The 72,089-nt window shown below is 40.9% G+C and overlaps 2 protein-coding genes across 4 annotated transcripts in view; one reads left to right on the top strand and one right to left on the bottom strand.

The window, feature by feature from the left end:
- Positions 1–38,980: 38,980 nt before the first annotated feature.
- Positions 38,981–45,186, bottom strand: LOC137082478 (uncharacterized). The gene is made up of 2 exons (XM_067447719.1): positions 43,971–45,186; positions 38,981–39,033 (listed from the first exon to the last, which is right to left on the bottom strand). The coding sequence occupies exons 1-2, from the start codon at positions 45,157–45,159 to the stop codon at positions 38,981–38,983; spliced, it is 1,242 nt and encodes a 413-aa protein (XP_067303820.1). The 5' UTR covers positions 45,160–45,186.
- Positions 45,187–67,122: 21,936 nt separating this feature from the next.
- cbfa2t3 (CBFA2/RUNX1 partner transcriptional co-repressor 3) overlaps positions 67,123–72,089 on the top strand; it is a 79,375-nt gene continuing 74,408 nt past the window's right edge. For all 3 annotated transcript variants that reach the window (XM_067452073.1, XM_067452066.1, XM_067452059.1), the window contains exon 1: positions 67,123–68,022. The gene's annotated coding sequence lies outside the window, so the exon portion shown is untranslated. The remainder of the gene's footprint in view (positions 68,023–72,089) is intronic.

Below are 72,089 nucleotides of genomic sequence, written 5' to 3'. Positions count from 1 at the left end.
ACCAGGAGTCAGGATGTTCAATCATCGGAGAGAATTTTACTGAAGAATAGTTTGCAGTTTCATCAGTAGAGTCAGCTTCAGAGTCTCTCAGGGCGGTGTCAGGCCAGACTCTACTCTACACAAAATTACCACACCAGTTATACCAATTTCAAGGGCATGATTTACATCATTACAAACACGTGGAATATTACTGATTGGCATAAAGTCTAAACAATGTGTCACGCGAGAATAGATAGGAGATGTTGTTGTTGTTAATCAGGATGTATACATCAGACAATCCCAAGATTGGGGTAGTGTTGACTTCAGGGGAATCCTAGAAAGACGCCAAGAGGTCTAGGGTGTGAGAAAAGCGGTCCAATCCTTTCCATAGACCTGCACAGAACATGTAACACACACACACACAAGACTCTAGGGCACATCTCTCCTCCAAGGTTAGCGCAGCAGTGAGCTTATCAACAGGACAAGATATCAACACCACATGACAAACACATCTCCAGAAAGAAAAGTATGACTAATATCATCTACCTCATTCTATAAAGAAATATAAAGAAATATAAAGACAAAAATGTACTTCTATCAATGGGAAAAATCACACTATATAAATGGGAAGAAAATCACAATTGGGAGACTCAAATCCTCCCACCCCATCCTGTCCTGGGGTTACTAACAACAGGCAGGATTCACCTCTTGGAAGTTCTAACTTTCTCTCCAAGGCCCTGTTGGTCAGGACCCAGAGATAGAGGTCAGGCTATCTATGTCAGGGCACATAGATAGGGGTCAGACTGTCTTTGTCAGACCGTCTCTGGAAAGCAAATTAGACACCATACAGCAGACATAGAGTCAAAATCATATTAAATAATAGTTAAATGTATTAATGATCAAATAAAATTGATTTTCAAAAATTCATTATTTTGAAAGGATAATAACTGATTATTTAATTCATGAGGTTATTAAAAATCATTCAAAAGGATAAGATGCAGATGATGAAGATGCATATGATGAAGAGGCAAGGGTGTCGGCCCACTCCCCCCTTCAGTACCGAATACAGGTGGATGCCAACAGTTTAAACGTTCAGTTTATTGAGTGGATTTAATTTAAATTTGGTTTAAATTAAACTGTAGAATATAATGAAAATCAAGTTCTCCTTTAATAATAATCACCTTTATTGATAAATAAAATCCGTGAAAATATTAAATGAGTGATTAGTGTCCTATGCCGTCAGGATGGATGCAGGAATAGGAGAGTCAATAGAATCTAAAGGCTGGATTGTGTGATGTTTTCGGGGAACCGTGACTGTCTGAGGTGCTTTTTTCATGTGTGTATCTGGGCTCTCTGGAGACTGAATAGGACACACACCGCCCCAGGACCAGCAACACAAACCCCACTTTTATAGTCTCTCTGTGGCCGTGGATCACATATTTCTGCAGGCCTTTGTACAAACAGAGAGAAGGAGAGAGAGAGAGAGAGAGAGAGAGAGAGAGAGAGAGAGAGAGAGAGAGAGAGAGAGAGAGAGAGAGAGAGAGAGAGAGAGAGAGAGAGAGAGAGAGAGAGAGAGAGAGAGAGAGAGAGAGAGAGAGAGAGAGAGAGAGCCATGCAGAGGTTATAGGGGTAGAGAGCTCATGTTGCAAGGAACAGAAAAATAGTTAATTGGCAATTCTAGATAAAGACCGTTATGCATCACTCTTTATAAAACACATATCAGAAGCACACACTATGACTGCACATCAATTGCATGTAAGTCTGCAGTTTATATCAGTAAAAGGGATTGTCCACCCAAAAATAAACATTCTGTCATTAACTCACGCTCATGTTGTTCCAAATCTGTATGACAATCTTACTTCTATGAAATGCAAAATAAGAGCTTTTGAAGAATGTTGGTATCTTAACAGTTTTAGTTCCTATTGACTTTCATTGAATTGTGTAAATATAAGTCAATAGGAATCGAAACTCCCAACAAACTTCTTTTGTGTTCAGCAGAAGAAAGAAATCCACAGAGATCTGTAATGACATGAAGTAATAAAACTGAAATAAAACTAGGTGGCGCAGATTGATAAGTTTTTAACTCAACCTGCTTGCAATCCCATTATTCTCTATAGGGCACACCTGATTGGTTCCTGCTGTATCAATAGCCAATCAGCTTGAATGCTCAACCTTCAAATGCTTGGTCAGCCTTTGCTGTAGTAGTTACAGGGCTTTCTGAAACTCCCCACCTTCCCCAGCTTCACCTGGGCGGCAGTGGCTCAGTGGTTCATGTAGATTGTCTACAAACCAGAAGGTTGGTGGTTCGATCCCCGGTTCCATCTGACCAAGTGTCGAGGTGTCCATGAGCAAGACACCTAACCCCAGCTGCTCCCGACGAGCTGGATGGTGCCTTACATGGCTGACATCGCCGTCGGTGTATGAATGGGTGAATGTGAGGCGATATGTAAAGCGCTTTGGATGGCCATAGGGTCTGTTGAAAGCGCTATATAAATGCAGTCCATTTACCATTTACCATTCACCTGAATAGATCTGCTACGGGTAATTCATGTATGCCATATTATACAGTACAGCAGGTCTTACTCACAGCAACGTGTTGTATATTTATTGGCAGCAACAAGTCCCATACTTGCTCTGCAACAGCAATAACAGCACAAGAAGCAACAACCAACAATGACAGCAGCCTTAGCAAAAAGAACAGCAGCAATAACAGCAGCAGCAATAACAGAAGCAGCAATAACAGCAGCAGCAATAACAGAAGCAGCAATAACAGAAGCAGCAATAACAGCAGCAGCAATAACAGAAGCAATGACAGCAGTATCAGCAATAACAGCAGCAGCAGCAATAACAATAGAAGCAATGACAGCAGTAGCAGCAATAGCAGCAGCAGCAATAACAACAGCAGCGGCAATAACAGCAGCAGTGGCAATAACCACAGCAGCTGTAAAAACAGCAGCAGCAGCAATAACAGCAACAGCAGCAATAGCAGCAGCAGCAGCAACAGCAATAACCACAGCAGCTGTAAAAACAGCAGCAGCAGCAATAACAGCAACAGCAGCAATAGCAGCAGCAGCAGCAACAGCAATAACAGCAGCAGCAGCAATAACAGCAACAGCAGTAATAACAGCAGTAGCAGCAATAACAGCAGCAGCAGCAATAACAGCAACAGCAACAACAACAGCATAAGCAATAACAGCAACAGCAATAACAGCAGCAGCAGCAATAACAGCAGAAGCAATAACAGCAGCATCAATAACAGCAGCAATAACAGCAGCAGCAGCAATAGCAGCAGTAATAACAGCAGTAGCAATAACAGCAGCCGCAGCAATAACAGCAGCAGTAGCAAAGCAATAACAGCAGCAACAGTAATAACAGCAGCACCAGCAATAACAGCAGCAGTAGCAATAACAGCAGAAGCAATAACAGCAGAAGCAATAACAGCAGCAGCAGTAATAACAGCAGCAGCAATTACAGCAGCAGCAGCAGCAGCAATAACAGCAGAAGCAATAACAGCAGCAGCAGTAATAACAGCAGCAGCAATTACAGCAGCAGCAGCAGCAATAACAGCAGAAGCAATAACAGCAGCAGCAGTAATAACAGCAGCAGCAATTACAGCAGCAGCAGCAATAACAGCAGCAGCAGCAGTAATAACAGCAGCAGCAGCAATGACAGCAGCAGCAGCAGTAATAACAGCAGCAATAACAGCAGCAGCAGCAGCAGCATTAATAACAGCAGCAGCAGCAATAACAGCAGCAGCAGCAGTAATAACAGCAGCAATAACAGCAGCAGCAGCAGCAATGACAGCAGCAGCAGCAGCAATAACAGCAGCAATAACAGCAGCAGCAGCATTAATAACAGCAGCAGCAGCAATAACAGCAGCAGCAGCAGTAATAACAGCAGCAATAACAGCAGCAGCAGCAGTAATAACAGCAGCAGCAGCAATAACAGCAGCAATAACAGCAGCAGCAGAAGTAATAGCTGCAGCAATAACGGCAGCAGCAGCAGCAACAGCAGCAATAACAGCATATATAAGATGTTTTGACAGAACTCTATTAAACAGAACATTGTTTGTTATTAACTTAGATTAAGTATATAAAACACCCATTATTAGCATTAAACGTCTTGGTCTGTCATTTACTACTGATATATATCACTTAAAAGCTTATATTTTCATGTATAATTAATAATGCAATTTAAAACACTTAGAATCTGTATTTTTAAGCAAACAAATATTGATCCTGTTGATACAACATCAATATTGAGGGTGTTGATACTTCAAGATTGATCAGCCCAGGATTGATGAGGCTGTGCATTAAAGTGATTTCAGCAAGTTGATAAGTTCTTTCTTTCTAAACTGACCTCCGGTCGAAGCAATCGTTAAGGGATTTGTGCAGTGCTCGTGCTGTAAGAGTATTCAGACAGTGATGGCATGTGTGTGAGAGCGCTGTGCCCTATCTGTTAGTGTGAAGGGTACTCAGATTCCTCTGGCACTGGGCCTGGTTGGCTGCAGTCTGACTGGCTGTTGTTTTTATCAAGCTTCTTCACACCAGGCTTGACTCGGGGCACACAGCCCATGGATAAGTGAAACAAACACAGCCTGTGCTTAGCAACACTGCGCAGCATGGCTGGAAGGAGCCTGATAACCAAACAGCCAGAAGAGGGACGGTCGTGAATCCCACAAGCCAAGCGCTCGTCTTGCCTCACAGACAGGGCCACTGGGCAGGAGGTGGTAAGCTCTTAACATGGACACATAAGAGGTGGTGTCTATATAATAACAGCAGCAGTAATAACCATCAGCAGCAGCAGAAATAATCAGCAGCAGCAATAATAGCAGCATCAGAAATATTCATCATCAGCTATAATCACCACCACCACCAACAATAATCATCATGATCAGCAGCAGCAATAATCATCATCAGCTATAATCACCACCAGCAACAATAATCATCATGATCAGCAGCAGCAATAATCATGATCAGCAGCAGCAATAATCATCATCAGCTATAATCACCAGCAGCAGTAGCAGCAGCAATAATCATCACTAGCAGCAATTGCAGCAGCAGCACCAATAATCAGCAGCAGCAGCAATAACAGCATGAGCAGCAATGACAGCAGCAGCAATAACAGCAGCAGTAGCAATAACAGCAGCAGTAGCAATAACAGCAGAAGCAGCAGCAATAACAGCAGCAACAGAAATAACAGCAGCAGCGACAATAACAGAAGCAGCAGCAATAACAGCAGCAGCGGCTATAACAGTAGCAGCAGCAATAACAGCAGCAGCAGCAATAGCAGCAGCAATAACAGCAGCAGCAGCAATAACAGCAGCAATAACAGCAGCAGCAGCAATAACAGCAGCAATTACAGCAGCAGCAGCAATAACAGCAGCAATAACGGCAGCAGCAGCAATAACAGCAGCAGTGGCTATAACAGTAGCAGCAGCAATAACAGCAGCAGCAGCAATAACAGCAGCAGCAGCAGCAATAACAGCAGCAGCAGCAATAACAGCAGAAGCAATAACAGAAGCAGCAATAACAGCAGCAGCAGCAATAACAACAGCAGCAGCAATAACAACAGCAGCAGCAATAACAGCAGCAGCAGCAGCAATAACAGCAGCAGTAGCAATAACAGCAGCAGCAATAACAGCAGAAGCAATAACAGCAGCAATAACAACAGCAGCAGCAATAACAACAGCACATTAATAGCAGCAGCAGCAATAACAGCAGCACATTAATAGCAGCAGCAGCAATAACAGCAGCACATTAATAGCAGCAGCAGCAATAACAGCAGCACATTAATAGCAGCAGCAGCAATAACAGCAGCAGCAATAACAGCAGCACATTATTAGCAGCAGCAGCAATAACAGCAGCACATTAATAGCAGCAGCAGCAATAACAGCAGCACATTAATAGCAGCAGCAGCAATAACAGCAGCAGCAGCAATAACAGCAGAAGCAATAACAGCAGCAGCAGCAATAACAGCAGCACATTAATAGCAGCAGCAGCAATAACAATAACTGCTGCTGCTGTTATGACTTTCTGTTTAAGAGGGCAGGCGTTTTTTGTAGAGAAGTCTAAATCACATAATAGTATTTTAAAAGTTTATTATTTAGGGTTTTTTTTGGTGGGGTATAATCGCATAGTTTGACAGTTTTAGTGTTAAAAAATATACTGCGAATTGCAGCACCTCTATTCCCAGTCTGTCTGAAACGCACTGATTGAGTTTGGTTTTCTATGAAGCCCCACCCCCAAAAGCACTGAGTGCTCTGATTGGCCGAGCACCTTAAGCAGGTGTTGGAAAGGTAACACCCCTTACTATAATCACAAGGTTCAGCTTCCAAGGCTTCTAAAGCAATTAAAAACACAGAGAGTTAATAATGTAGGCAGTTTTACTGCATCAGTTTGAGCCGAGTCACATTGTGAAAATGCAACACACACTAAAGGAAAAGGAAAACATTAAAAAAGCATCATATGACCCTTTTAAATATCTGGATAAGAAAATATTTGACAGTACAAAAATTAAACAAAACTAATATACCAATAATACACTGTAAAAAAATATTTAGAAAAAAAGTTACCTGGTTGCCTAAAATGTTGAGTTCATTGAAATTAAAATGTTGAGTTAATACAATGAATATTTTTTTGAGATTCGACAACCTTTAGTTCAAATATTATTAAAAGATTTTATAAGCATATTGGGTTAGTGTGTGTGTTTTATTTGTGATGACGCAGCCAAATTGTGCTATTTTCATGATTTATCACATTTTTTATGTGGTTCAGATACAATAATATTTTGAGTTTCTATTTATTAAACCAATTTCCTTCATTGTATCAACTCAAATTTTTAATTTCAATAAACTCAAAATTTTAAGGCAACCAGGTTACTTACTTTTTAAAGTTAAACCAACAAAAAACAACCACATTTTTACAGTGTACTAAATGATCATATTTTCCATCATTTTGGCTTCTCAGGTAACTTTGTCTGGTTTTAAGGATGTTGAAGTATTTTCGGTATAATTTAAAACATTTACATGCCTTTTAAAGCCGGGCATGTGCTTTATCTGTTCCTATTCATTTAGAGAACCCTTGCAGAAATGATTGCCACCAGCAGGCAGCATGACAAGAATAATTCATTAATTCAGTCATAAATTAATTTTTGTAATGACATAAAGGTTAGTTTCTGCTCCTGTACTCGTTCCTCTCAGGGCTTTGTCAGAAGACGGCCTCATTTAATCTGTGCTGAGCATATCTATTTTATTCTATGCAAACATCTACTCACGTTTCTGCAGTGTAATATTGAAAGCCCACTCACAAATCAATTTTCATAAAATGCCTTCATTTTCTATTTCAGTATTGATTGTAGTTATGAGACTGGATGCAAAGTCAAGCTAATTGAGGAGTGTAATTGATTTTATTTCACCATGGGCCGGAAGGAACCGGTTTAGGCAAAGGAGATCGAACCAGAAGAGACTCCCTGACCTGAAAACCTTTTAATGAGGCAAATAAAAAAATAAAGACGCACCCACTCCATGCACATGCTCAAAAAAACAAAACAAAAACGACAATGTGCATATGAGCATATTCAAACATCTAGCAATTATTGTTTTAAAATGCAACTTGTTGAAGAAAACTTTGTGCATAAATATACAATATTGTACATTTCAGTACAGTTACAGTGACAGCTATTTTCTAATTTGCCCTTAAATGTTTCATCTATACAAAGTATTCAACTGTATGTATAGTTTAATTGAATATTAAGAAATGTTCTCTTTTTGTGAACTCAAACCATTTAAGTGTGAGCACTGTGAACTTATTCCAATTAATGATCAAACATTTTGAGTTTCCTTAACCTGTTGGGTTTTGTCCCCATACTTACCATTAACCATTAACATGTGTTGATAAAACTGTTGTACGTATAGAAATAACACAAATGGTATCTGAATCGTGTAGTTGCCTAACATATTAAACAAATCAAATGTTATATGACCTTTTTAAAATACAATTGTCGCTGCTTACACTGCAAAAAGTTTCTTATTTAGTATTTTTGTCTTGTTTCAAGTCCAAATATCTAAAAATTCTTACATTAAGAAACATTTACTAGACACGTAAAAAAATATTGTCTTGTTTTGAGGAAAAAATAACTCAAAGTGAAGAGTTTTTACCCAATGGGGTGAGCAAAATAATCTTGTTTTCTGTTTGAATTAAGATTATTGATCTTATTTTAAGCAAAAACTCTCTTCATTTTGAGTCATTTTCCCCAAAACAAGACAATTACTTTTGCTTGTCTAGTAAATACTTCTTGTTTTAAGAATGTTTAGATGTTTGGACTAGAAATGAGACAAAAATACTGAGTAAGAAAAGCATTTTTTGCAGTGTATTGAGTTTAAACAGTCAAATACGCTCAAAATAATGTTAAAATGCCAGTCTTGGTGAGTGTAAGGTAGGCTTATAAACCTGCTGACAAATTACTAGATAATATTAAAAATATATCTATATGGCATTTTTCCCCCAAGGTATCAATGTCAAAATTGTAGCCAGTGTAAAAGGTGAGTGGCAATGCGAGCAAAAGAGGTTAATGTCACGCCCTGAATGTATTATGCTTTTGCTTTTGCAGCCCGAAAAAACCTGTCAAAGTCTCTTTCAATTAGATTTAGCTTCAGGATCTACTATAAAGCGTTGTTCCAGTATGTTCATATTTTTACTCGCGTCTGACTTCGACAGACTGGACAGAATACATTATTTACATCTAAAAGAAGGCGGAGCCTCAGAGCCACACCAAGCTATTACATCATCAAAATGGACCAATGAGAGTTCAGAGCTGTTAACCAGCCAGAGCAAACTTTTACAGAAAGTGAAGAATGTAATTTATGCAAGACAAAGATTAAAATGCTGTCTGCATCGAAGACTTCAAGCACAAACAGGTGAATAAGAGCCTATGAAGAAAATAAGAGCATAGATGCAAATGAATTAATAGAGATCTGTTTGCTCAAAATGTGGCTTTCGTTAGGGTAGTCATCATGACCTAATGTCAGAGAAACCACAACAACAAATGGGCTGATGGCACGATTTGGCTGTGTGCATTGTCCTATTTGCCAGGTTCAAGGGTCTATTAAAAAATACTGGTACTGGTACAGGAATACTGTCCACAGAGGATTCATTCAATTGGGCATTAGTCCTTGATATAAGAGGGACTACCCTAACGAAAGCCAAATATTGAAGTACCAGTACCAGTATTAAATATTGCAGCTAAATATTGAAGTACCAGTACCAGTATTAAATACTGGTACTGGTACTTCAATATTTGGCTTTCGTTAGGGTAGTCCCTCTTATATCAAGGACTAATGCCCAATTTAACGAATCCTCTGTGGCGACAGATAAACCATGGCACAACATGGGCTGATGGCACAATACGGCTGTGTGCATTGTCCTATTTGCCAAGTTTAAGGGTCTGTAAAAAATTCTGGTACTGTGAAAAAGAGTTCAAAATTTGGCTTTCGTTAGGGTAGTACTTCTAAAATCAAGGCCTTATGTCTAATTTAATGCATCTTATGAGGTGGTAGTTAAACCATGGCACAAAAAGGGCTGATTGAGCAATACGGCTGTGTGCAGTGTCCTATTTCAAGTCCAAGTAAAAGTGTTAAAAATGTGGATTTCGTTAGGACAGTACGTCATAGGTTTGCTTTAACGCATTTCTCTTTGACAGCCATGAGACCATACTGCAAAAATGGGATGGCAAATGGTTTAATGGTGTTATGCTGGTTAATGGTTTCTCGTGCGTACACGAAAGTCTGCATATTTCTTATTTCTTATCAAAGGTCCCTTTAGAGGCTCGTGAGACTATCCTGAGAAGAAATCCATTATAACATGCATTTTTGCCTAATGAAAAACTGCACCTTGAATTCATTCAGTCGTGCTTGACGAACATTAAAGAGTCATTAACCTCTTAAGATCTGCGATCATTTTTTGGGATTTCCGACTGGATTTGGCCGACCCAGATTGAAAAGCCTCCCATACACACATACAGTGGTCTAGGTTCAAAATGTTGGTGTCATTTGACAGGAAACCCTTTAAAGTTACATAAAACACTGCTAAAAGTAAAAACATGTAAGTATATGTTGTCTAAGCTGTAATAACCCCCCAAAAACATAGGCGCTTTTTGATTATTATTATTTTTTGGTTATAAATTCATTTTTGAAAGTGTGTAACTCAGGCCCTGTGTGCTCTAGGACCCTGCAGACAGATCTGGCTGCTTCCACTAAATTACAAAAAATAGTGGATAAAAGAAGTTTGTCTGCGTCATGTTGAATGCCAGATTTACTCAAATGGGTCTGAAGGGTTGACCCCACACCCCCTCCCACCACCATATACAGTGATATAAATGTAATATCCCAGTGCCGTTAAATTAATGTAATATGCTGGAAGCAGCCCAAAGTGTCTGCAGGGTCCTAGAGCACACAGGGCCTGAGTTACACACTTTCAAAAATGAATTTATAACAAAAAATCAAAAAGCTTTGACGGGGGTTGGGGGGTGGGTGTACAGCAGACAACACATGTTTATCACTTTTAGCAGTGTTTTATGTAACTTTAAAGGGTTTCCTGTAAAATGACACCAACATTTTGAACCTAGACCACTGTATGTGTGTATGGGAGGCTTTTCAATTTGGGTCGGCCAAATCCTGGCGGAAATGGCACCAGAGTAATTTAGTGTAAATACATTACTTTGTGTAAAACAAATGTCAAAGTGATGCATATCTCCAGAAAGAAGAGACTCTAAGCTTTCAAATGGTGCCACATATGAGGTCAGAGCTCCTCCACAGACATTTAAAATGGAAAGTATATACATGACGATATGTACCTGTATGGGGTCCGCAGAGTGGTTAAACATCTGCCAATAAAACACAGTTTTATTTTCATTCAATTTTTAATTTTCTATTATAGAACACTAAATAGGGGCAAAAATGCACATATATTTTTATACTCTGCTTTCTTTTTTCCATACATTTTCCAGACCTGGAAATTACTCAAATCAAATCTATGTTGATAAAAAATTAATAACACTTTAGTATGGGGAACACATATCCACTATTAACTCCGACTTTTGCCTCAATAAACTCCTAATTTACTGCTTATTAATAGTTAGTAAGGTAGTTTTTGTAGCATTTAAGTTTAGGTATTGGGTCGGATTAAGGGATGTAGAATAAGGCATTAATATGAGCTTTATAAGTGTGTGTGTGTGTGTGTGTGTGTGTGTGTGTGTGTGTGTGTGTGTGTGTGTGTGTGTGTGTGTGTGTGTGTGTGTGTGTGTGTGTGTGTGTGTGTGTGTGTGTGTGTGTGTGTGTGTGTGTGTGTGTGTGTGTGTATGTTTAAAAGCAGAGGGTCTGGTCTTTCTTCTGATATATTGCATGTTCGGATATTCAACGTATTGTGGGCGCCATGAAAAAAAAAAAGCTAGTAGGGAAAGAATTAAGATGATCAAGAAAAAAACAAATACAGTCAAGTGTGTCCAAACTTTGAGCTCATACGAAGACAACATTATAAAGGTTAATTTGTTAGTAAAAGTGCCGCCTACTAAAGTAAGTCCCTTTTTCTCTCTTGGTGGGCTGTCATCCTTTCTATGGCACTATAGATGGCACACAGCTGCAAAAAACCTCTCAGCGGGGACACATCACTTCCATCTGTCCTCTACCCAGGGTGGCGTCTATCTAGAGCAGCGGCTGTGCGCGCTCCCAGAAACTAGGGGCTGAAAGTAGGGAAGAACAGAAAGCAACCACATTATGCACCTGTTCCAAATTTTGCAACTCTCACAATTTGTCATGGTCATTTTGTTCCCCTAAAGGAGTTTTCTCACCTGCACCTGGTGTAAATGGAGCGGCTCTTAGGAGGAGACACCAGCAGAATTTGTAATGAAAAACTATCAACATGTCCTCCAACTAATATGCCTATATAGCGTTTACTAAAGTTGTGCTCCTATCGACAATATTTTAACTCATGAAATACGACCCATAGGAGCGTTTACTAAAGTTGTGCTCCTATCGACAATATTTTAACTCATGAAATACGACCCATAGGAGCGTTTACTAAAGTTGTGCTCCTATCGACAATATTTTAACTCATGAAATACGACCCATAGGAGCGTTTACTAAAGTTGTGCTCCTATCGACAATATTTTAACTCATGAAATGCGACCCATAGGAGCGTTTACTAAAGTTGTGCTCCTATCGACAATATTTTAACTCATAAAACACGACCCATAGGAGCGTTTACTAAAGTTGTGCTCCTATCGACAATATTTTAACTCATGAAATACGACCCATAGGAGCGTTTACTAAAGTTGTGCCCCTATCGACAATATTTTAACTCATGAAATACGACCCATAGGAGCGTTTACTAAAGTTGTGCTCCTATCGACAATATTTTAACTCATGAAATGCGACCCATAAGAGCGTTTACTAAAGTTGTGCTCCTATCGACAATATTTTAACTCATGAAATACGACCCATAGGAGCGTTTACTAAAGTTGTGCTCCTATCGACAATATTTTAACTCATGAAACACGACCCATAGGAGCATTTACTAAAGTTGTGCTCCTATCGACAATATTTTAACTCATGAAATACGACCCATAGGAGCGTTTACTAGAGTTGTGCTCCTATCGACAATATTTTAACTCATGAAACACGACCCATAGGAGCGTTTACTAAAGTTGTGCTGCTATCGACAATATTTTAACTCATGAAATGCGACCCATAAGAGCGTTTACTAAAGTTGTGCTCCTATCGACAATATTTTAACTCATGAAATACGACCCATAGGAGCGTTTACTAAAGTTGTGCTCCTATCGACAATATTTTAACTCATGAAACACGACCCATAGGAGCGTTTACTAAAGTTGTGCCCCTATCGACAATATTTTAACTCATGAAATGCGACCCATAGGAGCGTTTACTAAAGTTGTGCTCCTATCGACAATATTTTAACTCATAAAACACGACCCATAGGAGCGTTTACTAAAGTTGTGCTCCTATCGACAATATTTTAACTCATGAAATACGACCCATAGGAGCATTTACTAAAGTTGTGCCCCTATCGACAATATTTTAACTCATGAAATACGACCCATAGGAGCGTTTACTAAAGTTGTGCTCCTATCGACAATATTTTAACTCATGAAACACGACCCATAGGAGCGTTTACTAAAGTTGTGCTCCTATCGACAATATTTTAACTCATGAAATACGACCCATAGGAGCGTTTACTAAAGTTGTGCCCCTATCGACAATATTTTAACTCATGAAATACGACCCATAGGAGCGTTTACTAAAGTTGTGCTCCTATCGACAATATTTTAACTCATGAAATACGACCCATAGGAGCGTTTACTAAAGTTGCGCTCCTATCGACAATATTTTAACTCATGAAACACGACCCATAGGAGCGTTTACTAAAGTTGTGCTCCTATCGACAATATTTTAACTCATGAAATACGACCCATAGGAGCGTTTACTAAAGTTGCGCTCCTATCGACAATATTTTAACTCATGAAACACGACCCATAGGAGCGTTTACTAAAGTTTTGCTCATATCGACAATATTTTAACTCATGAAACACGACCCATAGGAGCGTTTACTAAAGTTTTGCTCATATCGACAATATTTTAACTCATGAAACACGACCCATAGGAGCGTTTACTAAAGTTTTGCTCATATCGACAATATTTTAACTCATGAAATACGACCCATAGGAACGTTTACTAAAGTTGTGCTCCTATCGACGATATTTTAACTCATGAAACACGACCCATAGGAGCGTTTACTAAAGTTGCGCTCCTATCGACAATATTTTAACTCTTGAAACACGACCCATAGGAGCGTTTACTAAAGTTGCGCTCCTATCGACAATAGTTTAACTCATGAAATACGACCCATAGGAGCGTTTACTAAAGTTTTGCTCATATCGACAATATTTTAACTCATGAAATACGACCCATAGGAGCGTTTACTAAAGTTTTGCTCATATCGACAATATTTTAACTCATGAAACACGACCCATAGGAGCGTTAACTTAAGTTGCGCTCCTATCGACAACATTTTAACTCATGAAATACGACCCATAGGAGCGTTTACTAAAGTTTTGCTCATATCGACAATATTTTAACTCATGAAACACGACCCATAGGAGCGTTTACTAAAGTTTTGCTCATATCGACGATATTTTAACTCATGAAACACGACCCATAGGAGCGTTTACTAAAGTTGCGCTCCTATCGACAATATTTTAACTCATGAAATACGACCCATAGGAGCGTTTACTAAAGTTGCGCTCCTATCGACAATATTTTAACTCATGAAATACGACCCATAGGAGCGTTTACTAAAGTTGTGCTCCTATCGACGATATTTTAACTCATGAAACACGACCCATAGGAGCGTTTACTAAAGTTGCGCTCCTATCGACAATATTTTAACTCATGAAACACGACCCATAGGAGCGTTTACTAAAGTTGCGCTCCTATCGACAATAGTTTAACTCATGAAATACGACCCATAGGAGCGTTTACTAAAGTTGCGCTCCTATCGACAATAGTTTAACTCATGAAATACGACCCATAGGAGCGTTTACTAAAGTTGCGCTCCTATCGACAATATTTTAACTCATGAAATGCGACCCATAGGAGCGTTTACTAAAGTTGTGCCCCAATCGACAATATTTTAACTCATGAAACACGACCCATAGGAGCGTTTACTAAAGTTGTGCTCCTATCGACAATATTTTAACTCATGAAATACGACCCATAGGAGCGTTTACTAAAGTTGTGCTCCGATCGACAATATTTTAACTCATGAAACACGACCCATAGGAGCGTTTACTAAAGTTGCGCTCCTATCGACAATAGTTTAACTCATGAAATACGACCCATAGGAGCGTTTACTAAAGTTGCGCTCCTATCGACAATATTTTAACTCATGAAATACGACCCATAGGAGCGTTTACTAAAGTTGCGCTCCTATCGACAATACTTTAACTCATGAAACACGACCCATAGGAGCGTTTACTAAAGTTGTGCTCCTATTGACAATATTTTAACTCATGAAATACGACCCATAGGAGCGTTTACTAAAGTTTTGCTCATATCGACGATATTTTAACTCATGAAATACGACCCAGAAGAGCGTTTACTGAAGTTGTGCTCCTATCGACGATATTTTAACTCATGAAATACGACCCATAGGAGCGTTTACTAAAGTTGTGCCCCTATCGACAATATTTTAACTCATGAAACACGACCCATAGGAGCGTTTACTAAAGTTTTGCTCATATCGACAATATTTTAACTCATGAAACACGACCCATAGGAGCGTTTACTAAAGTTTTGCTCATATCGACAATATTTTAACTCATGAAATACGACCCATAGGAACGTTTACTAAAGTTGTGCTCCTATCGACGATATTTTAACTCATGAAACACGACCCATAGGAGCGTTTACTAAAGTTGCGCTCCTATCGACAATATTTTAACTCTTGAAACACGACCCATAGGAGCGTTTACTAAAGTTGCGCTCCTATCGACAATAGTTTAACTCATGAAATACGACCCATAGGAGCGTTTACTAAAGTTTTGCTCATATCGACAATATTTTAACTCATGAAATACGACCCATAGGAGCGTTTACTAAAGTTTCGCTCATATCGACAATATTTTAACTCATGAAATACGACCCACAGGAGCGTTTACTAAAGTTGCGCTCCTATCGACAATATTTTAACTCATGAAATACGACCCATAGGAGCGTTTACTAAAGTTGTGCTCCTATCGACAATATTTTAACTCATGAAATACGACCCATAGGAGCGTTTACTAAAGTTGTGCTCCTATTGACAATATTTTAACTCATGAAACACGACCCATAGGAGCGTTTACTAAAGTTGTGCTCCTATCGACAATATTTTAACTCATGAAATACGACCCATATGAGCATTAACTTAAGTTGCGCTCCTATCGACAATATTTTAACTCATGAAATACGACCCATAGGAGCGTTTACTAAAGTTGTGCTCCTATCGACAATAATTTAACTCATTAAATGCGACCCATAGGAGCGTTTACTAAAGTTGTGCCCCTATCGACAATATTTTAACTCATGAAACACGACCCATATGAGCGTTAACTTAAGTTGCGCTCCTATCGACAATATTTTAACTCATGAAATGCGACCCATAGGAGCGTTAACTTAAGTTGTGCCCCTATCGACAATATTTTAACTCATGAAACACGACCCATAGGAGCGTTAACTTAAGTTGCGCTCCTATCGACAACATTTTAACTCATGAAATACGACCCATAGGAGCGTTTACTAAAGTTTTGCTCATATCGACAATATTTTAACTCATGAAGCACGACCCATAGGAGCGTTTACTAAAGTTTTGCTCATATCGACGATATTTTAACTCATGAAACACGACCCATAGGAGCGTTTACTAAAGTTGCGCTCCTATCGACAATATTTTAACTCATGAAATACGACCCATAGGAGCGTTTACTAAAGTTGCGCTCCTATCGACAATATTTTAACTCATGAAATACGACCCATAGGAGCGTTTACTAAAGTTGTGCTCCTATCGACGATATTTTAACTCATGAAACACGACCCATAGGAGCGTTTACTAAAGTTGCGCTCCTATCGACAATATTTTAACTCATGAAACACGACCCATAGGAGCGTTTACTAAAGTTGCGCTCCTATCGACAATAGTTTAACTCATGAAATACGACCCATAGGAGCGTTTACTAAAGTTGCGCTCCTATCGACAATAGTTTAACTCATGAAATACGACCCATAGGAGCGTTTACTAAAGTTGCGCTCCTATCGACAATATTTTAACTCATGAAATGCGACCCATAGGAGCGTTTACTAAAGTTGTGCTCCTATCGACAATATTTTAACTCATGAAATACGACCCATAGGAGCGTTTACTAAAGTTGTGCTCCTATCGACAATATTTTAACTCATGAAACACGACCCATAGGAGCGTTTACTAAAGTTGCGCTCCTATCGACAATAGTTTAACTCATGAAATACGACCCATAGGAGCGTTTACTAAAGTTGCGCTCCTATCGACAATATTTTAACTCATGAAATACGACCCATAGGAGCGTTTACTAAAGTTGCGCTCCTATCGACAATACTTTAACTCATGAAACACGACCCATAGGAGCGTTTACTAAAGTTGTGCTCCTATTGACAATATTTTAACTCATGAAATACGACCCATAGGAGCGTTTACTAAAGTTTTGCTCATATCGACGATATTTTAACTCATTAAATACGACCCAGAAGAGCGTTTACTGAAGTTGTGCTCCTATCGACGATATTTTAACTCATGAAATACGACCCATAGGAGCGTTTACTAAAGTTGTGCCCCTATCGACAATATTTTAACTCATGAAATACGACCCATAGGAGCGTTTACTAAAGTTGTGCTCCTATCGACGATATTTTAACTCATGAAACACGACCCATAGGAGCGTTTACTAAAGTTGCGCTCCTATCGACAATATTTTAACTCACGAAACACGACCCATAGGAGCGTTTACTAAAGTTGCGCTCCTATCGACAATAGTTTAACTCATGAAATACGACCCATAGGAGCGTTTACTAAAGTTTTGCTCATATCGACAATATTTTAACTCATGAAATACGACCCATAGGAGCGTTTACTAAAGTTGTGCCCCTATCGACGATATTTTAACTCATGAAATATGACCCATAGGAGCGTTTACTAAAGTTTTGCTCCTATCGACAATATTTGAACTCATGAAATACGACCCATAGGAGCGTTTACTAAAGTTTTGCTCATATCGACAATATTTTAACTCATGAAATACGACCCAGAGGAGCGTTTACTGAAGTTGTGTTCCTATCCACGATATTTTAACTCATGAAATACGACCCACAGGAGCGTTTACTAAAGTTGCGCTCCTATCGACAATATTTTAACTCATGAAATACGACCCATAGGAGCGTTTACTAAAGTTGTGCTCCTATCGACAATATTTTAACTCATGAAATACGACCCATAGGAGCGTTTACTAAAGTTGTGCTCCTATTGACAATATTTTAACTCATGAAACACGACCCATATGAGCATTAACTTAAGTTGCGCTCCTATCGACAATATTTTAACTCATGAAATACGACCCATAGGAGCATTAACTTAAGTTGCGCTCCTATCGACAATATTTTAACTCATGAAATACGACCCATAGGAGCGTTTACTAAAGTTGTGCTCCTATCGACCATATTTTAACTCATGAAATACGACCCATAGGAGCGTTTACTAAAGTTGTGCTCCTATTGACAATATTTTAACTCATGAAACACGACCCATATGAGCATTAACTTAAGTTGCGCTCCTATCGACAATATTTTAACTCATGAAATACGACCCATATGAGCATTAACTTAAGTTGCGCTCCTATCGACAATATTTTAACTCATGAAATACGACCCATAGGAGCGTTTACTAAAGTTGTGCTCCTATCGACAATATTTTAACTCATTAAATACGACCCATAGGAGCGTTTACTAAAGTTGTGCTCCTATTGACAATATTTTAACTCATGAAACACGACCCATAGGAGCGTTTACTAAAGTTGTGCTCCTATCGACAATATTTTAACTCATGAAATACGACCCATATGAGCATTAACTTAAGTTGCGCTCCTATCGACAATATTTTAACTCATGAAATACGACCCATAGGAGCGTTTACTAAAGTTGTGCTCCTATCGACAATATTTTAACTCATGAAATACGACCCATAGGAGCGTTTACTAAAGTTGCGCTCCTATCGACAATACTTTAACTCATGAAACACGACCCATAGGAGCGTTTACTAAAGTTGTGCTCCTATTGACAATATTTTAACTCATGAAATACGACCCATAGGAGCGTTTACTAAAGTTTTGCTCATATCGACAATATTTTAACTCATGAAATACGACCCAGAGGAGCGTTTACTGAAGTTGTGCTCCTATCGACGATATTTTAACTCATGAAATACGACCCATAGGAGCGTTTACTAAAGTTGTGCCCCTATCGACAATATTTTAACTCATGAAATACGACCCATAGGAGCGTTTACTAAAGTTGTGCTCCTATCGACGATATTTTAACTCATGAAACACGACCCATAGGAGCGTTTACTAAAGTTGCGCTCCTATCGACAATAGTTTAACTCATGAAATACGACCCATAGGAGCGTTTACTAAAGTTTTGCTCATATCGACAATATTTTAACTCATGAAATACGACCCATAGGAGCGTTTACTAAAGTTGTGCCCCTATCGACGATATTTTAACTCATGAAATACGACCCATAGGAGCGTTTACTAAAGTTTTGCTCCTATCGACTATTTGAACTCATGAAATACGACCCATAGGAGCGTTTACTAAAGTTTTGCTCATATCGACAATATTTTAACTCATGAAATACGACCCAGAGGAGCGTTTACTGAAGTTGTGTTCCTATCCACGATATTTTAACTCATGAAATACGACCCACATGAGCGTTTACTAAAGTTGCGCTCCTATCGACAATATTTTAACTCATGAAATACGACCCATAGGAGCGTTTACTAAAGTTGTGCTCCTATCGACAATATTTTAACTCATGAAATACGACCCATAGGAGCATTTACTAAAGTTGTGCTCCTATTGACAATATTTTAACTCATGAAACACGACCCATAGGAGCGTTTACTAAAGTTGTGCTCCTATCGACAATATTTTAACTCATGAAATACGACCCATATGAGCATTAACTTAAGTTGCGCTCCTATCGACAATATTTTAACTCATGAAATACGACCCATAGGAGCGTTTACTAAAGTTGTGCTCCTATCGACAATATTTTAACTCATGAAATGCGACCCATAGGAGCGTTTACTAAAGTTGTGCCCCTATCGACAATATTTTAACTCATGAAACACGACCCATATGAGCATTAACTTAAGTTGCGCTCCTATCGACAATATTTTAACTCATGAAATGCGACCCATAGGAGCGTTTACTAAAGTTGTGCTCCTATCGACAATATTTTAACTCATGAAATACGACCCATAGGAGCGTTTACTAAAGTTCTGCTCCTATCGACAATATTTTAACTCATGAAATAAGACCCATAGGAGCGTTTACTAAAGTTGTACTCCTATCGACAATATTTTAACTCATGAAATGCGACCCATAGGAGCGTTTACTAAAGTTGCGCTCCTATCGACAATATTTTAACTCATGAAATACGACCCATAGGAGCGTTCACTAAAGTTGCGCTCCTATCGACAATATTTTAACTCATGAAATACGACCCATAGGAGCATTTACTAAAGTTGTGCTCCTATCGACGATATTTTAACTCATGAAATACGACCCATAGGAGCGTTTACTAAAGTTGTGCTCCTATCGACGATATTTTAACTCATGAAATACGACCCATAGGAGCGTTTACTAAAGTTGTGCCCCTATCGACAATATTTTAACTCATGAAATACGACCCATAGGAGCGTTTACTAAAGTTGTGCCCCTATCGACAATATTTTAACTCATGAAATACGACCCATAGGAGCGTTTACTGAAGTTGTGCTCCTATTGACAATATTTTAATTCATGAAATACGACCCATAGGAGCGTTTACTAAAGTTGTGCTCCTATCGACAGCAGGACACTTTCATTTTAAAGCATTTTTCCCTGTTATCTGCGTAATATTTCAGGTTTTGCATAGCTCAGTTGGTAAAGCATTGCACTATACAACAACAACATGTGATCATGCGATTGTGAGTTTGATCCCAGGGAACACATGTGCTCATAAAGTGTGTGTGAATAAATCACTGGGTAGGTTTAGGGATGGGGTGGGTGTAGATGTAAATAAATAAATAAAAAATTGCTAAATGGAAATATGACAAATGATGTTAAAAAGTCCACACACTGCATTAAAATGAACACGCATTGTGATTGGCAACGACAGTCATACGTCATGACGTCACAAACCACGACACTCATTATTTTTATGCCAGCTAGAGGGAGCATGACTTTAAAACGTAAATATAGGTTGTAATAAGGTGCTAGAAAAATGACCTATACAGTCGTATTTTTTTTATATTCTACATATGAATGACACCTGTTAACTGTGAGGGAATGCACACATCTCGACATCTGCTTGAATATCGGCAGATGAGATGATAGATGTTTTTGCTACGCCGAACAGCGTATGGACATCATCCAAGAATATTATCAGCACTGAGTGGAAGTGTGTGTGTGTGTTATGCGAATGGTTGTTTGGGAGTTTGTTTATGTCAGACGACGCACTCAATTTAGCAGGTGTGCTTCGACAGACTTGAATTTGCGCCAAGCCGGCGGAGAAAAAGGCACGAGAGCGACAGAGGCTATGCATCTGTGTGAGGTGTGACAGATGGGGACGGTTTAACTTCTAGAGTTCGGTTAACATCCACAGCTTCCCTGGGCTTGTCTGTGCCAAGCAGGTGCATGCAAAAATACCAGAGAGAAAGAGAAATTTCAGCTCGTTGTTTTTTTCAGTGGTTGTTAAGGAGTCATTCACAAAAGCTGCTTTCCAGTCGAGAGCCTGCCAAGGCCAAAAGTGTTGGTATTCTTTAAAAGCAGAGCTGGACAGTAACTAAGCTCATTTACTCGAGTCCTGTACTTAAGGACACTTTTTGAGTATCTGTGCTTTACTGGAGTATTATTTTTTCTGTAAACTTCTGACTTTAACTTCACTACATCTGAAAGACAAATATCATCCTTTTTACTCCACTACATTTCTATCAAGGTCCTCGAAGTGGAAAGTCGTTTCTGACGCAGCTTTGAAAGTCAGTGATGATTTTTTTCTTCTTTAAAAGGTGTTTGGGTTTTTGCAGAAAGCCTTTCAGGAATCACTCTTGTAGAGTCTCGTGAAGTTCAATGATTTCACAGCATTTATTAAACACTGATTTATAGTTTAGAGCAAAATGGAAGAAGACGGATGTCCAAATGCTCATTTAGTGGAGTATTCACATAAACAAAGTTGATTCTGTCTTCAGTGAAGGTGAACAGTGTGAGAATATCAGATGTGTATCAGTGTATTGGATCCGTGCATTCGGCCTTAAAGTGACAGCAGCTTTATAAAGAGCTTTGCAACTTTTCTACAAGTATTTAAATGAGTTTAAGTTAGTCGTCTGCTAGTGTGTCAGATGGAGCGTCACTGACTGGCTTAAACCATGATGGTATAATGTGCATTTATACAACTATAATAAAATAATGCGGCGACATAAAAAGGAAATTTAATTTTTATACTTAAGTACTTTTGAAAACAAATACTTAAAAATCTGTTTTTACAACTTTAACTTGTTGCGGAGTTATATTTGACCAGTAGTACTTTTACTTTTACTCAAGTAATGAAGTTGTGTAGTTTGTCCACCTCTGGACACTCCATAAGATTAGCTGTATAAGAGATGCATTTAAAGAGGATCCTTTTATCAGGACAACATGCCAGTCACCTTGACCTGCGCTCTATCTCTCTCTATTCATCCGTTTCTGTGATTGTACTGCACAGAGAAGAGCGGCTCAGTATTGACATGAAGTCTGGTCCACACCGTAGCTTATTCTCAGAAAGACCATCTCATTTAGACAGGAAGAGACATCTGACCGGCGTCTAAAGAGACGAAATTAGACATCATTACATATTAGATTGAGTTTGTCAAGCACACTTACTTCACATGTTTTTGTGACATATGAGGACACAAATGTGTATAATGCCATGGGTATGACACAGGTATTACAGGAGAGGGTGAAATATGAGGACATTACCCATGGCCCCACTTTACAAAAGGCTTATAAATCACACAGGAGGAGTTTTTATGAGAAAGTAAAAATGCAGAATGTTTCCTGTGATGGGTAGGTTTAGGGGCAGTGTGTGTGTGTGTGTGTGTGTGTGTGTGTGTGTGTGTGTGTGTGTGTGTGTGTGTGTGTGTGTGTGTGTGTGTGTGTGTGTGTGTGTGTGTGTGTGTGTGTGTGTGTGTGTGTGATGGGTAGGTTTAGCGTGTGTGTGTGTGTGTGTGTGTGTGTGTGTGTGTGTGTGTGTGTGTGTGTGTGTGTGTGTGTGTGTGTGTGTGTGTGTGTGTGTGTGTGTGTGTGATGGGTAGGTTTAGCGTGTGTGTGTGTGTGTGTGCGTGCGTGCGTGCGTGCGTGCGTGTGTGTGTGTGTGTGATGGGTAGGTTTGGGGGTAGGGGGATAAAATGAAACGGCGTTGATAAACATGCTAAAAAGCGATTATGCGTCTTGATAGCACGCCAAACTGGCATACGAATATGTATATAATATGTGTATATATACAATACATACACCATTTCATAAGATCAGTCTGGACAGTCAGTGTTCCCATCAGTCCTCGAACAGACAGAACGATTACGCTGATGGGCTTCAACATGGTTTGACTTATTGCGGGTCTAGACAAGGACCAGTGAATGACCATGCAGCTACAGAAGCTGGATTTACCTCGACTTTCTAGCCTTCCTTTTTTAAAATATGCTCGCTTCCCGCTAGCTCAACATGTGTGCTTATGGAAAACCGTGTTATTTTGTCATTGAGCTCAGCTGCTTGGTTAAAATCCTAATTAAGCTCTCCCCTGTGCTCTCGCTGTATCTATTTGCTGTGGAGAGCCTGTGTGCTGCTGATAGGCGGATCTCTCTGACATGGCTAGTCAAGTCTGGGGCTGGAAGCAGCAGCCGCTAGCCGAGATAAGGCCATGCTAACCGCTAGCTGAGATAAGGCCATGCTAGCCGCTTGCATAACGTTCCTCTCTATCCTGACCTTATCACCAGGTCTGGGTCACATCCGCCATCACACCAGTGCAGAGGAAGACAGGGCCACAGAGATTATACAGAAATCATTATCAGCCTTTCTCCAAAAACACATTTAATACCTGGCAACATCGGACGACATACTCACACTTATAAACACACACACACACACACACACACACACACACACACACACACACACGTACACACACACACACCTGTATACGCACATTATTGCTGGATGTTCCCACTTGATGTCTCCGACTTCCATATAGGCAAAGCAAGTTTATTTGTATAGCACGTTTCATACCCAATGGCAATTCAAAGTACTTTACATACACTGTAAAAAAGAAATGTTGGTTTAACTTAAAAAAGTAAGTAATCTGGTTGCCTTAAAATGTTTAATTTATTGAAATTAAAAATTTGAGTTGATACACTGAAGGAAATTTGTTTAATAAATAGAAACTCAAAATATTATTGTATCTGAACCACATAAAAAATGTGATAAATCATGAAAATTGCACAATTCGGCTGCGTCATCACAAATAAAACACACAATTACCTAATATGCTTACAAAATCTTGTAATAATATTTAAATAAATGTTATCGATTCTTAAAAATGTTCATTGTATTAACTCAAATTTTTAATTTCAATGAAATCAAAATTTTAAGGCAACCAGGTAACTTATTTTTAAAATATTTTTTTACAGTGTAGAAATTAATTAAAATAGTGGTAACATGCATGAGAAAAAAGAATACCATGTGTACGAATTAAAACTTAAAAACAAGGAGAATTAAAACAGTTGTAAAGATAATTAAATAAAATAAAATAAAATGGTCAGAAACACAATAGTGGTCTGAAATAAAAATAAAACATCCTTCAGTTTACAGTCTACATACATGTCCCATTTTAATTAGATTACCTAATTAAGATTCATGAAGCGAATGAATTGCACTATTCCCAATAGTTGGACGCGTGAACATTTTGAGTTTATTTGCTTCATTCGCACGTGACATTCCCTTCACAACAGATGCAAATCCACGTCATGGGAGCGGCTTCTTCCAGGCGACTCATCTCATTGAGAAATGGCTGACAAGGATAGTTTTAAAATACGACGAATGAGCTCTATTTGCCGGCTTTAAATAGCTTGTAGTCTCTATAGGGTGAACTCAGAGTGATTGGGACACTTCTTCCAAGTCATCTCAATGGCAAAATGTGTCCCAATCACCCTGAAACCACCCTATGTATCGTGCAAACTGAGTAGCCTAAAGAGCATTTTTTACAACTTACCAGATTGTCCGACCTCCTCACTACCTTTCTTTCTTCCAAGCACGATCCTTTTATCCCTGTTTCTATAAAGTATGACGATGTATCGTACAGCTCTGGGTCTCCACATATGATTTTGTCCTCATTGTTGTCACTACTAGAGCAAGCTCCTGATTGGTTAACGCGGCGCGAATATCAACCAGACTTTTAGATTTTTAATCTCTCGCGATTTGCGCGAATCACGCGTTTTGTGCATCAAACGTTCAATTTGCGTCATTTTGAGGCGTCATTCGCGTGAATCGCATAATTTGCGCCATTCGCGCCGCAGAATGTATATTCGCATCTTTGCATTGACTTTGCATGTAAATCACTCGTGCTTATCACTTCATCCGCGTCTGATATGAACGCACCATTAGAATCGTCCTGGATTTACTACACTCTAAAAAATGCTGGGTTAAAAACAACCCAAGTTGGGTTGAAAATGCACCGACCCAACAATTGAGTTGTTTTAACCCAATGGTTGAGTTGTTTTAACCCAATGGTTGAGTTGTTTTAACCCAATGGTTGAGTTGTTTTAACCCAGTGGTTGAGTTGTTTTAACCCAGTGGTTGAGTTGTTTTAACCCAGTGGTTGAGTTGTTTTAACCCAGTGGTTGAGTTGTTTTAACCCAGTGGTTGAGTTGTTTTAACCCAATGGTTGAGTTGTTTTAACCCAGTGGTTGAGTTGTTTTAACCCAGTGGTTGAGTTGTTTTAACCCAGTGGTTGAGTTGTATTAACCCAGTGGTTGAGTTGTTTTAACCCAGTGGTTGAGTTGTTTTAACCCAGTGGTTGAGTTGTTTTAACCCAATGGTTGAGTTGTTTTAACCCAGTGGTTGAGTTGTTTTAACCCAGTGGTTGGGTTAAATGTTGCTTAAGACAACCCAATTGCTGGGTAAGAACAACTCAACCATTGGGTTAAAACAACCCAATTGTTGGGTCGGTGCATTTTCAACCCAACTTGGGTTGTTTTTAACCCAGCATTTTTTAGAGTGTAAAGACAAACTAAAAATTAAAGCTGGACACAGTTATGTTTGCGGCTGAATTTATGGGAGTAAAGTCTTTAAAGGTGATTTACTAAGGTTTGTGCTCGTTAATTTACTGGTGTTTGTGCCATTACTTACCGCCCAAAAAAGATGTCTTAAACTAGACGCTAATTTGCACTGCTATTGGTAGGTTGTGTTGGTCATTATGCATTCGACTGCCGTCAGTAGATCACACGCAGAACTTTTCACTCCCATCCATAGGCGCCGATTTATGTTTTCCTCCGTGGGTGCTCATGGGCGCACGCGCCCTTTAAAAAAAAGACGTAAAAAAAGTAGTCAAAATTTTTTTGCATTTCAGAGCCATAGGAAATGGACAGCGGCCGACACAAACACACACACACCTATTTAATTGTTAATAAAGCCGTAAAGTAGCATATCTTTCAAATCAGGACAGCGCCACTTCTCACAAATACAGACAAATATATCATGTAATCATGCAAAAATTTGACTTGACCATCTCTGCCTGAGGAAAGCTAGGTGAGATTTTGATACAGCAAGAGAGAAGACATTGATGACATGCCTTTATTTGTCAAAAAAGGAGAATGTGTATCTCTACAGGAACTGATTGGCCTTTTTAGCGCACAAACATTAAACTGAAGAATTAACTTCCATTTATCAAACTGCCAACATCATGTAGGTTTGCCTTGTTATACGCACGTCCTGTTACGCGTCAGCACGAGCGCGAGGGTGTGCGCTGCAAAAACGCGGAGTGCGCTAGACTCCGTTTCGCTTGGCGGTGTGCCCGTCAAATTTTTTAACTTTGCCTGCGGCTCCGCAACCGAAAAAGCACGAGTTCCAGACGAATCTGGCCGAGCCTGACGTCTCATCACGCCACACCCAGTCTGCGCGTCGAGTTTAAACATCTCCCCAAACGGACGAGGCGCGCTCCGTCAGCGAGAGAAACATTGAAAACAAACAAGCATGCAAATGGAAATTATCGCGGCCGGAAAAATTATCGAGCTCATTATTTTATTGAACTCTTTATTAGTTTCTATTTTAGTTTCGGCTCGCCTTCTTCCCATAGTGCATCCTGGGGCCATGTGTTCTCCAGGTAAGCCACACACACACACACACACACACACCCGGCCTTCGCTCCCCACGTGCATCAATGAGCCTTGGCCGCCCATGACCCTGTGGCCGGTTCTCCACTGGTCCTTCCTTGGAGCACTTTTGATAGATACTGACCACTGCAGACCGGGAACAGCCCACAAGAGCTGCAGTTTTGGAGATGCTCTGACCCAGTCGTCTAGCCGTCACAATCTGGCCAAACTCGCTCAAATCCTTACGCTTGCCCATTTCTCCTGCTTCACACACATCAACTCTGAGGACAAAATGTTCACTTGCTGCCTAATATATCCCACCCACTAACAGGAGCCGTGATGAAGAGATCATCAGTGTTAGTCAGTAGTGCCTTCTGTATCTTTCTTTCTTGGTCTGATTGTGAATATGTTTTTCATTAGCAAGTTAAGCTGTCTTGCATTCATTTCCACTACAATTATGTGCAGACTGATGCAATATAAATTCAAATTGCCAAACCAAATTATATGAGCAATATCATAGAGCTATACCATACCATTAGCTTTTTTTAAAAACAAAAAATGTCTCAGTTGAGTGTATTTTTATTTCTTCAAGACCAAATTAAGCAGAGTTAATATAGAAAGAGCCACCTCTGAGCATTACATTTTCCACTGTGTGCACATAAGGAAAGTCCCCAAAATATTTTGTGGTTATGGGGGACAAAAAAAAATGATATAGTTACGCCTCTGTTACAAAACTTCCACCTGTAACACATGGCCAAACTCCCGCATACACACACACACATACACACACACACACACACACACACACACACACACACACACACTAGTCTCATATCCACTCTGCTGGCCACCATCTGTGTGAGTTTGGCGGTGACAGCCGGTGCATCTGTGTGCACATCCCCTTTCACTTCTGTCCTCAGTGTGTGTGTGTGTGTGTGTGTGTGTGTGTGTGTGTGTGTGTGTGTGTGTGTGTGTGTGTGTGTGTGTGTGTGTGTGTGTGTGTGTAGGCCAGTGGGTCACAGCTGTACACAAGCTAATTTCTCAGTACCAGCATTACTGCAGCGGGCCGTAGGGCTACTCCAGCCTTTAGAAGAACGTGTTCATCTCTCATTTTCTCTTTCTCCTTAATCGCGTTCTTAAAGAAATGTTTGCTAAGGCAAGCTCCATTACTATTGCTTAGGATGTTTAGGATTAGGGATATGAAACAACCCTGTAAATCTATATACTAAACATCACTGTTTACCAGAAACACTAACTAACCAACTATACTTAATGTCTTAACTCACTGCAAAAAATGCATTTCTTACTTAGTATTTTTGTCTTGCTTAATTCTTACATTAAGAAACATTTACTAGACTAGTATGATTGTCTTGTTTTGGGGATAAATAACTCAAAATTAAGAGAGTTTTGTCTTAAAATAAGATAAATAATCTTTCTATGGGGTAAATAAAATAATCTTGTTTTCTGTTTGAATTAAGATTATTTTTCTCACCCCATTGGCAGATTATTAATCTTATTTTAAGCAAAAACTCTCTTCATTTTGAGTTATTTTCCCCCAAAACAAGACAATTACTTTTGCTTGTCTAGTAAATACTTCTTGTTTTAAGGATTTTTAGATGTTTGGACTGGAAACAAGACAAAAATACTAAGGAAGAAAAGCATTTTTTGCAGTGCTTAATTGTAAAAAAAAATCTATTAATCTGTACTATTCACACACTATACATCGTTTACTCAGAAAACCCAAGTTAAGATGAATTGATTGATTTAAGTGCCATTTTGTCAATAAGAAAAATCACCATTATGGGGATCAGTGTTTCCTTTGGTTGGGCTCTGGGATCATTCATATTATTCCTATTGATGTAGCAACGCAACAAGGAATCGCAGTTATTTGGTTTTTAAAAGATAAGTAATAAATAGGTTGCTTTTAAAAGTTGATCTAGCTTCTGATTGAATAATTAACTATAGTTAACGATTAAGTCAGAAATTAGGGTCACCTTTTAAAACCAACCTATGTAATACTTTCCTCAATGTCTTATAATGATCGTTTACAATTATATTGCTAAAATTCACGTCATAAACACCTTGTGAAACTTTTAATTGGGTTGATATAATCCCTCTATACTTGTGGCAAAACCTCGCAGTTGATCAAAAACATTCAGTATGCGAAACACAAAAATACTATTATTCCTATTATTCCTAAAAAACATATTCCTATTTCACTTTTTTTCACTGTTAAGGCAATCGGATTGCATGCTTTTTATTAAGTAAGTCTATCTAATTGGATTTTACAGTGTGACACCTTAAAGCCAGGATCCTCAAATCTGGCCCATGAGATCCACTTTCCTGCAGAGTTTAGCTCTAACCCTAATCAAACACACCTGAACATGCAAATCAATGGCTTCAGGTTCAGTAGAAAATCACAGATAGCTGGATAGCTGGAGCTAAACTCTGCAGTGCATTGGCCTTCCAGGGCAAAATGTGAGGCCTTAAAAGCAGGGGTCCCAAATCTCGGTCCTGGAGGGCCACCGACCTGCAGAGTTTAGCTCCAACCCTAATCAGATATATATATTAGGATATATTATATAATATGCTCTATAAAGGCATTGATTAGCTGATTCAGGTGTGTTTAAATGGGGTTGCAGCTAAACTCTGCAGGACAGTGGCCCTCCAGGACCAAGATTGGGGACCCCTGCCTTAAAGGAACAGTTCGCTACCCTGGTGAAAACCAGAGCATTTTCAGTAGTATGAGTTATGGTCTGGCAAAGCTTCATAGACAAATAATTTCCAAAGTGGCGAGTGTGTGTGTGTGTGTGTGTGTGTGTGTGTGTGTGTGTGTGTGTGTGTGTGTCACCAACAGATGAGGACGTATGTAGAGCGACGAAGAAAACTTCTGAGACGGCAATTCTCTGTTTGTGATTTCGAGGAAGATGTTGCAATGGCTTCTGACTACTTTTACCATTGTTGTAAAATAAATATGATAATAGCTGATAATAGTGTCCCCCGCCACTCCATCAGCATTTGTGCAAAATTTGGAAAACCCTAAAAGCATCTCGGAGCGACTGAAACATCTCGGATTGACGGTCGAACAGAAAACATTGAGCTCTGATCGCATTCGCCCCCGCTCTAGGGCATTTGGATTGCAATTAGAGCGTGATTTGCAATATTTTGAAAATAAAATAATATTGAGGAGTCTTTGGAAAATTGTGTGTGTGTGTGTGTGTGTGTGTGTGTGTGTGTGTGTGTGTGTGTGTGTGTGTGTGTGTGTGTGTGTGTGTGTGTGTGTGTTGTGTGTGTGTGTGTGTGTGTGTGTGTGTGTGTGTGTGTGTGCGTGTGTGTGTGTGTGTAATCCACATCTGGGAGTCGAGTGTTGTTCTTTGCTCATGTTTTAAACGAAAAGGAAAAGTTTAAATCGCTTAAAACAGATGCGATAGCTGATTAGAGCAAGTGATGATCCATCTTAGTAATGTATAAAATCTGCTTCACCGTCGCTGCGCCGTCATCATTGTGTAAAGCAACATTTCTGATTGGTGCCGTGATTTCGACGGATTAAAAATGGGTTTGAATGTGCTCTTAGCCAGGCTACTGGCAGAGCAAATCTAAATTTGCCGGAAGTTGTCTGGGTTCTCCCAGGCTAACAGTTCACCCAAAAAATTCTGTCATCATTTACAGACTCCCTCAAGTTGTTCCAAACCTGTATACATTTATTTGCTCTGCTGTGCAAAAAAAGACAATATTTGGCCCGCATTGGGAGGATCTCGTCGCCCATTGGGAAAAAAATACTATGAAAGTCAATGGGGGGGGGGGGGGGGGGGCGAGATCTGCTTGGTTAAAAAAACAAGAGTAAATTTCATTTTTTATGGTGACCTATCCCTTTAAAATCCTGTGGGTTATTCACTTTTCTAAGTGTTCATTTGATGTAGGACAGTAGGCATTTACCCGTGGTTTTTCCATGTCCGCGGGTTGAAGTGAGCCCAATTATGTGATGTATAGCCCCGGAAATGCTCAATTTAGCAGGTTTTGTTGTTAAAACCTGGCAACCCTGGTAGGCAACCATGCAGTCAGAATATGCTAGCAACCAACCTAAACATCTTAAGGTCATGATGGTCATCAGTCATATGTCAATGCCTGGGCAACAAAACCTTAAAACATAAAAATCTATTTTTTTAACTGATGCCAACTGCATAACAATGTCATCATAGCATAAATATGTAAAGCGTATGAGTCTGCAGACACAGCTCTGAATGTTAAATGCACTATGATGAAATAAGCAAGAAGAAATGTTGCAATACGCCCTCAGACTGAAGAAACATGCCTTCAGATGGGAGTTTCACAGGGATTCTCAGCCCTGAACCTGTCTGAACTGGTGTGTTAGACAGGAAGTATGGGCAGCTGGTTCCTGCCAGAGGAAGCCTGGATGTGCGCTTTCACAGCCGCTCAGCACTGTTTACACTCACCCCGGGAACCACCTTCTCACAACGTCGCTCTTTATATAAAATATATTTAATTATGTTGGCTACAAACTGTAACGGAGTCCACTGGGAGGCGAGGTTGTGCGGTTTTCCCAAGTGCGGTTTATTAACAGAATTTTAACATAAACAAAAGACTTGACTTGAACCGACTTGACCAGAACCGACTTGACCAGAACCGACTTGACCAGAACCGACATGACCTGAACCGACTTGACCTGAACCGACTTGACCTGAACCGACTTGACCTGAACCGATTTGACCTGAACCGACATGACCTGAACCGACATGACCTGAACCGACTTGACCTGAACCGACTTGACCTGAACCGAATTGACCTGAACCGACTTGACCTGAACCGATTTGACCGGAACCGACTTGACCTGAACCGACTTGACCTGAACCGACTTGACCTGAACCGATTTGACCTGAACCGACATGACCTGAACCGACTTGACCTGAACCGACATGACCTGAACCGACTTGACCTGAACCGACTTGACCTGAACCGACTTGACCTGAACCGACTTGACCTGAACCGACTTGACCTGAACCGACATGACCTGAACCGACATGACCTGAACCGACATGACCTGAACCGTCATGACCCGACTTGACTAGAGCAGACTTGACTTGAACCGACTTGACCTGAACCGGCATGACCTGAACCGACATGACCCGACTTGACTAGAGCAGACTTGACTTGAACCGACATGACCTGAACCGACATGACCTGAACCGACATGACCCGACTTGACTAGAGCAGACTTGACTTGAACCGACTTGACTTGAACCGACTTGACCTGAACCGACTTGACCTGAACCGACTTGACCTGAACCGACTTGACCTGAACCGACTTGACCTGAACCGACTTGACCTGAACCGACATGATTAGAAACGACATGACCTGAACCGACATGACCTAAACCGACATGACCTGAACCGACTTGACCTGAACCGACTTGACCTGAACCGACTTGACCTGAACCGACTTGACCTGAACCGACATGACCTGACTTGACTAGAGCAGACTTGACTTGAACCGACTTGACCTGAACCGACATGACCAGAACCGACATGACTAGAACCGACATGACCCGACTTGACTAGAGCAGACTTGACTAGAACAGACTTGACCTGAACCGACTTGACCTGAACCGACTTGACAAGAGCAGACTTGACTAGAGCAGACTTGACTTGAACCGACTTACCTGAACCGACTTGACCAGAACCGACATGACCTGAACCGACTTGACCTGAACCGACTTGACCTGAACCGACTTGACCTGAACCGACATGACCCGACTTGACTAGAGCAGACTTGACTTGAACCGACTTGACCTGAACCGGCATGACCAGAACCGACATGACTAGAATCGACTTGACCCGACTTGACTAGAGCAGACTTGACCTGAACCGACTTGACAAGAGCAGACTTGACTAGAGCAGACTTGACTTGAACCGACTTACCTGAACCGACTTGACCAGAACCGACATGACCTGAACCGACTTGACCTGAACCGACTTGACCTGAACCGACTTGACCTGAACCGACATGACCTGAACCGACATGACCCGACTTGACTAGAGCAGACTTGACTTGAACCGACTTGACCTGAACCGGCATGACCAGAACCGACATGACTAGAATCGACTTGACCCGACTTGACTAGAGCAGACTTGACCTGAACCGACTTGACCTGAACCGACTTGACCTGAACCGACTTGACTAGAGCAGACTTGACTTGAACCGACTTACCTGAACCGACATGACCAGAACCGACTTGACCAAAACCGACATGACCAGAACCGACATGACCTGAACCGACTTGACCAGAACCAACATGACCAGAACAGACTTGACCAGAACCAACATGACCAGAACAGACTTGACCAGAACCGACATGACCTGAACCGACATGACCTGAACCGACTTGACCTGAACCGACTTGACCTGAACCGACTTGACCTGAACCGACATGACCTGAACCGACATGACTAGAACCGACATGACTAGAACCGACATGACTAGAACCGACTTGACCCGACTTGACTAGAGCAGACTTGACTTGAACCGACTTGACCTGAACCGACATGACCAGAACCGACATGACTAGAACCGACATGACCCGACTTGACTAGAGCAGACTTGACTAGAACAGACTTGACCTGAACCGACTTGACCTGAACCGACTTGACCTGAACCGACATGACCTGAACCAACTTGACCTGAACCGACTTGACCTGAACCGACTTGACCTGAACCGACATGACCTGAACCGACATGACCTGAACCGACTTGACCTGAACCGACTTGACCTGAACCGACTTGACCTGAACCGACTTGACCAGAACCGACATGACCTGAACCGACTTGACCAGAACCGACTTGACCTGAACCGACTTGACTCACCACCCGTGGGTTACAACATCCTTCAATAACAGACCAAGACACATGGCAAACATGAGGGCTTAAATACACAGACTAATGACTGGACAAGGGACCCCTGTGAACAATGATCAAACAATCAACCAATGACATGACAGAACACAAGACAAGGGAGCACATGGCAGGATCACATGACAAACCAGGAAGTGCATGACAAAACATGACTGTGAACATGATAAACTCAAAAACATGTACATAAATATAAAACATGAACAAACACCAAAACATCCTGTGACACAAACAAGCTAATTCATGCTAGCAACTTGCTAATTCATGTTAAAACATGTTAACAAACAAGTTAAAACATGTAAGCAGCATGATTAAACTGAATGAGGAGGATTTGAACTGTGACAAATCTGACGATGATTGACAGGGCAGATAAACGGTGATGGGATGCTCGTAACTGAGCGTCAGAGTCCGTTAAAGATGGCGAAGTAGTCCCGAAGCTTGCATACTTTTCTGCTACACACTCAAAAGTATATACCTTTTCTTCACAAAAAGAGTACTTACTTTTAGGACGTAGTATAAGTAGGCGAAATGGGACACAGCATTAATTTCTCTGGGTAAAACCTTAAAAGGAAGTGTATGTAAGATTGTGGCCAAAACTGGTACTGCAATCAGTTTTAAATGACTGTAGAGCGGTGTCTCCCTCTCCACCTCCCCCTGACTCGAGGTTGCCAGATTAGCTGCAGGATCTGCAGGAGCTTTTGTAGATCTGCAGCTGTGGTAACTAGAGCAGATCTGGCAACCCGAAACACTCCTGACTTCGTGATTGGTCGATAGGTGGAGGGCGGAGCTTCAGGCCAAAACACATGACATCATCAACATCAGTTGAGCTGCAACAACTTTTTAATGACAATATCCTGCCGGACTACTGCTGTCAGTGATATGAGTATATGACATTAACATGATTTCTGAATGTCTAGTGACATATCAGCGGCCATTTTATGATTCACTGAAATACATTTCTTACATACAGTTCCTTTAAACTCCAAGCTGTTAAAAGTTATTACAAACTTGGCTTTGTCAAGTCAACCTGAAAGTTAGTCATCGTACGTTATTTATCTAGTTTATACATTTTCACAGAATAATCCTAACTCTAAAAGAGAGCATTTTAGAATAATAAACTTAATGAAATATTACTACAATTGTGGGAGTTCCTGGTTGTTCTCAAAGGGAGACGTTGTTAGATCTAACTCAGTTGTAGTTAGTGTACGTATTGCCAAATTACAGTACAGTCTCAGCCCACAGGCCTTTCTGCCACCCATACCACCCTTTCCTTTTTGAGCTGTTACAAAGAGAGTGAAAGAGATAAAGAGAGAGAGAGAGAGAGAGAGAGAGAGAGAGAGAGAGAGAGAAAGAGAGAGAGAGAGAGAGAGAGAGAGAGAGAGAGAGAGAGAGAGAGAGAGAGAGGCGGAGGAACATGCGCTCACTACACGTTCCCCTGCTATGACAGAAAATATCCACGGTTGTCCAGAAGCCCAAACACTGTGAAGAACAACAGACGTTGCTATAGCTAAAGAGAGGAAAAGAAAAGATTTGTGGTTAGCGTTTGAAAGGAGGAAAGCTAGTTTTGTCGTCTCATTGGGTTACTGAACCAGACAACACAACTCTTTAAGAAGGAACTTTGCTCTTTCCACAAAAGCGAAACTCAGAGGAAGTTGGGATGAGATGGCTGGAGAGATCCATGCAAAGAGGCTTAAACTATCCGGGATCAGGAGAGCATTTTCCACCGCTCTCGCTGCGCCCAAAACACCGACAGTCACGCTAACCAGCCATAATGATAAACGAGGCCTTCACCGATTGGCCCTGCTTGGTCACATGTCCAGCAGACCATTCACAGGTGAGTGACATCAGGTGCTCGTCCTTTCTGTAAAAAATTGGTAACACTTTAGTATGGGGAACACATATTCACTATTAACTCCCACTTTTGCCTCAATAAACTCCTAATTTACTGCTTATTAATAGTTAGTAAGGTAGTTTTTGTAGCGTTCAAGTTTAGGTATTGGGTCGGATTAAGGGATGTAGAATAAGCTCATGCAGAATAAGGCATTAATATGAGCTTTATAAGTGCTAATAAACAGACAATATCCTAGTAATATGCAGGATAATAAGCAACTAGATAATAGTTAATAACTGAACCCTAAAATAAAGTGTTACCAAAATTATGTTCAATAAGTTATGACAACATGGGTTTTTACACTGGTTTACCTCATTAATATAGGATAAGAAATGTTCAGCATTTTTTATAAGTTATACAAGATGCAACTCATTTTTTAAAGTCAGTTTTAAGATAGTCTAAAGGGTTAGTTCACCCAAAAATGTAACTTCTGTCATTAATTCCTCCTGTGGTTGGACACCCGTCAGACCTCCGTTCATCTTCAGACACAGATGAAGATATTAGTGTTGAAATCCGATGGCTCAGAAAGGCCTTCATTGACACCAATGTCATTTCCTCTCTCAAGACCCATAAAGGCACTAAAGACGTCGTTACAAAGCCCATCTCACTACAGCGGCTCTACAATCATTTATGAAGACAAGAGAAGAGTTTTTGTGCGCCAAAAAAACAAAATAACGACTTATATAGAGATGGGCGATTTCAAAACAAAGATTCTAACGGTTATGAATCAGTGAATCGAGTCATGATTCGGATCGCGGGCTCGGTCCGAAAACCTAGACAGCTGACTCGTTGCCCTGACTGCCTCATCAGGTAATGGCTTGAAAGGCAGCGTTTTGTGCACGAAGGGACTTTACTAAACTAATTTCGGACAGACTTCTAAGGCAGTGTAACAGTTTGATGATCTACAGCAAAATAGCGCGAGCTTTGGTGAGAACTAAACACATATTTAATTAGTACATTAGTCATTTCTCGCTAGAAATTACGTCAGAAGTGGAAAATATTAGTTATTAACATTTACACACAAACTGACCAGAAATCTCAACTTTCGGACGCCATCTTATATTCGACACTCGACTGTCCCTGAATGGAAAGCAGAGGATTGTGGGATATCAAAAGCAGCGAAGGACACACATATGATGACTTCAAAAATCGATCAGATGGAGGTCTCTCAGGAGACAGGAAGTGAAGCAAACATTAGATTCGGACATTGCTTGATGCCTTCCTGCCTTCAAATGTGTCCTCCGAAGGCAACATTTTCCAGGTTTCGGACGCAGCCGTGATTTCAGCAGTTTGACACGCGATCCGAATCATGAATCAATTCACTGATACATAACCGTTCGAATCTGTGTTTTGAAATCAGCCATCACTATATAAGTCGTTATTTTGTTTTTTTGCGCACAAAAACTCTTCTCGTGTCTTCATAAATGATTGTCGAGCCGCTGTAGTGAGATGGGCTTTGTAACGACGTCTTTAGTGCCTTTATGGGTCTTGAGAGAGGAAATGACATTGGTGTCAATGAAGGCCTTTCTGAGCCATCGGATTTCAACACTAATATCTTCATCTGTGTGTGAAGATGAACGGAGGTCTGACGGGTGAGGAATTGATGACAGAATTTACATTTTTGGGTGAACTAACCCTTTAAGTTGAAATAACTTAAACATCCAAGTCGATTGTGCTTAAAAATTTCAGGCTGTAACTTTTTTTTACAGTGCTGGGTGACTCTGCCAACTCCGGTCATCCGAATACGGCATCTAAAACATATTCCAGGGCCGTAGAGATCCCAAATTTGAGCTTTAGAAGGGTTTGTTGTGCATTTCAAGACGTATGAAGGCCAAAAAATGGATAAGAAATAGCACTGAAACAATGTCAGAGCAGTAGATTATGTGTGACCCTGGACCACAAAACCAGCGATAAGGGTCAATTTTGTGCAAATGAGATTTATGCATCATGTAAAAGTTGAATAAATAAGCTTTCCGTTGATGTTTGGTTTGTTAGGATTGGACAATATTTAGAAATCTGGAATCTGATGGTGCAATATTGAGAAAATCACTTGTCAAAATGCAGTCCTTAGCAATGCATATCACTACCAATAATACACTTTTAATATATTTACGGTAGGACATTTACTAAATATCTTCATGGAACATGATCTTAATATCCTAATGATTTTTGGCATAAAAGAAAAATGGATAATTTTGACCCATAACATGTGTTGTTGATAAACCCTCGAGACGCAGGACTGGTGAAGTGCTCCAGGGTTACAAATGACTTCGAGGAGTAATGCAATATAATTGCAGTATGTTTTTGTTTAGAAGCAATGTATTTTTTCCCCTTTTTGTTAAATTTATATTAAAATTAAAAATGTTCAGAGAACAAACAGATGACTCTCTACAATCATGTAGTAAATGAACTGTTTGGGCAGAAATGTTGTATTTATTCATATCAAATGCTGTTATATTAATATAGTCATGTGTTTATTAATTATAATTGTAATTATATTCCATTACTCCTCTAAAACATTTCATAAATAAATGTGACCTAGGACCACAAAACCATATAAGGGTCTTTAAAAAAAATGTGAGATGTATACATCATACGAAAGCTGAATAAATAATCTTTCCAGTGATGTTTGGTTTGTAAGGACAATATTTGAAAATCTGGAATCTAAGGGTGCAAATAAGTCTAAATATTTAGAAAATCTCCTTTAAAGTTGACCAAATGAAGTCTTTATTAATGCATATCACTACCAATAATACACTTTTAATATATTTACGGTAGGACATTTACTAAATATCTTTATGGAACATGATCTTAAAATCCTAATGATTTTTGGCATAAAAGAAAAATGGATAATTTTGACCTGTACAATGTATTATTGGCTATTTCCACAGATAAACCTGCTCTCTCCTCTCTCATCTCCATCACTCTTTCTTTTTCTCTCAGTCTCCTTATCTCTTCCCCTCCAAAAGCTGAGCTTTAATGATAGTCTTTTCATTGTCGTCTGTGTCAGTGAAGAAAGAAAACTCATATTTAGCCCATGTTTTATTAATCATATTCAGACAGGTTAATTTACTGAAGGGTATTTACGTTAGGTAAATAAGTTTATTAAATTCATCCACAGTATGTACATATTCATGATCAATCTCAAGCCTAATATGATGAAAATGGCTTTGTTAATGTTTCTTGTCTCATCACATTGACGGTTACTAATTATTACATGTGAACTATATAGGCCTATATTTAATTTAAAACAAAGTTTGCCTGATTATTTTAATCGGTTGCTTAACATTTCTATCTTTAAACAACTGCCAAATATGAAATGTTTAGTTTAGCTACTATCTTATCTTGCACTCATGACCGTTAAACTGAAGCGTTGAGTTCGCGCTCAGCAGCTTCTGTGAACATAAGCCCCGCCTACTTTGATTTGATTGGTCATTTCACATACTTTGACATTGACGAGCGGTGACAGACCAATGAGGTTCAGTGTGAGGAGGGTGTTGTGCAATATCCCTGCAGCACTAAAGTAGAGTTAATGCAATATTAGGCAATTATTTCACTTTCCCGGATCCGTTCATGTGGATTCAATAGAAGGGAGTTAGTCAGGAGGAGATGATTTTATATACCAGCTAACATCAGAACTTTGTATCAGAAGAAACCCAGGAGTATTTTTGATTGATCGTGCCCCACCCCCTGAATATCGGCATTTTGTGATAGGTTGTTAAGCCAGCCAATCAGAATTTAGCAGTCTCATCTCTGATTGGCTGGAATTATGTCATATTGCAACCCGATCTCACGGCAATTCGTACTAATTTTACGAGGTGGCTAATTCGTAGGAATTGATAAGACCTCACTCGTACGAATTCATACGATTTTTGCTAATTCGTACATATTTTACGAGTTGCCAAATTCGTATGAATTCATACGAATGACCTACCCCTGACCCCGCCCCTAAACCTACCCATCACGTGGGTTTAGACAAATTGTACGAATTCGTACGAGTAAGGTCGTACAAATTTGTACGAATTAAACACCTTTTATTCACTTGTATGAATTAGTACGAATTGGTCGTGAGATAGCGTTGCATATTGTTACGTTGAGTTGTGTTGAGCAAGCGAGGTCGAGCAGTCAGAGCGGGTATCAGAGTGCTAGCAAACGAGACGTTGAACATGCGAAAGAGATCGCTCATCCAAATAAACGTATTTTAAATGCAAAATAGATTTTCGTTCGCTCAAAATACTTTCTTATTTGCGAGACGAAAATTTCTCCGCAAAACTCAGTTAACCGCGCGCGAAATGCTAGCCTGGCTCCGACCTCCTACGTGCTTCCGCTCAATTTTCATTTTCCTTCAGTGCTCCGTCTGGGACTGCGGTGTATTCTTAGGTTTTCGCCAAAAATTATTTTTACCGGTCCAATCAGCGAACAGAGGGAGTGTCTGAGAACGATGACGTTGATGTCGAGCGCTAGTTTGAGATGTAGTTCAGTAATGACACAACTCCGTTGTGGCTCCGCTGCCGAATATCCAGAAGTTAAAGCCGGAGCAATAACAGTCTTTGCTGGGGTTTGTTGGTGGCCATGATGTTGTGGCCCTCCTCCTCAACAGGGGGAATTCAGGAAAAGTCTGATTTTCCAGATCGCTCCGTCAGTGATGAAGGAGTTGCTGAAGCTGTTCGGACGGTAACTGTTCCTCGTGGGGTCGGAAGGTATTGCCATCATTTAAGTTTCAGGGACTGGTCAGAGATTTTATTGCCGTCCGTCTCTCACCACCCGCGTAATCCCCGGCCGAGTTACCTAACGTTACTGCTTTAGACAAACACCAGGTCGTGTGGTGATGTAAGAGCTGTCCGAATCCACATCTCTGAGTTTTCAAGAATATACCACTTTAAAATGTACTGTTTATAATCATTTTTGACCCCTGCAGAGCACCGTACGGTTGTGCTTTGCTGTTATTAGGATGCATTTCTAGACTTGTATTTCTTTAAAATGCTGACAAGTATTTAAAGAGCAATATATTTCATCACCGCTCAAACGAATGAAAATAAAAACACTTAAACGTTTGAATCGGTCCGTTATTTATAGCAGCATTTATTATCATACCAAGCATATGATATTTTATGTACAGCATACAATCATGTTACGGACCACGTGAGCGGCGCGTTCCCGATCACAAAACTCTCCCTCCATCGTTAATAAATCACGATCTGAATGCATGAGCTTTAGGTTTTATTACTGAGGTGGTCTAGAGAAGTGCACATTTATGTTGTCGAATTTGTGTGAAACAGGCGAAGGGCGCATGACATTCGGCACGACCAAACGTTAGCGATTGGTTACGGCAGATCCAATAGTTTTTAACCCTCAACAAAGTTCCCGCCTTCGCGGAAATAAACCCTTGTCAATGGAGAGTGGCCAGACTATATGTACAAATTAAATGTACGAGAGTCTGGTAAGACCAGGCTAGCAAAATGCCCCTTTGCACGCTCAAAATATGAGCAGAATTGTGGCAGAATCGTTACCCCATCCACTAACCTCGGCTCTCCTGATGAATGTAATCTGACTCCTGCTGCGTTTGTACCTTGACTCTCGCTCGGCTCACTCACATTATATTGAACACACACCTTCAGCTTTTAATTATAGTGTCTGCTCTCTAACTGAACTGATTTTATGAAGATGAACGCGGTGGGAAAGTGATATCCAATAGGCGTGGCTTTGGGAGTGTCTTCGTAGGGCAGAGCAGCAATGCATTCTGGGAGTTGTTGTCTTTCATCCCCATGAGACAAAAATACATTTTCTGTCTTTTCTCAGTCTAGAAGGCACCAAATTCAAAAATAATTTCACATTTCTACTACAGTAGGACCCAGTTTAAATACAAAGCTTAATGTTAAATAACTGAAGTAACATTTGCGCCAACCATTACCATAGTAAACATGGTAAATAAGACCGCTTGAAGAAATCAGACAAATCATATAGGCTCACAATCGTGTATTTATTTTATCTGTCAGTACGTCTCGTCTCTTTATACCGGAGCAGTGGTGTAAAGTATTTGAGTAAATGTAATTAGTTACTGTACTTCAGCATCTTTTTGAAGCCTGACGTTGTCATACTCAATTCTAGCCGGATCCGACAGTAGAAACACGGCTAATGCGTACCAAATGTGGGCCGGATCTGGGCCGACAGTAGAAACACGGCTAATGCGTACCAAATGTGGGCCGGATCTGGGCCGACAGTAGAAACACGGCTAATGCGTACCAATTGTGGGCCGGATCTGGGCTGACGGTAGAAACACGGCTAATGCGTACCAAATGTGGGCCGGATCTGGGCCGACAGTAGAAACCCCGCTAATGCGTACCAATTGTGGGCCGGATCTGGGCTGACGGTAGAAACACGGCTAATGCATACCAAATGTGGGCCGGATCTGGGCCGACAGTAGAAACACGGCTAATGCGTACCAAATGTGGGCCGACAGTAGAAACCCCGCTAATGCGTACCATATGTGGGCCGGATCTGGGCCGACAGTAGAAACACGGCTAATGCATACCAAATGTGGGCCGGATCTGGGCCGACAGTAGAAACACGGTGTGATAAAGTTCGTTTGTGTAAGGAAGGAAGAGGACAAGGGGGTCGGTTTGACTGCTGACGCTTCTCTTTATTAGAACAAAAACTCAGTCTCTTCACACGGCTATTGCCCGTGTGTATTTCTCTCAGTCACTTCCGGGTTCCGGTTAAACGTTCCGCTTCCGGGTCAACGTGTCTCACAACTCAATGTCCGTGAGTGTGTGTGTGTGTCGCGTCAGCAGTCCCTCTCTCTCTCCTCGATCTCCGGTTCCACCTAGGTTTTATCCCCTCTCCGCGCTCATTACTGGAACGAGAGACAGGTGTTATTAATCTGCTTCCAACCCACTCACTTACCGCTCGTCCCGCGGCTCTCTCTCCCGCTGCAGACCTCGCTGAACCACGCCCCCCTTGCCACATACCCCCACCGCCCGACTCAGGCCGGGGAGCCGTCCGGCCTGCAGCCCCCCCCCCCCCCCCCCCCATTTCTGGAGAGGAAATCGGCCACAGCCATCTGAGCACCCGGCCTGTGGACCACCTTGAATTTAAACGGCTGAAGAGCTAGATACCAACGGGTGATCCGCGCGTTGGTATCCTTCATGCGGTGGAGCCATTGGAGAGGAGCGTGGTCCGAACAGAGGGTGAACTCCCGCCCCAGGAGGTAATAGCGGAGAGTGAGAACGGCCCATCTGATGGCCAAACACTCCTTCTCTATGGTGCTGTACTTAGCTTCCCTCTTGGAGAGCTTACGGCTAATGTACAGCACCGGCCGCTCTCCCCCCTCCACCTCCTGGGCCAGGACTGCGCCCAGCCCCCTGTCCGACGCGTCAGTCTGCAACAAGAAAGGGAGAGAAAAGTCAGGGGAGTGTAAAAGCGGCCCGCCACATAGAGCAGCCTTCACTTGGGTAAAAGCCTGTTGACACGGCTCCGTCCACTGGACCGTATCTGGTAGCCCCTTTCTAGTAAGATCAGTCAAAGGGCTGGTGAGGTCCGAATAATTTGGTATAAACCGTCTATAATATCCCGCCAGCCCCAAAAACTGTCTTACCTCCTTTTTGGTCTTGGGCCTCGGACAGGTTGCAATTGCGGCAGTCTTATCAATTTGGGGACGCACCTGACCATGACCCAAGTGGAAGCCCAGATACCTTACTTCCACCCGCCCAATTGCACACTTCTTTGGGTTGGCCGTGAGCCCCGCTCCCCTCAGCGACCTCAGGACCGCCCTCACATGCTGCATATGCCGCTGCCAATCGTGACTATAAATCACTATGTCATCCAGGTACGCAGCAGCATACGCAGCATGGGGCCGCAAAATCCTATCCATGAGTCGCTGGAAGGTTGCGGGCGCCCCGAACAAGCCGAAAGGAAGCGTGACAAATTGGTGCAATCCAAACGGCGTGGTGAAAGCTGTCTTTTCTTTGGACAATGGAGACAAGGGGATCTGCCAATAGCCCTTTGTTAAGTCCAGTGTCGAATAAAATCGAGCCGTGCCTAACCGATCAAGCAACTCGTCAACCCGCGGCATTGGATACGCGTCGAATTTCGACACAGCGTTCACCTTGCGGTAGTCCACACAGAACCTGACCGAGCCGTCTGTTTTGGGGACCAAAACTATCGGGCTCGCCCAGTCACTGTTGGACTCCTCGATTACTCCCATGTCGAGCATTGCGCCTAATTCTTCCTGAACTACTTTTTTCTTGTGTTCAGGCAAGCGATACGGCCGGCTGCGAACTACCACGCCCGGCTCGGTCTCGATATGGTGCTGAATCAAGTCGGTACGTCCCGGTAGGGGCGAGAACACGTCAGCGAACTCCGCCTGCAATTTTGATAAATCAGTGAGTTGTAACGGTGAGAGGTGATCTCCCCCAGGGGCCAGCGCGACTGATTGCGCTTTAATGCTCGCCTCTGGCCCGAGATCATCCTCTCCCCCGATCACCGTTGCCAACAACACTGATTCCACCTCATTCCATTTTTTTAGCAGGTTGAGGTGGTATATTTGACGTGCCCCGTTCCTATCGGATCGTATCACTTCATAATCGAGCTCTCCTATCTGTCGTGCGACCTCAAACGGCCCCTGCCACTTTGACATTAATTTTGAGCTCGACGTAGGGAGTAGAACGAGCACTTTCTCTCCCGGTGTGAATTTGCGTAGTTTTGTACCCCTGTTATATGACCGGCTCTGGCGGTCCTGGGCTTGCAACAAATTCTCCCTAGATAGCCGCCCCAAGGTGTGGAGTTTTGTTCGCAAGTCCATGACGTACTGAATTTCGTTTTTGGCCAAAGAAGGTCCCTCCTCCCAAGTTTCTCGTAGGACGTCCAGCACCCCCCGTGGCTGTCGTCCGTAGAGAAGCTCGAAGGGGGAAAACCCCGTGGAGGCTTGTGGAACCTCCCGCACGGCAAATAAGAGGGGTTCTAACCACCGATCCCAATTTTTGGCGTCTTCCTGTACGAACTTACGGATCATGGATTTAAGAGTGCGATTAAATCGTTCGACCAAGCCGTCCGTTTGTGGGTGATAGACGCTTGTTCGAATGGATTTAATGCCCAATAATCCGTAGAGTTCGCTCATCGTGCGTGACATAAACGCCGTGCCTTGATCAGTGAGGATTTCTTTTGGAATCCCCACTCGGGAGATCAGACGAAACAGTGCGTCCGCAACACTCTTCGCGGAGATGTTGCGGAGAGCCACTGCCTCCGGATATCGTGTTGCGTAGTCCACGATGACTAACGCAAAACGATGTCCGCGTGCGGATCGCTCCAATGGCCCGATGAGGTCCATCGCAATTCTCTCGAAGGGGACCTGCATTAATGGAAGGGGGCGCAATGGCGCTTTTGGGGCGGCCAGTGGATTCACCAACTGACATTCAGGGCAAGACGCGCACCACCTGCGCACATTGTCATGAATGCCTGGCCAAAAAAATCGGGTCATTAAGCGATTCAGTGTGGCCGCCTGCCCCAGGTGGCCCGCCATCGGGTTCGAGTGAGCCGCCTGGAAAAGCATTTCCCGGCGGCTCTTTGGTACTAATAACTGGGTTGTATCCACTTTTGTCTGAGTGTCTTGGGTCACTCGATACAACCGATCCTTAATTATGGCAAAATAAGGATACGTGACGGGCAACGCGGGTTGGAGAGACTGACCGTCGATAGAGCGGACCTGCTGAAATGCATGTTTTAGGGTCTCATCTTGAGACTGCTCCAGAGGGAAGTCATCGCGGTCCGAGAGAATCAGTCTCTCGACCCCGCTCGGTTCCTCTGAAGCTGTTCCCAAGGGTCCCGTATCAGTCTCGCCAACCTGCACTCGCACCGCCCCGTTCCTAGCCTTGTTTTCCCAAGCGGCATCCGCGCATAACGACCCCAATAATGCCGAAAAGGCGGGCCAATTCGTCCCCAGAATTAGCGGATGCCGGAGGTGGGGACTAACCGCCACCTCAACACTATGCTTTTTCCCCCTAAACTGTATCGTGACTGGGACAACCGGATATTCCACCACATCCCCGTGCACACACCGCACCTTAACCATGCGGCTTGTATCCAATGCCCCAGGCTGCATCAGGCTTTGATGGATCGAGGTTTGGTTACATCCTGAATCCACCAAGGCCTGATATGTACCCCCCTTGATACTTACAGGAATTTGGTACTCTCCTGCTTGATCGGGGGTGGTCCGCTGGACGTCCGGGATCCGGATCATTGTCCCGATGTCCATCCTCGGACATCGGTCCACAAAATGATCCGGATCACCGCACCGCCAGCAGGCCAGCCCAGGCTTACCCGCCACCCCTGCGGCGGGGAGTGGGTTGGAAAATGAGCGCGGGGAGGGTGTGAAACCGGAGCCATTGTCACCACCCGCCCCCAGCGGCCCCGCCCCCCTGGGCGGAGCCCGCGAACTCCCGGACGGTCCTGGGCCCATCCCACCCCGACCTCTGGGGGGAACGCGAGGAGGGCCTGGAGGACGGGACCTGGGGAGAGGGACAGGGCGAGAGGGAGAGACAGAGGGGGGAGAGAGAGAGTGAGAAGTTAGTGAGGGCTCGCCGACCCCCGGGCACGCCACCAGGTGGTCCTCCGCCAGCTGGATGGCCGTCTCCAGCGACGTGGGCCGGTGGCACTGGACCCACTCGGCGGTCTTTCTTGGGAGCCGAGTGATGAATTGCTCCAGCACCACCAGATTGATGGTATGGTCCACGTCGCTTCCGCCGGCCAAGAGCCATCTGCGGCACGAGTCCCGGAGCTGTTGGGCCATAGCGAAGGGTCGGCCGGCCTCGCCCCATTCCAGGGAGCGGAACCTCTGGCGGTGTTGCTCCGGGGTCCGACCGACCCTCTGTAGGATGGCCCTTTTTAGATCCTCGTACTTCAGGAGGTTCGCTACCGGCAGATGTTGGGCGGCCGCCTGGGCTTCCCCTGTTAGTAATGGAATGAGGCGCACCGGCCACTGTGCCCGGGGCCAGCCGGAGGCCTCCGCGGTCTTCTGGAAGAGGTCTATGAAGGCCTCCGGATCGTCCTCTGGCCCCATCTTGTGGAGGGGCATGTGGACCGATGCGCTAGCCCGCCCGGCGGCTTCGGCGCGAACCTCCCGATCCATCCAGCTCCGGAACCGCTCGCGGTCCTCTTGCTGGCCGCGGACAATCGCCTCGAAGCGGCGCTCCTGGTCCGCCCGCAGGTCCAGCATTGCCTGATGTTGGTCTTGGTGGAGGACCGCGAGGGAGGTGATGATGTCCGCAAATGGCGAGGCGGAGGGCGTTGTCATGGCGGCGGCGCTGTCCTACTTCCTTCCCGGGTTTCGGCACCAGTGTGATAAAGTTCGTTTGTGTAAGGAAGGAAGAGGACAAGGGGGTCGGTTTGACTGCTGACGCTTCTCTTTATTAGAACAAAAACTCAGTCTCTTCACACGGCTATTGCCCGTGTGTATTTCTCTCAGTCACTTCCGGGTTCCGGTTAAACGTTCCGCTTCCGGGTCAACGTGTCTCACAACTCAATGTCCGTGAGTGTGTGTGTGTGTCGCGTCAGCAGTCCCTCTCTCTCTCCTCGATCTCCGGTTCCACCTAGGTTTTATCCCCTCTCCGCGCTCATTACTGGAACGAGAGACAGGTGTTATTAATCTGCTTCCAACCCACTCACTTACCGCTCGTCCCGCGGCTCTCTCTCCCGCTGCAGACCTCGCTGAACCACGCCCCCCTTGCCACACACGGCTAATGCGTACCAAATGTGGGCCGACAGTAGAAACCCCGCTAATGCGTACCATATGTGGGCCGGATCTGGGCCGACAATAGAAACACGACTAATGCGTACCAAATGTGGGCCGGATCTGGGCTGACGGTAGAAACACGGCTAATGCGCACCAAATGTGGGCCGACAGTAGAAACACCGCTAATGCGTACCATATGTGGGCCGGATCTGGGCCGACAATAGAAACACGACTAATGCGTACCAAATGTGGGCCGGATCTGGGCCGACAGTAGAAACACGACTAATGCATACCAAATGTGGGCCGACAGTAGAAACACGACTAATGCGTACCAAATGTGGGCCGACAGTAGAAACACGACTAATGCGTACCAAATGTGGGCCGGATCTGGGCCGACAGTAGAAACACGACTAATGCGTACCAAATGTGGGCCGACAGTAGAAACACGGCTAATGCGCACCAAATGTGGGCCGACAGTAGAAACACGGCTAATGCGTACCAAATGTGGGCCGGATCTGGGCCGACAGTAGAAACACGACTAATGCGTACCAAATGTGGGCCGACAGTAGAAACACGGCTAATGCGTACCAAATGTGGGCCGACAGTAGAAACACGACTAATGCGTACCAAATGTGGGCCGACAGTAGAAACACGGCTAATGCGTACCAAATGTGGGCCGACAGTAGAAACACGGCTAATGCGTACCAAATGTGGGCCGACAGTAGAAACACGGCTAATGCGTACCAAATGTGGGCCGACAGTAGAAACACGGCTAATGCGTACCAAATGTGGGCCGACAGTAGAAACACGGCTAATGCGTACCAAATGTGGGCCGACAGTAGAAACACGGCTAATGGGTACCAAATGTGGGCCGACAGTAGAAACACGGCTAATGCGTACCAAATGTGGGCCGACAGTAGAAACACGGCTAATGGGTACCAAATGTGGGCCGACAGTAGAAACACGGCTAATGCGTACCAAATGTGGGCCGACAGTAGAAACACGACTAATGCGTACCAAATGTGGGCCGACAGTAGAAACACGGCTAATGCGCACCAAATGTGGGCCGACAGTAGAAACACGGCTAATGCGTACCAAATGTGGGCCGGATCTGGGCCGACAGTAGAAACACGACTAATGCGTACCAAATGTGGGCCGACAGTAGAAACACGGCTAATGCGCACCAAATGTGGGCCGACAGTAGAAACACGGCTAATGCGTACCAAATGTGGGCCGGATCTGGGCCGACAGTAGAAACACGACTAATGCGTACCAAATGTGGGCCGACAGTAGAAACACGGCTAATGCGTACCAAATGTGTGTCCCTTGCATGTCCCTTACAAAAGGAAAATATATTTTCCAATATATTACCTGAAATATATTATAATATATTGTATATACATGCAATAATACTGTATATTGATGTTATTATACAATATGTTATATATTCATGTAATATATTGAAAAATATACAAAGGATTGCCGCTTTCAATATATTGCAATATATTTGAAAATATAAGTATTAAAGGTAACACTTTATTTTAAGGTTCAGTTATTAACTTATAACTAGTTGCTTATTATCATGCATATTACTAGGATATTGTCTAATTATTAGCACTTATAAAGCTCATATTAATGCCTTATTCTGCATGAGCTTATTCTACATCCCTTAATCCGACCCAATACCTAAACTTAAATGCTACAAAAACTACCTTACTAACTATTAATAAGCAGTAAATTAGGAGTTTATTAAGGCAAAAGTCAGAGTTAATAGTGAATATGTGTTCCCCATACTAAAGTGTTACCATATTAAATCCCATATACATGATTTCTCAATGTTAAGTGGTCTCTTAATTTTTTCCAGAGCTGTATGTGAATATATTGCCTACTGTATTACATGATATTTTCCAATATACTGCAATATATTTTTGTTTTGTAAGGGGTAATCATCTCCGAGCAGTTATCTGAGAACGCTAAAGCCACTTAAGACTAATACTAGAATCCGAAGCCAACTTTTAAGTTGCACTTTATGGCCTTTGGGTGAAAATGGTTTTAGCTTGCGTTGAAAGGTAATATACAGCATTGCACATTACCTGCGGCGGCCTCGGCTCTTGGCAATAATGAGCTCTGCACACGTTTCTCTGATAAGCTCAGTATAATTAGGCTTAGTTATAAACATCCCCTGTAATTCAGTGATAAAATGGCTGAGGCGGCGGGCTAAACGTCCCTGAGGCTCGGCTACAAAGAAAGGACCTGGAGCTTGTAAACAGCGGCGCTTTGTCTCACGCACTGCTACCTATCTAGGTGTGTGTGCACGTGTGAGAAGGGGCTGATGGGAGGTGTAGTCAACAGCTGCGTAATGAAGGGGCTTTTCATGTCGGGAGATAGCGGCGAGGCTTCTTGTGAGGCGGCAGATGTGGTGCGACTTGGGCAACAGCTGCGGCAAACGATAACCGCGGCGGTGGAGAGATGTCAGAGCGCTGGCTTCTCTCTCTGTGCCTTATCATCACACACACACACACACACACACACACACACACACACACACACACACACACACACACACACACACACACACACACTGCCCCTAAATCTACCCATCACACACAAACACACACAAACACACACATACACACACACACACACACTGCCCCTAAATCTACCCATCACACACACACACACACACACACACACACACACACACACACACACACACACACACACACACACACACACACACTGCCCCTAAATCTACCCATCACACAGACATACACACACACACACTGCCCCTAAACCTACCCATCGCACACACACACACACGCTTGTTTTTGTGACATATGGGGACACTCCATAGGCGTAATGGTTTTAATACACTCTAAAAAATGCTGGGTTAAAAACAACCCAAGTTGGGTTGAAAATGCACCGACCCAACAATTGAGTTGTTTTAACCCAATGGTTGAGTTGTTTTAACCCAATGGTTGAGTTGTTTTATCCCAGTGGTTGAGTTGTTTTAACCCAGTGGTTGGGTTAAATGTTGCTTAAGACAACCCAATTGCTGGGTAAGAACAACTCAACCATTGGGTTAAAACAACCCAATTGTTGGGTCGGTGCATTTTCAACCCAACTTGGGTTGTTTTTAACCCAGCATTTTTTAGAGTGTACTGTACAAACCGTATTTTCTATCCCCTTACACTGCCCCTAAACCTACCCATCACACACACACACACACTGCCCCTAAACATACCCATCACACACACAAGCCACCCACCACACATATAAAAAGATAGGGGAGCTGGATTGAAACCCTGAAATTCTTCAAGAAAAAAAAGAGAGGGGGGGAATTATCAAAACAAAGTCTGGTTGTTTCCTATCGCTGGCAGCAGAGAGCTTAGTCGCGCTAATCCACAGCTATTTGAATATGTATGCCTTGGATGATACGTTTTAGCATCTTAGCATAGCTGACGGCGCTGTATGCGTTTAAGGCCCGTCCGTGCTCAAAAACGAGGACAGAGGAATTATGCTGTCCTGAATGCTTTTCCAGCCATGACAAAGGCTAAATCAATAATGTGCTGGGGAATGCTGGTGCTGTTTCAGGTGCTCACGACAAAACATGATGATCTGGAGAAGATGGAGATCATACACTCTTAGAAGAAAAGGTTCTAAAATGCTGGGTTAAAAACAACCCAAGTTGGGTTGGAAATGGACAAACCCAGAAATTGGGTTGTTTGAACCCTAGTAAATGGACCCATTCAAGCAACCCAATTTCTGGTTTTGTCCATTTACAACCCAACTTGGGTTGTTTTTAACCCAGCACTTGTTCTATCAGCACTACGTATTTGAAACTCCTAAAAGTTTCTATATAAAACCCTTTTTAAGCGCCAAAAGGGTTCTTTCTTGTAGCATAAAAGGTTCTTTGGAGTATAATCTAAACGCTATTTTTTTATTACACTCTAAAAAATGCTGGGTTATTTTAACCCAATGTTGAGTCAAATATGGACTAACCCAGCAATTAGGTTGTTTTAACCCAGTGATTGGGTTGTTTTTACCCTGCGGTTGAGTTAAATATTAGTTTAAGACAACCCAATCGCTGGGTTAAAACAACCCAATTGCTGGGTTAGTCCATATTTGACCCAACATTGGGTTGTTTTTTACCCAGAATTTTTTAGAGTGTATGTTTTATGCTAAAAGGTTCTATTATTGGCACTTTAAAAGGATTCACTGGAGAAAAAAAAAAAGGAAAACACACATTGTCCAATTTATACAATCTTACACTCTAAAAAATTCTGGGTAAAAAACAACCCAATGTTGGGTCAAATATGGACTAACCCGGCAATTGGGTTGTTTTAACCCAGCGATTGGGTTGTCTTAAACAAATATTTAACCCAACCGCAGGATTAAAACCACCCAGCATTGGGTTGAAACAACCCAGCATTTTTTTGAGTGTATTATTTGCGATCTACGCAACAAAATTGTGTTTCTCTTCTAAGCGTGATTTCTTTGCTTTCGATTAATGTAATTCTCTTAAATGTGCAATCTACTAGATTACATTATTTGGGGTTAATGTGAACCAATCAAGAACTCGAAGATGATTTTTGCTGAAGCTGTAGTCCCAGCATGCTTTGCTTGGGACTTGACAAAAAGAGTAAAATTGTTGAACTTAAGTGTTATTTTATGTGTTTTTTAGCAAAATGAGATAGGGGGAGACTTTATATTGTTTAATAGTGTTAAATGTTTAATTATGTTGGAATAACCATTTAAATAACACTGGGTTACCGTAGTGGAGAAGAGCGGAGCGATTGCTCAGGCTGTGGACTGAGACGGCTCATGTCAACGAAGAGCATTTCATAGCACGTGACATGTTTATTATCTGCTATTGCTCACTAACAGAATGAAAGCTAGTTATTACATTCTTACAAATCAGTCAAGTGACCACAAAAACATACAATAACTAAATAAGCTTGTGATTTGATAGAAGAGTCAGGGTCTCGAGCCCCTCGGTGCACACCACTGTTGTTAGGAAGCCATTTTAAAATCATTTTGAGATTACTCAATTTGAGATTACTCAAAAATGACTTAATTGAAGTTATATGAACAAATCATGTTTGATTAACTTAATTGAATCATGTGAAACTGATGTACATGATTAAATCGTGTAAATCCAACCCCTTTTTTCAGTGTATGGACACTTTTAGGGCTTCCTAATATGTAGCGCCAATAGAACCTTTCCTTCTAAGGGTGTGTTCACACCTGTAGTTCACACCTGTAGTAGGACCAAAAAACAAAAACAAAACATATAGTCCTGGTTCGCTTTACGTTCACACTGGCATTTATAACAGCGAACCTAAAGTTAGCGAACCAAAGGCTCAGGGAGACGCTCACTACCTGATTGGTCGGCTTATAGACCCTTTTACAGCCCACGTGATCAAAGAGTTGCACGCGCATTTTGGCAACGGAAGTGGTGTTGTTCCCTAGTGGTTCTCTAACGTGTGAGCAACTCCGAAAGTTTATCAAAACGGTTTCCCAGCATCAAAATGTATTCCCAGCATCTGGCTGTTGCGTTTTTGGTTGCACTAATCGCTATTCCACCAATGGGCTTAAGTTTTATAGAATTCTGACAGGATCACGGCCGTTTCAGAAGAACCGGCGGTACGCAGGCGATTAAATGCATTGATTGGAACGAGGACATAAAAATGCTCGCATAAAAAAAATCATTTGTAAAACATTTACTGCACTTGAAACTTAATTATTTATAATAAACCTCCCAACATTGGCTGCCACTGGTGTGTATAATGTACCCCCCACCCCCAGATTATCATATCAATAATCACAGTACTTATCAACTTCATTTGTAATGATTTTATTAATAGTTTAATTGCAAAATAACCATCTGAGAAATGTATGCAAGCAACATAGTTGCTATTAAAGTACTAACGTTATAGCATTACAAAATTAAACTTTAAACAGAAGTGTCGACACGAATCAATAACAACATAAAATGTAAGGAAAATGATAAATGTATGTCTGTGTGAAGAATAAGAATAAATGTAGAAAATTGTATTGGACATTCTGTAACTTACATGCCCACAGACAACGTATTCATAAGCATCCAGTGATTTATATGCTTGTCTCGGGTGTACACGCTCGGTTTCTCAACTAAATACGTATATATCCGACCACTAAGTTATATCTGGCCATCTGCTAACGTCTTCTCTCCACTCCACTATAGTATGCGGATCTGGTAGCCGAATACCATTTGATAAAGTCAACTTTTAAAAATAACTTTCTCGGTTTGTGTTGCTTAATCCGCTCACGTAGCTTGACATGCTGCTGATTCTCGCCACAGTTTGTTGCCAAAATGCGCGCGCATACGTTGCTACGTCATCATTGTATACAAACAGTAAAAGGGTCTATATGACGGAGGAGCTGCTTACCGAACACTCAGAACAACGCTGTGTGCTGATTAAACGCCATCATTTTATGCGTGTACATATGGCATTATTTTTACCAGCTGAGAAATCATGAAGAGCTCATAAAGTGTTCAAAACATTCAAAACAGCTCCAGGATTTCCTCCGTTGTGCAGAAAAGAGATGGCCGTTCTGTCGTCTGTACCGACTAATAATGGGCAGCACAGGTCCTCTGATGAGAAGAGCCAGGTGTGCTTTTTGTGCGTTTTTCTAGCATTTTCGAAACATGCTCGTGGGACCAAATATTGATGAGGCTCTTCCTCGTTGCTCTACGTTTGCCCTCTAACGTTAACGTTACTCATTTTGGATACACCGATCTTTCCGCGTCGTCAAATCAGCTGACTATGCGTCTCATCTTGTGACATCACGTCCTGTTTTTGGTCCGTCTACATGTCTTTGGTCCGTGTTGCGTTCTTATATCAGTCGAACCGCACCAGAGTTGGTTTAGAAGCGGATCGAGACTCATCTTTTTAGCGCTCTCGGTCCGCTTGTTTGGTGCGCACCAGGGTTGGGATGGCAGCGTTCACATATGTTCAAATGAACCGCACTAACCGAGCAATCGCACCAGGGTTCGTTTTAATCCGACCAAACATGACGAGTGTGAACGCACCCTAAGAGTGTGAAACAGAGAACGTGTGTTTCAAGCATTATAATGCATCATATGCAACTCAGAACTCGGAATTATCCCATTTTCTTCCTGAAAATAACCCTACAAAATCACTTGTGCATCTGACTCATAAAGTTGAGTTGGTAATAATAATAATAATAATGTTTAATTTATATAAAGTTGTGATATTCAATACAAGCATTTCAACCAAATATGTGACCGAGGAGCACAAAACCAGTCGGGTTTATCTGTGGCCATAGCCAATAATACATTATATGGGTTAAAAAATTATCAATTTTTCTTTCATGCCAAAAATCATTAGGATATTAAGATCATGTTCCATGAAGATATTTAGTAAATGTCCTACCGTAAATATATATATATAAATGTATTATTAGACGTAATATGCATTGCTAAGGACTCCATCTGGACAACTTTAAAGCAGATTTTCTCAATATTCAGATTTTTCTGCACCCTCAGATTCCAGATTTTCCAAATATTGTCCTAACAGACCAAACATCAATGGAAAGATTATTTATTCAGCTTTCATATAATATATACGGCACAATTAAAACAAATGACCCTTATGACTACTTCTGTGGTCCAGAATCCCATATCATTTATGCAGTATGTTATATTCTACCAATGGCAAAACTGTGCTTGATGTTAAGTTTTGTGAAGGGAGCTTCTGAGCTGTGCTTATGATCACTGCGATCATACAGTGATGGCTGATCTCTCAAATAATGGCCTATTTTAGGGTACGGGGGCAATTTCTGACTTTTATCAGTCACATGTCCTTCCGCCGTGATTTCAGGATTACTATTTTTACATTGAGATTCATTAAGTTCAGGTTGATCGGGACACTTTTTGCCATTATGATGATTGGGGCCGATCATCCTGAACTCACCCCTTCATCGGTTTCTAAATGTAAAATAGTAATAGCTTAATCTGATCTTCTCTTTTAATATATTCAAATCCAATTGGGCTCAACTGATGGAATATACATTTTTATTCATTCTCAGACGCCACTGCTTTGGCTCTCGAGAGCCTAAATCTCGAGATTTATTTCTTTACTTTAGATAATACTTCTGCGCAGATGGGAATATAACTATTCCCAAAAAGCATTTTTCCGGACCTCTACTGGGAATGAAATATAGGGACCGGACCTCTTGGTACTTTAATTGATCACTCTATGATATTAAACCTTCTGTCAGGCACTTCACTGAAGCTTTTGGAGCAGAGCTAGTGTCGGTGGGATTGTTTTATTGGTTCACCTCACGATTACTAGAAGAACCATGCTAAAGCTGCACGATTAAAAGAGGACGATCTTTATTTAAACACCCATGAAATCTAATTCCTAAATGACAATGATTCGCCTGTGTCCGTTAATGCTTTGACAGAATCATTTTCGATTATGGATTACATTAAGTAATGAAACAAGTGAAGTCTTTATGAGTGAGTCATTGAATCATTCACTCAAGAGATTTGTTCAAAAACACTGATTCATCCAGTAATGAAACAAGTGAAGTCTTTATGAGTGAGTCGTTGAATCATTCACTCAAGAGATTTGTTCAAAAACACTGATTCATCCAATAATGAAACAAGTGAAGTCTTTATGAGTGAGTCATTGAATCATTCACTCAAGAGATTTGTTCAAAAACACTGATTCATCCAATAATGAAACAAGTGAAGTATTTATGAGTGAATCGTTGAATCATTCACTCAAGAGATTTGTTCAAAAACACTGATTCATCCAGTAATGAAACAAGTGAAGTCTTTATGAGTGAGTCGTTGAATCATTCACTCAAGAGATTTGTTCAAAAACACTGATTCATCCAATAATGAAACAAGTGAAGTCTTTATGAGTGAGTCATTGAATCATTCACTCAAGAGATTTGTTCAAAAACACTGATTCATCCAATAATGAAACAAGTGAAGTCTTTATGAGTGAGTCGTTGAATCATTCACTCAAGAGATTTGTTCAAAAACACTGATTCATCCAATAACGAAACAAGTGAAGTCTATATGAGTGAGTCGTTGAATCATTCACTCAAGAGATTTGTTCAAAAACACTGATTCATCCTGTAATGAAACAAGTGAAGTCTTTATGAGTGAGTTATTGAATCATTCACTCAAGAGATTTGTTCAAAAACACTGAATCATCCAATAACGAAACAAGTGAAGTCTATATGAGTGAGTCGTTGAATCATCCACTCAAGATATTTGTTCAAAAACACTGATTCATCCTGTAATGAAACAAGTGAAGTCTTTATGAGTGAGTTATTGAATCATTCACTCAAGAGATTTGTTCAAAAACACTGAATCATCCAATAATGAAACAAGTGAAGTCTTTATGAGTGAGTCGTTGAATCATTCACTCAAGAGATTTGTTCAAAAACACTGATTCATCCAGTAATGAAACAAGTGAAGTCTTTATGAGTGAGTTATTGAATCATTCACTCAAGAGATTTGTTCAAAAACACTGATTAATCCAGTAATTAAACAAGTGAAGTATTTGTGAGTGAGTCATTGAATCATTCATTGAAGAGATTTGTTCAAAAACACTGATTCATCCAGTAATGAAACAAGTGAAGTATTTGGGAGTGAGTCATTGAATCATTCATTGAAGAGATTTGTTTAAAAACACTGATTCATCCAATAATGAAACAAGTGAAGTCTTTATGAGTGAGTCATTGAATCATTCACTCAAGAGATTTGTTCAAAAACACTGATTCATCCAGTAATGAAACAAGTGAAGTCTTTACGAGTGAGTCATTGAATGATTCATTGAAGAGATTTGTTTAAAAACACTGATTCATCCAATAATGAAACAAGTGAAGTCTTTATGAGTGAGTCATTGAATCATTCACTCAAGAGATTTGTTCAAAAACACTGATTCATCCAGTAATGAAACAAGTGAAGTCTTTACGAGTGAGTCATTGAATGATTCATTGAAGAGATTTGTTCAAAAACACTGATTCATCCAATAATGAAACAAGTGAAGTCTTTATGAGTGAGTCATTGAATCATTCACTCAAGAGATTTGTTCAAAAACGCTGATTCATCCAGAAATGAAACAAGTGAAGTCTTTACGAGTGAGTCATTGAATCATTCATTGAAGAGATTTGTTCAAAAACACTGATTCATCCAGTAATGAAACAAGTGAAGTCTTTATGAGTGAGTCATTGAATCATTCAAATAATCCATTTTCTTTAAATACTTATTTTAATTAATTAAAACATTTTAAATAGACTCCAGCAAATTAATAGTTTTTCATTCACGTTATCTTATTTAGCTAGTGTTCCAAATCTTGATCGACATTTGAAATATAAATATCGGGATTCTCAATTTATTTGTGTGTGCGTGCGTGTGTGTAGGTTTAGAGGCTTGGGCAGTGTAAGGGGGTAGAAAATACGGTTTGTACAGTATAAAAACCATTACGCCTATTGAATGTCCCCATATGTCACAAAAACAAACGTGTGTGTGTGTGTGTGTGTGTGTGTGTGTGTGTGTGTGTGTGTGTGTGTGTGTGTGTGTGTGTGTGTGTGTGTGTGTGTGTGTGTGTGTGTGTGTGTGTGTGTGTGTGTGTGTGTGTGTGTGTGAGTGTTTTGCACCATGGAAAATCATGTACCATGCTGTATTAATATGATAATTATTAATGGTATATAAGCTAGTACCCTGCCATCTGACACCGGTGTACACTACAGTACTTTCTAGTAAGGAGTCTTCACATGTCTATATATGTGTGGATGTGAACACACGCAGCATGGGGGAGGAGGGGAAGGAAAGATGAAGACAAAACAAGTAAGAGAAAGAGTAGACAGAAAGGCAGAGAACAGTTATTCTTCCTATTTCCTCTGCACCAGCTTTGCGGTCTCTATGAGGAACAGATGTTCACAACTTGATACTGTGCATCAACCCCCTCTTCTTGCTATCTTCAGTCCCAGCACTGCCAACTGCCTGAGCACACACACCCAAAGTCAGGGTTTAACTATCAGCACACACACCTGCGAGGCCAAATCTATGCACAGATGTGCACAACTCAACAACATCACACCAGAGAAAAGGTGGAAGAAAGAAAACTCACAAATGAGATCTCTGCATGAATGGGATCGCAGTCGTTTCTCCTGACAGCTTTATGATTGAACGGTTGACTGCTTGTCAGATTGATCAAAAGAGATTTGCCATTTGTCTCTTCCTTATGTGTGCATATAAATCCGTTGTAAATTATAGATTAAATAATTGAAAAGAATGAGTCTGCAAACGCCAGTAAGAAGTGCGTGGTCACTGTATTCCTCTGCCGCATGACATTTAATCAAAAAATATTACAAGCACACCACCTGACTCCAAATATCCAATCATGTTCACTTAAATGTCCCTCATTATTCTCAGCCGAGGTTAAAGGGGTGAAATTCTGTCATGATGTAGCCATCCTCATGTTGAATATTAATGGTAACACTTTATTTTAAGGTTCAGTTATTAACTTATAACTAGTTGCTTATTATCCTGCATATTACTAGGATATTGTCTAATTATTAGCACTTATAAAGCTCATATTAATGCCTTATTCTGCATCCCTTAATCCGACCCAACACCTAAACTTAAATGCTACAAAAACTACCTTACTAACTATTAATAAGCAGTAAATTAGGAGTTTATTGAGGCGAAAGTCGTAGTTAATAGTGGATGTATGTTCCCTATACTAAAGTGTTACCATTTTTATTTATGATATTTTTTGTTTATATCCAAAGTTGCATTTTTAAACTATAGCTGCGAGCAGCAATTATCAGGGTTCAAGCGCTTTAGGGCCTTTAACCACTTTGATCATAATTGGAAAAGAGTATTTACAGTCAATACAGGCAATTTATAATAGGAAATATATGATTTTAAAGCCTTTTAACCATTATAGCACCACCTATGGGCCAATTGCAATAAAAGTTTGCATGATACGTCATACATGTTGCCAAAAGTTTTGGGACGCCTGCCTTTACATGCACATGAACTTTAATGCCATCCCATTGTTAATACGTCGGGTTTAATATGAAGTCGACCCACCCTCTCTAACAGCATCAATTCTTCTGGGAAGGCTTTCCTCAAGGTTTAGGAGTGTGTATATGGGAATAAGCGCAGTCATGCTGGGACAGGAAGGGGCCATCCCCAAACTTTTCACACAAAGTTGGAAGCATGAAATTGTCCAAAATGTCTTGGTATGCTGAAGCATTAAGAGTTCCTTTCACTGGAACTAAGGGGTAAAGCCCAACCCCTGAAAAACAACCCCTGAAAAACAACCCCACGCCATAATCCCCCCTCCACCAAACTTTACACTCAGCACAATGCAGTCACGCAAGTCCTGTTCTCCTGGCGGCCGCCAAACCCAGACTCGTCCATGGGATTGTCAGACTGAAGCGTGATTGGTCACTCAGAGAACACGTCTCACTGCTCTAGAGTCCAGTGGCGGCTGCTTTACTCCACTGCTTTTATTCCGTAAATGTTTCCATTGGAGTTTTTGTGCATGCCTTATATTGGATAAAAACTTTAACCGCCTCACAGCTTATGCCAATATATACTGGCATAGGGAAATGTAGTGAAATTGAAGTCAATATGCTCCAATTCTGTTAAATTTTCGCTAGTTAAGTATTATTTTTTCATTTAGTCAGCGGTGGACCTGTTCATAGAGTCCAGCAATGTTCACATTTCAGGCCCCACTTTATATTAGGTGGTATATAACACACCTTTAGCTTATATTGAGGTGGATACGGGTAGAGTTATGGTTGTATGGGTCAGTTTAAGGGTTAGGTGTAAGGGAAGTGTGTGATTACAAATGTAACTACAGACATTAATTACAGACGTAATTACATGCCGGCATTTTTTTAAATGTAAGTACAATGTAAAAACATGTAGGTACACAATAAGTGCATTGTATCAAATGATTAGTTACAATGTTAGTACACAGTAGTTAACGCCAAAGTGGGTCCACCTTTCATCTCAAAAATCTGTTGCGCTATATGCCGCATTACAAAACGCAGTTCATTATCTCTTCCACTTTCTTTCTCTCACTTCCTGTCCTGTCTCACATCCTCTCTTTGTCAACATCACCCTGTTGAGAAATGACAACCTCTTCACGCTCACACACACACATTTCATCGTGACATCTTCTTGTAATCTCCGCGGTTCAGAACGGCGATTGCAATGAAGAAACACGCTGGCGACACATCTGCTTTCTGCAGCTAAAAGTGGATGACTCCATTCCACGCCGCATGCCCGTGGCCACCTTCTCATTAGATAAAGTCCCTCTCCGAGCGGCTGTGCTTAAAATAACTTTCATTTACTGCAGTCTGTAAGGGTGACTCAACAGAGCCGGAGCTTCAGTGGGAGAGGACAAAGGGAGAGGACAAAAGAGCTGTGTTTCCGTCTTATCTCTTTCCAGCACTCTGGATGGCGTCTGCAGCCACAGGAAAGGATTTATAATGCGCGAGTGAAAAAAAGATCTACCTTCCCCGTGCTATATCTTTTGCTCTATTTCTGCCTCCGCAGAGACTGTCATTTCCATACGGACACAATAAGCCCAATCAGACGCGAGCATCTCTGCAGCACTTCATCTGATGAACAGACAGACACGAGTGCATTCTTGAGGCCTTTAGGTGAAGGTCAGTGTATGAAGGTATAGAGATAATGGAGAGGTTTGAAAACGTTCTCAAAACGATCCTGTAGCCACGTCAACAAAGCCCTAAATGAGCTAGAAAAGAGGATCTGTCAGCCGCTGGCGTTGACGGGCTGTCTCCGAGCGAACCCCCATGAGAGCCCAGCGCTGTCAATCAAACTGCTGTCATGGCGATAAGAATCCCAAAAATCCCACCTTTTGCTCCAGTCACTGTAACTCTACACTGTAAAAAAAAAAAAAAATAGTTGGTTTAACTTAAAAAAGTAAGAGTTTATTGAAATTAAAATTTTGAGTTGCTACAATGAAGTTGGTTTGGTTTAATAAATAGAAACACAAAATATTATTGTAGATGAACCATATAAAAAATTTGATAAATCATGATATTACAATAATATCTTAATACCGTCTTTCGGATGAGACGTTAAACCGAGGTCCTGACTCTCTGTGGTCATTAAAAATCCCAGTGTAACCCCGGCATCCTGGCCAAATTTGCCCATTGGCTCCTGTCCATCATGGCCTCCTAATAATCCCCATATCCTGATTGGCTTAATCACTCGGTCTCCTCTCCACCAATCAGCTGGTGTGTGGTGAGCGTTCTGGCGCAATATGGCTGCCGTCGCATCATCAGGTGTGTGCTGCACATTGGTGGTGGTTGAAGAGATTCCCCCCTTCTATGTAAAGCGCTTTGAGTGCCTTGAAAAGCTCTATATAAATCAAACGCATTATTATTATTCATTAATATTATATATATATATATATATATATATATATATATATATATATATATATATATATATATATATATATAATAATATTATAATATAATAGCACAATTTGGCATGTTTCACTGCGTCATCGCAAATAAAACACTCAATTATATACTCACAAAATCGTTTAATAACATTTGAATAAAGGTTGCCGATTCTCCAAAATGTTCATTGTATTAACTCAAATTTGTAATTTCAATGAATGCAAAATTTTAAGGCAACCAGGTAACTAACTTTTTTAAATATTTTTTTTACAGTGTATAAGAAACTCTGCGTAACTACAGCATGCGCATGTTGCAATCGCAGTGAGCCAATGTTGTAATCACAGCCCCTTTCTAGATGATTCCTGTTGCGTCAGAGTCTAAAGAGTGCTGGGTTAAAAACAACCCAATTTGGGGTAATTTTGGCAACCCAGTGCCGGGTAAAAAAAAGGGACGAAGCCAGGCTGGGTGTCAAATATGGACAAACCCAACCATTGGGTAACATTTTTATATTACATTTTTAACCCAACAGTTGGGTTTGTCCATATATGAACAAAATGTGTGTGAAATTTTTTGAAGAGTGTAGAAAGAGCAGGACAGGCAGGGCTATAACTCGCCAGTAGGGAAGAGGGCCATAAACACTACATCCACAACCTGTCATCCATCTCACAGACAACCAGAAACCCATCCTGTTGAAGACAGCATCTATTCAGGCGGGAAGGATGTCAAAAGAGAGAAAAAAGTTTGATCGGGAGGTGCAAGATTTGTTCTGTGAACGCCTCACATTACCAGATAATCTGCCCCGAACATCGGAACCGATCGAGTCCTGGAAAAGATTTTTTCTCAGAGTCTCGGGAGGGGAAAATCGGGCATAAATCGGCCTAAAACTCCTGTAGTGTGAGCCAGACATTACCAAGCAATGGCTGTGTAGTTTCTCCAACAGCATTAACTGTGTTTGTTTGCATGTCTTTCCATCCCTTCACTTCTAAAGGGTGGAGGAAGAAAGGCAGATGTGCTTTTCTCATCGGCTCACCTGTGGTGACTCCGTCAGATCCTCCCACTAAAACTGAGTCCCAGCGCCAGTGAATGGCTCGCAGGTGCGGTGATGGTTAAACAGTCAAAAATGGGGAATAAACTGAATAAAATGGAGGGGGGTGGGAGAGGTGGGGGTTATTTTTTAGCAGCAGCAGCTGTATTTACTAGAGCTTTTCCGCCAATACCTCAGAATACGATCTGCATTGAATATTCTGCCCAAACCACAAAAAGAAAAACTCATATTCATATTCAAATGTCTGTGGAAATGCAATCTCTTCTCCATATTCATAATCGGCTCTTTGAATCACTCAAATAACTGCTCTGCTATTCAGCTGAAGTCTATAGAGCGTTATTTGTCAAGGCCTCAAAATAAATAATAAATTAATGACAATTACAGTTTTATAAGCACTTTATAAGCAGTCTCGGACACATGATATATGGACACCTTCACTATATGTGAACCATGCTGGCAAAACAAGTGGGTTAATTTCGAGCTACAAGCAAAAAAATAAAATATTTTGAGGTTTTCATAAAAATTAGCCCTTGTCTAGTGATTATAATGCTCCAAATAGCTATTAGCTAAAGTATCTTGATTTGTACGTTTTCTGGGAGGAGGTACCTTTCCTTAGTCCAAGTTAAAAACGTAACTTAAAAAAGTAAAATTTTGAGTTTATTGAAATTAAAAATTTTAGTTAATACAATGAAGGAAATTGGTTTAATGACTTGAAACTCAAAATATTATTGTATCTGAACCACAATAAAAAATTTGATAAATCATGAAAATAGCACAATTTGGCTGCGTCATCACAAATAAAACACACACAATTACCCAATATGCTTAAAAAATTTTTTAATAATATTTAAATAAAGGTTGTCGAATCTCAAAAAACGTTCATTGTATTATCTCAAATTTTTAATTTCAATGAACTCAAAATTTTAAGGAAACCAGGTAACTTTTTACAATTACAATTACAATTTAAAATTACCCAATATGCTTACCAAATCTTCTAATAATATTTGAATAAAGGTTTTCTATTGTCAAAAATATTCCTTGTATTTACTAAAAAAAAAAATTCAATGAACTCAATATTTTAAGGCAACCAGGTAACTTATTTTTTAAAGATTTTTTTGAAGTGTACTCGTGCCAACTAACCAGTGGCGAGCCGTGCATTTCACACCTTTAGTGGTATTAGTATAACAGGGCGTTGCATCTCTCATGAGGCGTGAATGAATTTCATTATTATAGCAGGAAACCCAATTAACACAATTCAACGAGTCTCTTTTCACTGCAGCCACAATAGCTTTTGAGTTATCCGACAACGGAAACTCGGAAATTACGATTTGAAACGAAGGCACATTTTTGGTGTGCAAATACTACAGGAAAGAAAACGCAACCGCATAAATGGTCCTTGAAAAACCCTGTTTTCAACAATCAAAAGTATCAAATGTTAAATTTCAGATGACTTTCAAAGATAATACAAAGTGTTTTTCATTTAAAAAATGTATTAAACCCACAAATCTTGCGATTTTACAGTATAACAATGTTGAAAATAATATATTAATTACAAAAATAATAATAATAAATCATAAATTTTCAAGAAAAAAAATCAATCACATTCATCAAGAGGGGCCGGATGAGCCAGGGTTGACTGTAGGCTATACAAAAATGTAAATAAAATGCATTATAGCCTACTCACTAAAATAGGCTACTGAATAGTTGTACACAAAACATCCTCATGTCATTCAATATGAGAGTCAGTGACTGTGTTTAGCTGGAGAGGCATGCGGGAATTTAACAAAAAATGGTTTTGTAAGTATGTCTGCGACTAAATCAATATCTTCTCCTCTGTCAGTCATTGTGGTTTGAAAAAATCTACAGAAGGTTTATCTTGTGCGATTTGCTAGTTATTCAGACTAGGCTCTCAGTTATAGTACGCTCTGACCGTCCAATCAAAGGACGTGAAAATGCCGACGTTATGGTACGCCTGCTAGATGGCCCCGGTGTCGCTAACTCGAAATCTGATTGGCTGTGTGATTATCTGATTGGTTAAAGCGCACAGTTTCATTGTCATTCGTTATAATCTAGAGGCGTCCACGGTATTGCTTCTGAAGGCCTCAAGGCAGATTTCTTTGACCCTGGCAACACATGATGCCTGAAATATGATTGGATAAAAGCTCTAACATAAACAAACACTAATCAAGAGGAAAGCTATGAAATTAAGAACATTGGGAATAATTTAACTCACCATCATGGAAAAAATATATTAAAATGTAAGTGATTCTAGTGATTAGGCCAGCAGAGAAGGTGTGTCTAAAGCTTCGTCTGAAATCGAATATTCACTCATTCATACTAGAACGTACTTTTTTAATGGTCGCGAAGTTCGTTCAAATTCAAATGTAGTACCTACATAGTATGCAATTTCGGACGCAGCCAAACAGATCCGACGCGTGCGCACAGATGCTTCAGACAGCACGCAATCCCGATACACACACACACACACACACACACACACACAGATTTACAGCTTTTCTAAATAAGGTCTAAAGTTTGGTTGACTGTTGGGGGAAAACATCTGATGTGTAACATTATATTAGATCCGTGCATTACAGAAGGTCTTAATACAGTATATAGACTGTCTGTTTCATTAATGTTAATCAAATAATTGAGCTATCATGGAAAAAAAGCTGAATATATATGTTTTCCTAAAGATATTTGGTGTTGACTTCACTTGAAATATGGTGTTATTTCCAGATGATTTTAAGGTGTCGTTGCCGGTGATTTTGTTTCAAAACCTCGATTTTTCTCTAAATTAACTTTGTGGACTCAATCGACTTCAAACAGGTGTAGTTTTTTGTCTGATTCAAACAAAACATCATACTTTTTTTTTTAAGTCGTTATTTAGATTTTTTAGCACGCAAAACCTATTCTGGCCTCTTCATAAATGATTGTAGAGCCGCTGTAGTGAGATGGGCTTTGTAACGACGTCTTTAGTGCCTTTATGGGTCTTGAGAGAGGAAATGACATTGGTGTCAATGAAGGCCTTTCTGAGCCATCGGATTTCAACACTAATATCTTCATCTGTGTGTGAAGATGAACGGAGGTCTGACGGGTGAGGAATTAATGACACAATTTTAATTGTTAGGTGAACTAACCCTTTTAAAAGTGTTTGCAAATAAATGGATGTGACTTATTTGCTTTAATATTTGAATTTTGTGTTACACTATATGTTGTTTGACCTCACAAATAAAACAATATGGACACTTGCATGTTTTTATGTAGCTATAGGCTTACTAAAAGTAAGACTTATCACTTAAAATGTTTGATGCTCCTGAAAAATGAAATGCTAGGTTTGTAACTATGTTACAAAAACATCATATCTCCCATCTGATTTGAATGCCCTCGATCGGGCTTCGGGCACCAGCTGCCTGGCTGTCAATTGCCTGATGAATGCTAGAGTTGGCGCGAACTGATATGGCGAAACAGCGGCCCCTAGCGGAAAAAAACAAAATGGCTCCCAAAACCGCTCTGCGTTGTGGAAGGACCATCAATAATGCTCTCTTGAGAATCAATCTGACATTTTTATCAGAGACAGGGACAGTGCTTATGATCCCTTAAGAATTGCAGAAAATTGTGGGCACATCCTAATTATGTTAATAGCAAGTCTATTAAAAATGTGATATGAATTATATTAGGAATCGTCGATATCAGAGGGGGTTATGCAGCACAAGGGAGGCAGGCTGTCAGGAGCTGTCAGAGAGAGAGAGAGAGAGAGAGAGAGAGAGAGAGAGAGAGAGAGAGAGAGAGAGAGAGAGAGAGAGAGAGAGAGAGAGAGGTTAGGAGCGCAGGAAAACGCTTCTCCTCTCCAGATGGTGTTTTAAACGCAGACAGAAGGGTCATTAGACAACAACACACCAGCTTCCAACCACTGACAACAACCAAAATAAACCAAAAACGCGAGATGGTGCAGAGCGAAACAACGCGGAATGTGTAGCATCAGTTAGCCGTTACACGAACGATGTTTTTAACGGACCTTTTTTTCGAATTCAGTGTGGCGGGAGTTCGTGACGAACAGTTGGAGTATTAACGGGAAGATCTCCGACACACTCCCTATCTGAATCGTTTCTATAGACGGGGACTTTCGGGATTTACAAGACAAAATACACACTTCTACGTGGAAAATGGAGCATCAGTGGCATTATTAAATACATATTCTATCTTATTGGATTGATCGCGGACATCTACAGTGTGGAATACGATACAAAAAAAAAAAACACATCAAGAACGCGAGATCTGAGGACTTTGCGATTTATTTATTTATTGTGATTTGGGAAATCGAAGCGAACTTTTTTCTTTTTTTTCTTCGCGATGCATTTCTTTTCTACTGAGAAATTAGTTAACACGTTTTCAAGAATTTGACATTTGAAAGCAACGTGATACCAAAGTCTCACTACTTTAATACTAAAGCTCCGCTGTGTTCAAGCTTTGTACGATATATTTTCGTTCTCTTGGAATCGAATTACCTCATTATTTATTACTATAAGGACAATTCAACATCCAAAGGAGTTCGGAACTCAGACACTCGTTGATAAAACGGCATAGCTATATTTGATTCTTATTCATTTTTGGAAAGTTTTTTACCTTTTTCAATGAAGATCGAGGCGTAATAAGCTCAAGTTTCCTTCTGTTTTTGATTTTTCGCGTGGATTATTTTTGCTGCAAATACCTCAGTTTGACTTCGACCTTCAGAAGTAAGTGATGTCTCTGCTTTATTTATCGTTTATTAGCGGCTATTTCTTGAATACATGTCAATATGGGCTCATTTAATATGCGTGTAAAGCTGGAAATGTCTATGTAGAAATTATATGTCCAACAACGTGCGTGTTCTGGTACAGTGTAAAGCTATTTATATACTACCCTACATATGGTTTTAAATACAAAATACAAACAACGACTTATTTCAAATTAAATTAGGTGCCTGTTATTAATCACCAATACATTTGAAATTAAAATGAAACCTAAATTAAATTTCTTTCTGCAATTATTTGTTTGAATCCAGTGTATGAAAAGAACCTGCAGAAAATAGGCTACAGCGAAAATGGAAAAGTGATTCCAATCGATTCAGGTTGATCGGATCTGTGCGTTTCACATATCCTGAAGCGTTGATTGTTTACTATAAATCTATCTGATAACAAAACTACGGCATATTTAAGCACATCAGGTGTCTTTAATAGCAATTTATAGCTGTCATCGACCTGGCAAACTCTGCACCTGTTAATCTAAAAATGATTACGAGCAGAAAAATGAAGATGTGATCTGGTGCATTATGATGAATTGTTCATTGCCAGCACACTGATGGATGAAACCACAATATGCTCTGTTGCAACATCACTTGTTATTCAGTCCTTAAGTCCAGCTCAGTCAGCAGCTGTGAATGCTACTGCAAACCACCACTTTACTCTTCAATTGACCCCAGTAAAGAGCAGCTGAATTATGAATGAACGGTCGGTAATAGTTCTCCCAACAGCTCAATGTCTAAAGGTGAAACCGCACTGTGGCCACAGACTATCCTTAAACATTACCACCAACAGCCCTTATAGCTCTTGCAGGTATTTTGTTCGGAGAGAACACATCCATTCTGGAGCGATTATTCAGTTTGCCTTCATGGCATCTCTAGTAGATTTGGTCTCACTTTTGACTATTAATCAACTATTTACTATGACTTTGTGCATTAATAAACACCTAAAAACAGCTTATTGATAGCTAGTAAAGTTGTTGTTAAGATTAGGATTAAGGGATGTAGAATATGGTCATTCAGAATAATACATTAATATATGCTTTATAAGTATTATTAAATAGCCAATATCTTAGTAATATGCATGATAATAATGCATTAATATGTGCTTTATGAGTACTAATAAACAGCTAATATCCCAGTAATATGCATGATAATAATGCATTAATATGTGCTTTATGAGTACTAATAAACAGCCAATATCCCAGTAATATGCATGATAATAATGCATTAATATGTGCTTTATGAGTACTAATAAACAGCCAATATCTTAGTAATATGCATGATAATAATGCATTAATATGTGCTTTATGAGTACTAATAAACAGCCAATATCCCAGTAATATGCATGATAATAATGCATTAATATGTGCTTTATGAGTACTAATAAACAGCCAATATCCCAGTAATATGCATGATAATAATGCATTAATATGTGCTTTATGAGTACTAATAAACAGCCAATATCCCAGTAATATGCATGATAATAATGCATTAATATGTGCTTTATGAGTACTAATAAACAGCCAATATCCCAGTAATATGCATGATAATAATGCATTAATATGTGCTTTATGAGTACTAATAAACAGCTAATATCCCAGTAATATGCATGATAATAATGCATTAATATGTGCTTTATGAGTACTAATAAACAGCCAATATCCCAGTAATATGCATGATAATAATGCATTAATATGTGCTTTATGAGTACTAATAAACAGCCAATATCCCAGTAATATGCATGATAATAATGCATTAATATGTGCTTTATGAGTACTAATAAACAGCCAATATCCCAGTAATATGAATGATTATAAGCAACTAGGTAATAGTGAGAATTAGAGCGTAAACTAAAGCTTTACTGTCGTTTATATAGAGGAGATCGACAGATGAGGAGACATTAGTGGTGTGTGGATATGGAGAATTTGTTCATAACTTATTTATGTTAGTTAGTCTTCATATTTGACACCGGAGACTGATTACCCCGAACTAACTTAGCCATCCTAGTTCATAAGAAACGGCACTTTCAACCCATGGCTGGGTCAAATATGGACAAACCCAACCATTGGTTTTGAAAACAAATAATCCATATTTGACCCAGCCATGGGTTAAAACAACCCACTATTTTTTTAGAGTGCGTCGTAACATAATGGTTATGTTTATGGTTGACAAAAGCTAAATGCTGAAAATATTAAAAACAAATTAAACACTTTATTTTAGGGTCCAGTTATTAACTATTAACTAGTTGCTTATGATCATGCATATTACTAGGATATTGTCTGTTTATTAGCACTTATAAAGCTCATATTAATGCCTTATTCTGCATGAGCTTATTCTACATCCCTTAATCCGACCCAATACCTAAACTTAAATGCTACAAAAACTACCTTACTAACTATTAATAAGCAGTAAATTAGGAGTTTATTGAGGCGAAAGTCGGAGTTAATAGTGAGACTAAACAAACAAACAAACAATTATTCACCAAAATGCATATACGTTTATGCACATTAATCACAGTTTAAAAAACCTTTTAGTCACGCTGTAGGCATTGTGAAATTCCACTTCATGATTTGCACTCGCTGTGAAAAAGGTGCAATGCAAGCTGTCAGTGCACCGCTCGGCGCTGATCTGGGGCAGATATCTTGGGTTTATCCAGTATATGACGGGCGCTTTGGGGTTTGGGGCGCGTGTCCTTGTGGCAATGGGAGCAGGACATGGTGTGCACTGGAGGTAATTATTGTAATTCGAGTGCGGGTGCAGGTGAAGTTTGCCGTCTCGTAATTAACGAGAGGAGCAGATGGCGGTGAGCGGGAGATGAGTTCAGACAGACGGCCGGGGGGGGAATTAGGGGTCAGTACTGTGATCAGTAAGCACCTGATTGGTCAGTACTGTGATCAGTAAGCACCTGATTGGTCAGTACTGTGATCAGTAAGCACCTGATTGGTCAGTACTGCACTCTCAGAAAAAAAGGTACAGTGCTGTCACTGGGGCGGTACCCTAAGGTACAAAAGTGAAAAGGTACATCTTTGTACCTACTCACCCCTAAATGGTACATATTAGTACTTTAGGAGTGCGTATTAGTACCTTTTCAGTTTGTGTGTGTGTGTGTGTGTGTGTGTGTGTGTGTGTGTGTGTGAGCTTGTTTATGTGGTTTATGAGGACACAAATTTGTATAACTACATGGGTAGACATATCAAATGTCCTCATAATTCAAATGGCCTTAAAAACATACTAAATGATGTTTTTTTAAGTAAAAATGCAGAAGTTTAGGGGCTGTGTGTGCGTGTGTGTGTGTGTGTGTGTGTGTGTGTGTGTGTGTGTGTGTGTGTGTGTGTGTGTGTGTGTGTGTGTGTGAGTGTGTGTGTGTGTGTGATGGGTAGGTTTAGGGGCAGTGTGTGTGTGTGTGTGATGGGTAGGTTTAGGGTCAGTGGCAGTGTAAGGGGATAGAAAATACGGTTTGTACAGAATAAAAACCATTGAGTCCCTGTAAACCACATAGACCAACATGTGTGTGTGTGTGTGTGTGTGTGTGTGTGTGTGTGTGTGTGTGTGTGTGTGTGTGTGTGTGTTTCACCTGACGCTCTGAGACGCCACTCATTAATGATTTGCGTCTGATTGCAGCAACTTACATTTTTATATCTGATATGTAAAGTTCTCAGATCACACACCCATCCAGACCATTGTGTGTTCACATGGGGACGTCCTCAAGCTTTAGGACAGAGGTGTGTGAACCTGTTTAGTTTATTTAGCTACCAGAGAGAGAGAGAGAGAGAGAGAGAGAGAGAGAGAGAGAGAGAGAGAGAGAGAGAGAGAGAGAGAGAGAGAGAGAGAGAGAGAGAGAGAGAGAGAGAGAGAGAGAGAGAGCACTTATGTCCTGGTGTGAGGAAATGAATCTCAGACTTAGTTAAAGATCTGTTTTTTTTACCCTTTCTTTCCAAAGTTGCCTGTATTGAGTGCCTTCCAGATCCACACTGCATTAAATAAAAAATCCATAACTCCACAGTATGCACCACAAAATCG

The sequence above is a fragment of the Pseudorasbora parva genome, chromosome 1, assembly GCF_024679245.1.
Source record: "Pseudorasbora parva isolate DD20220531a chromosome 1, ASM2467924v1, whole genome shotgun sequence".
NCBI lineage: Eukaryota > Metazoa > Chordata > Actinopteri > Cypriniformes > Gobionidae > Pseudorasbora > Pseudorasbora parva.
Note: the sequence above shows the minus strand (reverse complement) of the source record. Positions and strands in the feature narration are given on the sequence as shown.

What these genes read in the sequence shown, in the direction of transcription:
- LOC137082478 (XM_067447719.1), bottom strand. Translation starts at nt 45,159, where the DNA reads ATGTCACGCACGATGAGCGAACTCTACGGATTATTGGGCATTAAATCC. An exon ending in GACAGCTTTCACCACGCCGT is followed by an intron (nt 39,034 to 43,970) that starts TTGGATTGCACC and finishes TCACTGACACAG; the next exon opens with ACGACAATGAAAAGACTATC.